Source organism: Pleurodeles waltl, chromosome 6, assembly GCF_031143425.1.
Source record: "Pleurodeles waltl isolate 20211129_DDA chromosome 6, aPleWal1.hap1.20221129, whole genome shotgun sequence".
Classification (NCBI taxonomy): domain Eukaryota; kingdom Metazoa; phylum Chordata; class Amphibia; order Caudata; family Salamandridae; genus Pleurodeles; species Pleurodeles waltl.
In genome coordinates this window covers 346,552,224-346,624,312 of record NC_090445.1, presented here as the reverse complement: position 1 = coordinate 346,624,312, position 72,089 = coordinate 346,552,224, and the positions used below count along the sequence as shown (strand labels likewise).

Below are 72,089 nucleotides of genomic sequence, written 5' to 3'. Positions count from 1 at the left end.
GAGGTTGAGGGTGAGTCTGGCGGCTGCGTTCTGGACGGTCTGGAGGTGGATCATGAGCTCTTTCATGGTTCCGGCGTAGGGTGTGTTGCAGTATTCGAGTCGGCTGGTGATAAGGGCTTGTGTGATTGTTTTTCTGGCTTACAGCAGGACCCAGCAGAAGATCTTTCTGAGCATCCACAGGATGTTTCAGGCTCTGGAGACGGTGTTCATCTGTTGTTTCATGGTAACTTGGGTGTCCAGGATGATTCTGAGGTTTCGTGCGTGGCTAGTGGGGATGGGTGGAGGGCCACCATGTGCGATCCCAGGGGGAGGGTCTGTTCCCAAAGATGGGGACCTCCCCCTTGTCTGAGTTTAGCTTGAGGCAGTTGGTCTTCATCCATGTGGCGATGTCGGTCATGTTGTTTGGGAAATTGGTCTTTGTGGTTGCGCTGTTGTCTCTGAGGAGTAGGACTTACTGGGTGTTGTCGGCATAGGAGATGATGTTGACTCCATGAATGCGGGCAATGTCTGCGAGGGGGTCATGTAGATGCTGAAGAGGGTGGGGCTGAAGAAGGAGCCGTGTGGGATGCAACAGTGTCTATGGGTTCGGAGAAGAAGGGCGATAGGTGGATCCTTTGTGTTTGGCTGGATCGGAAGGAGGCTATCCAGTTGAGCGCATCTAATTTCCTGTGCTTTCATTTTGATCTCCACCTCGACTGTGGAGTTTCTGCCCCCACTGCTGAAGTCGAATGTGAATGTTTTTTACTTCATATTTCTACACTGTTTTGTATCTGTCTCAAGAACTTTTCAAAGACCCTCCGGATATAGCTAATAGCTTTTCTGTAATATACCTTACATTTCATCTGAAGTCGCTGAATTTTGTCCCCTGAATTACGTGTGTCCCTTACTCATTATGTAGTGCAATGTTTAGTTACATTTTGCCACTATCTGCTGTTTCTTACGTGACCTCTATTCATATATATATAGGACAGGTGGAGGATTGAGAAAGCAATTCTTTGAGGTTTTGCATGTTGTACTACTAGCACTAAAAATGTCATCAATATACAGACTAAATTGTGATTTTAAATCTTTCCCAGCAAAGGAAATCTCAACTCACTGAGTGGCCACCCATCGTCAGTGATGGATTTACTATAAAGATGAAGATGGGGTTTTGGTTTTAGTTAATGAATTGTGCACTCAAAGTCCAAACAATCATCAGCTTCTGATTGGAACGAGTTTTACCTCTCCAAATAAATCCGAGGCATGTTTTACAGTAGCAACAGGGATTCCTCCCCTTTCAGCTCACTCATAAACCACCTTGAATTCTTAATTGTCTTCAGCCTTGTTTACGAAAGCACCTTGGACCAAAATAATATTTCTTCAAAGCATTTCCAAGGCAGTCAAAATCAAGATTTACAGGGCCAAATGAGCTAATGCATCCCGTGATGGAAAATCAGTTTCTGGATTTTAAGCCCCTTTATCAATCAAGAGAGGCTCAAGATATATTAAATCGGCAGAACATTTTACGACTAATGAGATCCTTTCCAGAATTTAACGCTGCAACTTCTGCTGATCTTCTGTCGGTGTTCTTCCTTGCAGACAAGAATTCCAACTCAGAACATGCTCGGACAACTTGATCATCAGAGAAGATTCCATTGAAGATCAGGGCCAGGAAAGAAGAGCTGGGAAGTGGGGTAATTCTGTTTCCTAAGTGTACAAGGTAAGAAAACACCCTATGTTTATCTAACCTAAGTCTACTAATAAGTTGTTTTTCACAAGAATATGCCTAACTCAACAACTCCTAACAATAGTTAACAGTCTACTTATCACCATGATTTCTCGCTACGTGAAAAATTCAGAGTACGATTTGATTTCTTTTTTTAATGGTTTACATATGGTTTGTCTGCAGGAATCGTGGGAAAGCAATACTTTCAGCAGGAGGTTTGGCTCCCCGTGTACTGGCCTCTGCTTCATCTGCAATTTGGAAGCAGCAGGAGATCCCTGAATTTCGCCCGGACACCCGCCTTTGACTTAACGGTGGCCATGATTTTTCCACCATGTATCCATTTGCACCCCCCAAAAACAAATTCTGCTCTGTCATCATTCTGATTTTCTAGTCATAATGATGACCCCAAAATGCCGCCAACAACTCTGTCATAGAGGACAAAACATTGACTTGCTTCAGTCTTTCCATATCACCTTGTATAATACAATTGAACTGTTTCATTGCCTTAATCTACACACTCTTGTACCAGTTTTGGCATTGTGCACTGGGTGATCACTTGAGCGCAGAGAACTTGATTTGTACATGTATGTTTTATTTAATTATATATACTTTACAACATTTGCCTAATGAGTCCAGATTTTGTCAGTTTGCAATGAAAAATTCTTGCAAATAAATTATTTTCACATTTATAGAACTGATTACAGGAAATATTGGTTCCTATTGACTGCAAAATTCACTCGGTGATGTCACAGCAATGGAAACCAACTTTGCTACTAACCTACTGCAGAGCACTTCACTTAGTTGAATCTAGAAGCCCAAAAAGGAGAAGGTGTTGCCAGTAAGGAAACAACCACCCCCAAATCTTAAGAACCGCTTCCTCAGATATCAGTTATTGAACGATTTGGCAAAGTTGAGTTTTAGGCATACAACTATCTCAAAAGTAATGGAACACTGTGGAAAGCCAACCAAAAAACATCTGACCATGATGGCTTAATTCAACTGAGTCTAAACATTCTGGAGAAAAGATAGAGGCTACAGTGAGATAGACTGTAGAGTCTACATCAGCCATAGATTTCAGCTTACATTACTGTAGATTTATGACTTCCAGAACAAGTTCTTCCAACCCTAACGTAGAATCTTTCAATGGACAAATGCAACACTTTTACTCGGTCATCATGAGTGAGACTGAAGGTGTTAATATCCCAGTGTACCACAACCTTGAACCTAACAGTGAATTTTGGTTTTCTGTTGTTTTTGATGAAGGTCCTTTATTTTTCTATAACTTTTAATGCCTATATTTGATTTCCTTCCGTTTTGGTTTTAATAGTTTCTCCTTTATTCATTTGATCATTTATGATTTCTTATTTGTTTGATTTATGGGCTTCTTTTAATGCCATCATATCTACATTGATGTCACCTGCATTGCCCTTTATTTAAATTGGCATCTGGCACATTACAACAATGGGTACTCTGAATGTGCGAATGAGGTAAGCCCATCCGCACTATTCTAGGCTTCGGCGAGGTGCAGTGGCACATACCTGCTTGTTAAAATACTGAAAAACTGCATGGACGTCAAGAACATGAAGGCCACTTCCATTAGTGACTACTTAGTAAGTTATTTTATGATTTCATCTTATTCATCTTATTTCTGGGACAATTTCTCCTCCCCGACCGATGTACAGGAACTAAGTACAATGATGAGACAAATTAAGGTGATCATTATGAACATGGTGGTTCGTCCCGCCATGCCAGCAGTGGCAGCTGAAGCCACCAGCTGGCATGGCGGGCCGAACCACCAGATTATGAAATGGATGGCTACCGCCAGCGGCAGCCATCACCCACTGCCATGCTCCCGCCACCAGGCAGCCTGGCGGCGGGATGAAACACCATCCGCCAGGGTAGCTGCACTACCCTGCGGATAATGTTTCAAATGCCGCCAGCCTTTTCGTGGCGGGATATCCTGCCAGGAAAAGGCTGGCGGAGGGGGTGCCCCGGGGCACTCCTGGGGGTCCCTGCACTGCCCATGCACTTTGCATGGGCAGTGCAGGTGCCCCGTGCAGGCCCCCCACCAACATTGGTGGAGGCTCCTCATGGAGCAGCCCTCAATGTTGCGGCCCTATTTCCCGCCAGGCCGGCGGGCGGAGACACTGACTCCGCCGGCCGGCCTAGCGGGTAAAACATTATACGGCTGGCGGGTTTTCCAGGAGGCTGGCAGTCAATGGAAAGACCGCCAGCCTGAACACGGCGGGAAATCCGGCTGTGTTCAAAATGACCGCCTAAGTCTGGTTCTCCTAATGATGCTTGCCCTGCTTCCATCCTCTTGCACTATAATCATTAATTTATGTCTTTCATTTGGAGTGGTCCTCCCTGACTGAAAAGCAGTAGTTACTTTCGTATTAAAAAAGGACAATCTGGATGGTTCGGTAATGGACCATCACAGTACTGCCTGACTTTGGTAGAATGTTTTGCAGCCAAGCAAATGATGAAGTATTCAGAAGAGAGTAACTGCTTGGATCCCTGGTCATGGAACAGGGATTGCTGGTGCTCCTGTGCAGGAAGAATGCAGACCCACTCTACGCCAAGGGGGGTGACTCTGCTGCACTCATTGTACTTGATCTTTCAGTGGCCTTGGATACCAACCATTCCATATTGCTTAATCACCTATCAGAGATTGGTTTTAAGGCTATTTGTTTTAACTCCCTTTATGAAGGGCACCCCCAATCCGTGGCCTTACTCCTTTAGTGCTCTACCATTTAGATAAATAACTATCGGGTCCTCCACGACTATTCACTACTTTCCATATTGGTCAATTTTCAATCTCTTGCTCAGTTAATTAGATCATTTGTTTCTAAAGCTCTTCTTACATAGAGAACATGTAATTGATTATAATAGTAGGCCCCTGTTCCCCTAGCTCTGCAGCCAGGCTAACTAGATGCTTACATGATGTTCAATTTTGGCTAGCATACAATATTTATCAGGCTTAGTGAAAACAAAGCGCAGATTGTACTAGCAGGCAACAGCACTGGGTGTTGGCATAATTCCTCTGGTACTTTACTATGGGTAATGCTCCCCTCTCCTCAAAAAAGGTGAAGTCTTTAGAAAATATACCATCTCATGACATCTCCCTCTCAGTCCAGATTAACTGATTTTCTGCAACAGACTTCTACTAGAGCAGCTGGGAAAATACTCATATGCATGCCCAACCGTCTGCATGCTCAAGTCGTTCCTGTATGCATTTTTGTCAAGCATTTACTATTGTAACATCCTCTGTTTAGCCCTTCCAGAGAACTCCCTACCCACCTCTCAGAGTCTAGCAGTGCAAATGGAATGCGGACTGCCAAATTTGGCCATGCTGCAAAGGTAGAATCAAATTCCACTGGCACTCCACGAAGTAGAGGATTATTCATAAAAACGTCCTGTTTTATGCACCGAGGTTCGTCGTGTTAAACCTCCTCATGTAGGTGGCCGTTCTATCAGACTGCTGGCTCCCCAACTCTGAAAGAGCCTCACTTTACACAACAAAAATATTCAATTGCATCTTTCCAGCAAGAAACCCTTAAAGTCCATTCCTTTCTGCTAGTTCATGTTCTTGGACTTTGTACCTCTATTTTTTGCTTTAAGCATTCCTAAGCGCCACTATACCTATGCTGATGAATGTGCGCTTAACAAAGAAAACAGTCCTCAAAATCACATCCTCTCCACATTTGAGGGTATTATGAATGAGCCATCTTTTACTTTTCCGACGTCTGACCACATAGATGTTGCCTTCATGATTATTATTTTGCTTCAGAACATCTCTCCGATGGAAACCTCTGTTCCACTGACCATCAGAAGCGGTTGTTCCAAAATCATCCTCTAATTTTGATGTCACCTTGATTTCTAACCTGATCACTCTGGGCTCATATTGCTACTCTAATTTGAAGGGTTTCAAAAGATGGATTGCATCACTGTCAGATTATTTTAGCCCGCCACACTCAATTAAGATTAAAAATCGATGTTGCACCACGGCAGCCACTCCCTGCTTCTCGTGGTCTAAAAAGAGCAGTGAGCATCTGACGTTAAAATGTCAACGCCATGGCAAATGCCAAATATTCAGCAAAACTTAAAAGCTACAGAAACAATCACACTTGCAGGTCTAAACTGTTTCTAGAGATGTGTTAACTATTGTCTCTGAACCTGAGTCTCTCAGCTGCAGCACAGGGGCAGTGGATGTCTCAGAAAGTCTGTGACTACAACCCTCACACTTTTCTCAACCCTAAATTATTTATATTGCAGCCTCTCTTCCACCACCAATATACTGAAGTACTTCACATCTAAGTATGCCTATTAACAGTCAACGGTTTATCCATTTACCACTCTGAAGGTTTACTATTTGTTAAATAAACCTAATTCTAATAAAGTGCAAAAACAGTTGATCTGTGGCCAGTGAAAATGGTGTCTCACGTCTTTGCCCTGGCTCTAACAGTCATCTGTACTTCCTCTCTCAATACTCCATTGTTACCATAAACGTGTAATCAAGCTTCTAGATACAGAGGTGTAACCCTTCTTCTGCAACCTACAGTAGATCCTGAGCTGTTGGCAAACTATTGCCTTACAACTGTCTTGCGAGCAGAGGCCATGATTATTGAAGGTGCGGTGATCATGGATTTCCTCACTTTTAGAAATATCATACCACGTATGACACTGCTCAAGATGGTTTCCACCACACTTATCGCATGGATTCAGTACTGGTTTCTTCACCTAGTGGCTCCCACATGATTCCAGACATGGACACCGTGTACTGTCCTATCCGTTTGAAACTATTAAAGTAAAAGACCTCTCCCTAAGTGGGTGGTATCCTTGTTTCGAGACTGCACCCATAACATAGCCATTCTTTATTATAGATTTACCCTCAAAAGTCTGATAGGTGTCCCCCTCCCTCGACCTCACCCAAGAAGCTTAACTTAGTCCCAGCCGTTTTAACATTTATATCACACCTCCTTCTCTTCGCATTGGCTCTTTGGACTTTCAGTTTGTTCCTACACATTGCAGACAGAAAGCCACCCATTTCTGGTGCTCTTCCTGCAATGTTTGAAGAAGGCTGAATGAGTTTGAATTTGCTTAAGCTCAATGCCAGTGTTAGAAATTGGGTCTTTGGTATACAGTCAGGTTACCCCCTGTTCAAGCAAGGACCCTCACTCTAGTTAGGGTAAAAGAGAATCACCCTCAGCTAACCCCTGCCTACCCCCTTGGTAGCTTGACAGAGCAGTAGACTTAACTTCAGAGTGCTAGGTGTAAACTATTTGTACCAGCACACACAGTAACTTAATGAAAACACTACAAAATGACACAACACCAGTTTAGGAAAAGAGGAAATATTTATCTAAATAACAATAAGACCAAAACGACAAAAATCCGAAATACACAAGTCAAGTTATGAATTTTTAAAGATTAAACTCTAAAATAGCGCTTAGAAACACAAAATGCTTCGATGAGGTGTTAACACGGCGTCATGACGGAGTCGTTCCCAACAATCCGACACCAGCGGCGCCGGACATGGAGTCGCGTAGACCACCCAGGTACAGTACCTTTGTTGAAGAGTGAACACAAGCCAATGCAAGAAGTCGGGGATCGTGGCGTCTGTGCAAAACGTTGAATCCGCGCACTTTGAGCGGCGTCCGTCACAACATGGTGTGGCAACTTCCACAGAGTTGCGGACTTCGACGGAGCTGCAGCGATGTCGGGCCTGCGAAGTTCGTCGCGTTCCAGCGAAGATCACGGAGTCGGGTGCAGGCGGGGTCACCAGATTCAGCAGCGGTGTAGGTCCGAAGTCATCCGAAGTCGATTTCCTTGAATTTCCACCAGCTTTCCTTTCAAGGGCCTAGAGACTGGATAGGGAACCACTTGTCAAAGCAGGAGTCTCTCCAGAGACTCCAGGTGCTGGCAGAGAGAAGTCTTTGCTGTCCCTGAGACTTCAAACAACAGGAGGCAAGCTCTAAATCAAGTCCTTGGAAATTTCTTCACAAGATGGAAGGCACACAAAGTCCAGTCTTTGCCCTCTTACTGTGGCAGAATCAGCAACTGCAGGATAGCTCCACAAAGCGCAGTCACAGGCAGGGCAGCTCTTCAGCTCTTCTCCAGGCATAGGTTCCTCTTGTTTCCAGAAGTGTTCTAAAGTCTGCGGTTTTGGGTGCCCTTCTTATACCCAATTTCTCCTTTGAAGTAGGCATACTTCAAACGATAGTCTCTTTTGAATGTAAAATCCTGCCTTGCCCAGGCCAGGCCCCAGGCACGCACCAGGGGGCCGGAGACTGCATTGTGTGAGGACAGGCACAGCCCTTTCAGGTGTAAGTGACCACTCCTCCCCTCCCTCCTAGCACAGATGCCTTATCAGGAAATGCCGGCTACACCCCAGTTCCCTTTGTGTCACTGTCTAGTGAGAGGTGCAAGTGAGAGAGGCAGGATTTCACAATCAAGAGAGACTTTCCTTTGAAGTAAGCCTACTTTAAAGGGCAAAATGGGTATAAGACGGGCACCCAAAACCACAGACTTTAGAACACTTCTGGAAACCAATAGGAACCTTTGCCTGGAGAACAGCTGAAGACTGGACTTTGTGTTGCCTTCTTTTTTGTGAAGAACTCTCAAAGGGCTTGATCTAGAGCTTGCCTCCTGTTGTTTGAAGTCTCAGGGGCAGCAAAGACTTCTCTCTGCCAGCACCTGGAGCCTCTGGAGAGATTCCCACTCTGCCAAGTGGGGCCCATCCAGTTCCTGGGACTCTGAAAGGAGAAGCTGGCAGCCTAAGAGTGAGAAATCCACACACTGACTGCCGTGCGGTGAAAAGTTCGACGTGACTCCGATCTGCGGCTGAAAAAGAGAAACGCTGCCGGCTTCGCAGCTGAAAATCGATGCTCATCTGCAACGTGACCCGAAGATCGATGCCCAGGGCTGGAAAAATGACACACAGCATCGCTGATGGAGGCTGGTGAGATCACAACCCGCGCTGCGTGATTTTTGGATCATCGTGCGGCTGGATTTCCGACGCAATCAGTGCTGGGCGTGTAAAAATGACGCAATGCCTGCCCGGACCCGAGAGCGCTGTCCAGATCGACGCATCGCTCTCCTGCAGAGAGAAGGAACAACGCACGGCGACCCGACAAAAAGAGAAATGACGCAAGGTCTCACTCGTGAGTGACATCAACGCAGCGCAAGCTCTTTTTTGATGCACCCTCGTCCGAGAGGGGTTATTTTTGATGCGCCCAAGGTACATTTTCACACTAACAGCATTAGTGTGAGTTTAAAACTGCATGAAGACTATTTTTGCTTTGTAATTGATAACTTGACTTGTGTATTGTGGGTTTTTGTCGTTTTGGTCTTGTTTTGTTCAGATAAATATTTTCTATTTTACTAAGCCTGTGTTGTGTCATTTTGTAGTGTTTTAATTAAGTTACTGTGTGTGTTGGTACAAATACTTTTCACCTAGCACTCTGAAGTTAAGCCTACTGCTCATCCCAAGCTACCAAGGGGGTAAGCAGGGGTTAGCTGAGGGTGATTCTCTTTTACCCTGACTAGAGTGAGTGTTCTTGATTGGACAGAGGGTAACCTGACTGCCAACTAAAGACCCCATTTCTAACAGTCACCTAAATGTATTTACTAACTGCACTGAGGATTTTCTAAACTGTTGCACACACACCATGTGTATTGCTCTTAGGAGAGCCCTGTTGCCTGATCCAGGTTACCAAGTGAGCCATGGATTCCTCACACTTATTTGTCATATTATTCAGCCCTTTTTGGACTTTAATCACAGCTCACAGAAAGACGGTGGCCTCTTTTTCCCAAATCGTATTGTGTGGCATCAGTTTACCAAGCTGATGTCCTACAGGAGGGAAGATCTGATTGAGCGTTATTCAGTATTATACCTTCAGAGAATGAGTCGACAGTGGTTCCTGGAGACAAATGACGTACTGCAAAATGTAGTTGTTTCTATGCACATAGGCAAATAGATGGGATACATACAACATGGTAACATTAGCAATAAGTCGATTAGCCATTGAACAGGGCAAAGTGAAGGATGATGTGGATTACCCAGATCAATGTTATTTTGCAAATTTCAGGTGAGGTTTTTTCAATGTAGCCCATCGTGGCTTTGTGCAGGGAGAATATTAATGATAGGCCAAGCCAACACGTGCAGCTCACTAATGTTAGGAATGTGCTTTTATTGAATGACACTGTTGGTCCTTCACAGAAGTGTAGAGACAGTGCCCTGATCAAGAGAGATAATGAATAACACCTCCGTTATCAAGTTTAGATGAGCATCAGCAAGCCGTGTAATTCCACTTCAAGCATCTTTACCAAAGATTTGTTTGTGACTTTCTCTATATGAAAGCGCTTCCCATGATTGACTTTTGCAGATCAATTAATTCTTTCCAATGTTTATCAAATCTGCTCTAATCTGCATAAAGGAACCAATGTCAAGTGATATTAACGCCTCTCAATAGGAGGTTATAATTGATGACAAGGCGGAATCCATTATCTCCAAGGTACACACTGTTTAGAGTATTTTGATCTATATTGTTTCACTTGCAAACTGCCACTAAAGAAGCACACCTGGCCCAAGTGACTCTTCTTGTTTCTTTACTACGGTATTACTTCACATTTCACCAGACAGTTCTACCAGGAGTAATTGTGCACTTTCCTCTGTATATTCTTCTTAGCTGACGCAGGGTGGGGGAAGACAGTGGCGGGTATAAGCACCGTGCAAGTGACCTTTTTCATGTCAAAAGGTAAAACTTTGTGAAAGGTATAAGACCAACTTTGATGACTGTTGGACTTTTGCTTATGCAGGGTCATCCCCAGTCTTTTTCGCCTCCTGCCTCCTATGTTTTTCTGACATGTTGCTGTTGGCTTTTCAACTCTGAGCACTTTACCACTGCTAATCAGTGCTAAAGTGCATATGCTCTCCTGTTTAAATTGTATGTAAGTGGTTTATCCATGATTGGCATATTTGATTTACTAGTAAGTCCCTAGTAAGGTGCACTAGAGGTGCCAGGGCCTGTAAATCAAATGCTACTAGTGGGCCTGCAGCACTGGTTGTGCCACCCACATAAGTAGCTCTGTAATCATGTCTCAGACCTGCCACTGCAGTGTCTGTATGTGTATTCTTACACTGTAAATTCGACTTGGCAAGTGTACCCACTTGCCAGGCCTAAACCTTCCCTTTTCTTACATGTAAGGCACCCCTAAGGTAGGCCCTAGGTAGCCCCAAGGGCAGGGTGCAGTGTATGGATAAGGTAGGACATATAGTAATGTGGTTTATATGTCCTGACAGTGAAATACTGCCAATTTCGTTTTCACTGTTGCAAGGTCTGTCTCTCTCTCATAGGATAATATGGGGGCTACCTTTAAATATGATTAAAGTGTAGATTCCCCTAGAGAGTAGATGGACATGTGGAGTTTGGGATCCCTGAACTCACAATTTAAAAATACATCTTTTAGTAAAGTTGATTTTAAGATTGTGCGTTTGGAAATGCCACTTTTAGAAAGTGAGCATTTTCTTGCTTAAACCATTCTGTGACTCTGCCTTGTTTGTGGATTCCCTGTCTGGGTCAGTTTGACAGTTGGGTTGTTTTTCACCTCACACCAGACAGTGACACAAAGGGAGCTGGGGTGTAATCTGCATTTCCTGATTAGCCATCTCTGCTAGGAGGGAGGGGTGGAGTGGTCACTCTCATCTGAAAGGACTGTGCCTGCCTCTGACAATGCTGTCTCCAACCCCCTGGGGTGTGTCTGAGGCCTTGCCTGGGCAAGGCAGGATTTCACAAGAGGGTGTGAGTCCCCTTTGAAGAAAGGTGACTTCAAAGACTAAAATGGGTATAAGAAGGGCACCCAAACTTACAAACTTGAGAAACACTTCTGGAATCAAGAGGAACCTCTGCCTGGAGAAGAGCTGATCGCTGAGGAACAAGTGCTGCCCTGCCTGTGACTGTGCTTTGTGGAGCTTTCCTGCAGTGCTGCTTCTGCCTGAGTAAGAGGGCAAAGACTGGACTTTGTGTGCCTTCCATCTTGAAGAAGAAATCTCCAAGGGCTTGATGTAGAGCTTGCCTCCTGTTGTTGAAGTCTCAGGGATAGCAAAGACTTCTTCCTGCCAGCACCTGGAGTCTCTGGAGAGACCCCTACTCTGCTCTGTGGTGCCCTTCCAGTTCCTGGGACCCTGAAAGGAGAGGCTGGCAGCCTAAGGACAAAAATACACGCACCGAGTGCCGTGCGGAGAAAAGATCGACGCGAATCCGATCGCGGCTGAGAAAACGACGCGACGCCGGCTCCGCAGCTGAGAAACGACGCCGCAGGAAACGCGACCGGAGAATCGACGCCCGGAGCAGGAGAAACGACGCGCAGCATCGCTGACGAAGGCTGAGAGATCGCAACCAGCGCCGCGGGACTTTCGGACCGTCGCGTGGCTGGCTTTTTCGACGCGCCTCGCCGTGCCGAGCTGTTTTCGACGCATATAACCGTGCAGGGTTATTTTCGACGCACACCGCCCGTGCGGGGTTATTTTTGACGCAAACCAGGTACATTTACACGCTAGCAGCGCTAGTGTGTTGTTACAACTACCTAAAGACTCTTTTTATTTTAAACCTTTAAAAAATCATAACTTGACTTGTGTATGTTGGATTTTTGTCGTTTTGGTCTTGTTTTGTCTAGATAAATATTTCCTATTTTTCTAAACTGGTGTTGTGTCATTTTGTAGTGTTTTCATTAAGTTACTGTGTGTGTTGGTACAAATACTTTACGCCCAGCACTCTGAGGTTAAGCCTACTGCTCTGCCAAGCTACCAAGGGGGTAAGCAGGGGTTAGCTGAGGGTGATTCTCTTTTATCCTAACTAGAGTGAGGGTCCTTGCTTGAACAGGGGGTAACCTGACTGTCAACCAAAGACCCCATTTCTAACATTGGTGACCAGCGGTCGGGATTGGACTTGTATTTGTACTTGACATACAGTAATTGAGTGTACACTACTGTTTTGAGTTCAGACCACTACGTGACCACATACTACTTGTCTTGTGATTCTGCTTTTTGTTCTCTGATGTCCTCCTGGAAGTATTGCTAATATTTTTGGACTTTGTTTTTTTGGTTGTGAAGCCTTTGCAGAATGGAAGTCCATTTCTGGCACCTATTTATGTATAAAAAGTGGCAGCTTAAAGCATTCTGCATGGAAAGGGGACTGGCTGTGAACAAGAAATCCAGAAGGGAGGATCTTGAGTCAGCCCTGTTTCAGTATGAATTGAAACGTTGTCAGGCAACACCACCAAATGAGTCTGAGGAGGATAACTACTCTGAGGAGGAGGACTACTCCGAAGAGGAGGGCAGTGGCCCTGAGGAGGGAACAGAAAGAGATGATTGGCTCCTAGCTCGAATCCGGAGTCTGGAAGAGCTAGATGCAGAGCTTGAGAGGGCTGAGGAGAAGAGAGCCTTAGTCCTGGAAAAAGAAAGGATTGCAGCTCAAGAGCTGAGCTGTGAAGAGCTGAAGCTGGAGGCCATGAGGGCTGAGTCCAGTTCAGATGGTGGCAGCAAAAATCTTGTATCCAGTACTGCTGAAGAAGTGCACATGCCCAGGGAGGTGGTGCCCTACTTGAAGGAGGGAGTTAACACACGCCAGGAGGTTCAGGGGTATGAGGTAGCTCCAGTGATGCACAGGGTCTCTGAGGTGGATTGGGGAACTGGCATGGGGAGTCATATTCCTACTGGTGGGAGGGACACTCTACTGACTCTAGGTGAGAGTGACAGGGAGAGAGGTTCCCCCCAGGTAGAAGTCCTGGTTATGGAGTGTGAAAACATCCCAGAAGAGTGTGGGTTGAGTGTCAGGGACAGTCAGGTACTGTCTCACCAGTCTCAGGAGGGTGATGTGGGGTGCTTTTTCAAAGCAAAGTCACTGGATGGTTGGGTGAAGGGTACTTTGGTTAATTCATGTGAGGGGCTGAGTGATGTAATTGCTGGAGAGCATATGTCTAGTCCTTATTTTCCAGAGCTATGCCAACACCAGGTGGAGTGTGAGTTCTCTGACCCCAGGGAGCTTACAATGGAGGCAGACTTCTGGGTGAGTACCAGAGAGTCTGAAGAGGCATTTGGGGGTGCTCCTGAGAGGAGTGGTCTAGGTAGTTCCCAACCAGGTGAGGTAGGGAAGGATTGTAGTGTCCCAGGTAGGTCCCAGTGTAGTGGGATGGGTGAGGGACCCCATGTCCAGTCTCAGAGGAGAGGGAATGGGGATGGGTTGAGGCCCAAGGTGCCCGAGATCCGGTCCCAGGTCCTGGAGGGTTCCCTGCGGGAACACCAGGAGGGGAGCCTAGCCTGTACCATAGGGCCATCTGTTGAGGGAGACCCCACAGTGTCAGGAGAACTTGGGGGGGCCGCTGTAGCCAGCGTCCCACCAGTTCTGGTGTCTGGCAGTACCACTCCTAGTGAGGGGGTGCAGAAGTCCAGACAGAGGGTTGAGAGGGGGTTGCGGACCCCAGTGGAGAACCTGGAGGGTCAGGGGTCAGCTCTGAGAGCAGAGCCCCCCATGAATGACCTTGGTGAGACCATTTCTGGGTTGGGGGGAATCCAGACTCTGTCAGATGGGCAGAGGTCAGGAGACCTGCACCAGCCAGACTCTTGTGTGGCCCTTCGGGACAGTGTGTCCCTTGAGGGGGGTAAGTGTGCCCCCCTGGAAGTCCTGGTGTGCCAGGCAATGGTTCAACCGCAGGGTGGTGACTCTGGGTTGAATGATCAGGTTCAGGGGGTAAACTCTGACCTGATGGGGGGTAAATGTGCTCCCAAGGAAGTCCTGGTGTGCCAGGCAGTGGTTCAACCGCAGGGTGGTGACCCTGGGTTGGATGACCAGGTTCAGAGGGTAAACTCTGACCTGGTAGGGGGTAGGTATGCCCCCCAGGAAGTCCTGGGTTGCCAGGCAGTGATCCAGTCTGTGGGTACAGACCCTGGATTGGGAGGCCAGGTTAAGGGTGTCCCCCCTGACCTGGAGGAAGGGGCTACTGCTAACAGTGCCCCTACCATGTTGTCTTCTGGGGGGGCCGCTCCTAGTTGGGTGGTTCAGGACCCCAGAAGAGAGGGCAGGGGGAGGGAAGCCTCACCCCTGGCCCTGGTCCAACCTGAAGGTACAGACCCCAGGTTGGAGGATCAGTTGCAGGTTAACATCCCTGCACTGATGGAAGAATTGTGCAGGACTGCTTCTACAAGCACCCTGACAGTTTTTGACTCTGGGGGTGCCGCTTCTGCAGGGAGGGTACAGAGCCCCAGAGGGGAGGACCAGGGTCAGGTTGTCATCCCTGACCTGGTGGAAGAGAGAGTGGTCAAAGGGTGCCAGGCACCTGGGGCTACCACCCCCCACTCTCCACGGTCACAGTGGTTAGAGAGGCCTGAGGTCGGGCTCTCATCCCTGACATTTGTCTGGGGCCACTGTGGCTTGCTGTCCTGGTGGACAGAGTTGCCCCTGGGGGGGGGAGGACGAGAGTCACACCCCGGGGGTGGAGTGGGCAACACCACTGTGTTGGCCCTGGTGGTACTATCTGCCCATTGCAATTCATCTGTGAGCAAAGTAAAGTTAGGTGCTGCACAGATGGTGTCTGTAGATGTGGAGGAGGGTTCCCCATGGGTTAGCTTAGTGGGCCCTGAGAGTATGGACAGAGGGATCCAACTGGAGTCAGGAAGGCGTAGAACTGGAACATGCCCCTGCTGTTGTGGGCCTGGGTCCCTGTTCTATCGCCCCAATCAGGGAAGTACATCAAGGTATTGATTGTTCTCCCCTGGCTTTAGGCTGGTAGGGGGTCGTGTTGGACTTTTGCTTATGCAGGGTCATCCCCAGTCTTTTTCGCCTCCTGCCTCCTATGTTTTTCTGACATGTTGCTGTTGGCTTTTCAACTCTGAGCACTTTACCACTGCTAATCAGTGCTAAAGTGCATATGCTCTCCTGTTTAAATTGTATGTAAGTGGTTTATCCATGATTGGCATATTTGATTTACTAGTAAGTCCCTAGTAAGGTGCACTAGAGGTGCCAGGGCCTGTAAATCAAATGCTACTAGTGGGCCTGCAGCACTGGTTGTGCCACCCACATAAGTAGCTCTGTAATCATGTCTCAGACCTGCCACTGCAGTGTCTGTATGTGTATTCTTACACTGTAAATTCGACTTGGCAAGTGTACCCACTTGCCAGGCCTAAACCTTCCCTTTTCTTACATGTAAGGCACCCCTAAGGTAGGCCCTAGGTAGCCCCAAGGGCAGGGTGCAGTGTATGGATAAGGTAGGACATATAGTAATGTGGTTTATATGTCCTGACAGTGAAATACTGCCAATTTCGTTTTCACTGTTGCAAGGTCTGTCTCTCTCTCATAGGATAATATGGGGGCTACCTTTAAATATGATTAAAGTGTAGATTCCCCTAGAGAGTAGATGGACATGTGGAGTTTGGGATCCCTGAACTCACAATTTAAAAATACATCTTTTAGTAAAGTTGATTTTAAGATTGTGCGTTTGGAAATGCCACTTTTAGAAAGTGAGCATTTTCTTGCTTAAACCATTCTGTGACTCTGCCTTGTTTGTGGATTCCCTGTCTGGGTCAGTTTGACAGTTGGGTTGTTTTTCACCTCACACCAGACAGTGACACAAAGGGAGCTGGGGTGTAATCTGCATTTCCTGATTAGCCATCTCTGCTAGGAGGGAGGGGTGGAGTGGTCACTCTCATCTGAAAGGACTGTGCCTGCCTCTGACAATGCTGTCTCCAACCCCCTGGGGTGTGTCTGAGGCCTTGCCTGGGCAAGACAGGATTTCACAAGAGGGTGTGAGTCCCCTTTGAAGAAAGGTGACTTCAAAGACTAAAATGGGTATAAGAAGGGCACCCAAACTTACAAACTTGAGAAACACTTCTGGAATCAAGAGGAACCTCTGCCTGGAGAAGAGCTGATCGCTGAGGAACAAGTGCTGCCCTGCCTGTGACTGTGCTTTGTGGAGCTTTCCTGCAGTGCTGCTTCTGCCTGAGTAAGAGGGCAAAGACTGGACTTTGTGTGCCTTCCATCTTGAAGAAGAAATCTCCAAGGGCTTGATGTAGAGCTTGCCTCCTGTTGTTGAAGTCTCAGGGATAGCAAAGACTTCTTCCTGCCAGCACCTGGAGTCTCTGGAGAGACCCCTACTCTGCTCTGTGGTGCCCTTCCAGTTCCTGGGACCCTGAAAGGAGAGGCTGGCAGCCTAAGGACAAAAATACACGCACCGAGTGCCGTGCGGAGAAAAGATCGACGCAAATCCGATCGCGGCTGAGAAAACGACGCGACGCCGGCTCCGCAGCTGAGAAACGACGCCGCAGGAAACGCGACCGGAGAATCGACGCCCGGAGCAGGAGAAACGACGCGCAGCATCGCTGACGAAGGCTGAGAGATCGCAACCAGCGCCGCGGGACTTTCGGACCGTCGCGTGGCTGGCTTTTTCGACGCGCCTCGCCGTGCCGAGCTGTTTTCAACGCATATAACCGTGCAGGGTTATTTTCGACGCACACCGCCCGTGCGGGGTTATTTTTGACGCAAACCAGGTACATTTACACGCTAGCAGCGCTAGTGTGTTGTTACAACTACCTAAAGACTCTTTTTATTTTAAACCTTTAAAAAATCATAACTTGACTTGTGTATGTTGGATTTTTGTCGTTTTGGTCTTGTTTTGTCTAGATAAATATTTCCTATTTTTCTAAACTGGTGTTGTGTCATTTTGTAGTGTTTTCATTAAGTTACTGTGTGTGTTGGTACAAATACTTTACGCCCAGCACTCTGAGGTTAAGCCTACTGCTCTGCCAAGCTACCAAGGGGGTAAGCAGGGGTTAGCTGAGGGTGATTCTCTTTTATCCTAACTAGAGTGAGGGTCCTTGCTTGAACAGGGGGTAACCTGACTGTCAACCAAAGACCCCATTTCTAACAATGACACTAATACTGAGTCAGATAAATAGCAGATGACAGAACATAATCACATACGCAAAATTTTAATCTCAGAGTATTGGATTTTTAAGTACATAATAAGTGACATTCCAACACAGGTCAAAGTCATTGCCTAGACAAGACTAATTAAGAATGCTATTACACTGTTGCTGATGGCATTATGTTGGTATTGACCTCAAAGATTTAGTTGGCCATGACAATCTCATCAATCCACTTTCTAAAAGTTGATACATTCGAATAGACAGCTGGCGTAGTTGCAGAGCAGGCGTTTTGTGTCCAGGACGCCACACCAATCAGGTACCATTCACCATATCTTTCACAGACCAGAGGGCCACCAATGTCTCCCTGCCAGGAAGAGGACATAAGAAAGGTCAACAAAAAGCTCATAGGAGGATGAAGACAGAACATAACTGATGTTTGTATTTCCTCTCCAAAATACCTTGAGAACGAATTATTTGAAAAGTGTTCAAGGCTAACACTTTAAGATGCTGTTTGATAGCAATGAGTGGAATTTTCAGAGTCTTACACACAATCTAATGAAATTGTGATCCATGGACATAAACCACCATGAGATGGAAGCTAAATCAAAACCCATTCAAACTCCAAGTACCACTTTCAAATGAATCCTGACCCGAAGACATACAGGGGGTCATTCTGACTCCCGCCGGCCGCGGTAACCGCAGGGCCGGCGGGAGCCACCAGAATACTGCTGCGCGGTCAAAAGACCGCCGCAGTTATTCTGGGTTTCCCGCTGGGCTGGCGGGCGACCGCCAGAAGGCTGCCCGCCAGCCCAGCGGGAAACACCCTTCCACGAGGATGCCGGCTCCGAATGGAGCCGGCGGAGTGGAAGGGGTGCGACGGGTGCAGTTGCACCCGTCGCGATTTTCAGTGTCTGCATGGCAGACACTGAAAATCTTTTTGGGGCCCTGTTAGGGGGCCCCTGCAGTGCCCATGCCATTGGCATGGGCACTGCAGGGGCCCCCAGGGGCCCCACGACACCCCATACCGCCATCCTGTTCCTGGCGGCCGAAGCCGCCAGGAACAGGATGGCGGTATGGGGGTCGGAATCCCCATGGCGGCGCAGCAAGCTGCGCCGCCATGGAGGATTCCCCAGGGCAGCGGAAAACCGGCGGTACACCGGCGGTTTTCCGTCACTGACCGCGGCTGTACCGCCGCGGTCAGAATGCCCATGGGAGCACCGCCAGCCTGTTGGCGGTGCTCCCGCGGTCCCCAACCCTGGCGGTCTCGGACCGCCAGGGTTGGAATGACCGCCACAGTGTTTTCCCTTCCAGACTATCTCCTCTCTTCCACCCCACCGTCTATAAAGCTTGAGCTCAGGCACTATTGAGGAGAATATTGGTGATAATTTAGATTGCCTCCAGTTTGAGGTTTTCCTGAGAGTGTGCCTTTTGATAGGAGTCCATGCCAGAAGCACCAGTCAGCCACAACTTTGAATGACTGGAATTATGTATGTTCTTCTGGCCATCTGTACAAGCTGGATAGAATGGATCCTGGGAAGACTGAGATACCCACCATACATGCGGATGCACCGGCACCTCCAGCGCAGACCATGGAGTCAGTGATGCGGCTGCCATGGTGGATTTCACAGTCCAGGTTGGTCAGAAGGGGCACAACAGCCTGCTGCAGTTTAGTGGGTGGGACAAATGCTGTGAACAGAGAAACAGAAACTTGGTAAGAAGTTAAATTCACCTCTGCTGTGGAACCTGTACTCCTGAATTAACACAGAATGACAAAAAGGGCAACAATAATTTTACAAGCATAGATCTTTTGGCTTTTAGTAACTTCAGCAAGTATGACTGTGTGCCATGAAAATAGTGATAGGGCATGTGGGGACACTGCCAGGCAAAGATGCACCAGGAGTGCCCTAAAGCCTGACTTATACTCACTGAATCCATCTCTGAGTTTAAATGATACAGACTACTATAGAGTCAACTAAGAAGAATGCTCTTGCGTTGATGCCAGGCGAGCCAGTGTTGTGTTTTTAACTGACTTTTCACTTCATCCCTTTACAAGAAACTTATGTCATGAAGCAAGTGGTGGTTTTTAGCCCGTAGGTTTGTGGGTACATGATGGATGTGAATATATGTGCACGCAGTGTGTGTGAGAGAGAGAAAGGGGGAAAGGCAGGATGGCCCCTCCATGGGAGTGGAGGAGCATCGTCCCGCTAAAAGAAATGCTCCCAGAACTGAAAAAAAATAAAATGGTAATAAACTTTCTTTACTACCATTTTATTTTTCAGCATCCCGTCCTGCACCGAGTGTCAGGGCGGGTGGGGCAATAGGTGCTCAGTGGTAGCAGAGAACTGTGCACCTGTCTAAAGTACGCATGTCCCTTTGGCCGGCCAGTCTGACACGCACACTTTAAACTTCTCTAACCCAGCTTTCTTACGAAAGTACAGGCCTCCAGCCCTTGTGAGCTCATGTGACTGCTGAGAGAGGCCACTCCCACCAATCCTGCCGCTGTTTTTATGCTGGTTACCAGTATGAACGCAGCACCAGGACTGGCTTGTGCAGTTTCCTGGGTCCTGGCACACGTTGGAGCCAGGAGAGGAGAGACGATGAGAGGACAGGAGGACGTCCCATGGTAAGTGCCATTTAAAAAAAAAGTATTATTATTGTAACTCTCCTCCTGCTACTCCTCCCATTGTAAATACGAGCCAGCCACCACTGGGGAAAGGTAAAAAAGAGAGAGAGAAAGAGAGGGAGAGAGAGAGAGCAAAAGAGCATCACAAAATAACTGCCTTATCACGATAGGTTCTACGTAACTCAGTTAGAGCCATAGCAAGATGAATAAGGTGCAAGAAAACAGTAGCAGTTTGAAGGGAAATTATTTATTTCCAACACTTAAAGAAGCATCCTGGACTTCATAAAGGGCCCCTCACAGTACCTTGCGGGGGGCAGATTTTATAATGCCATTGGGCCCAACATGCACCGTATGTGTGTTGATCATCGGTATGCCATCCAAAATGAGTGCATGATTCTATGCATGGCCATGCCTGTTTCACGCTGAACCTAGTGGCATCCTGCCTGTCACCTACACACCTCCTGCAGGCCTTTGATTCTGACTGCCATGACCACAGGACCATAGAGCCTGAATTGAAAATACCCAGAGTTCAGCATCGCCTTGGCTGCTGTAACATTTCTACTGCCGCTCTTTTTCTTCATGAGGGGAATTTATTGTAACATGTTTTGCACAGTCCTGTGGAGTGGGCTAATCTCCGCCAACCAACCACATATGTATTTTCTCCCCTTGATCAAAGTGGGTAGAATTTCATCATTCCCAATGTGGAAATTATCTTTCTATTTTGAAAGTGGAAGCAATTCAGTGTCCATAAAATAGTGCTTGAGTAAATCGACCTTGCACTGAAGTGGTTACTTGGATGGGAGGCATGTATGGTGCCACGAACAAGGGGAATTTTACTGTAGCTTGGCAAGAAATGCCTTAATGTATATAATAATAGAAAATGAATGACACCCATCAAGGTTCACTGTGTGCAGAAGCAGCCTTGACCTTTGAAAATACAGATTTAATGTGAAGCCAGTAACTGAGCACGAGGCTCACCGTCACAGTGTCATCTTTCAGTAGCAGTTGTTTTAATTATGCCCAGGTATTTCTTAGTATGCATGGCTTAGTGGGCAATAAACGTGCTGAAAATGTTAATAAAGACAGATTTAGACAGTAAAATAGCCTTTTGGATCTGCATATTCCAGATTAAAATACAGACAGTGTGCATTCATCCATTCATCTTTTACGGACTGATACCAGGGCTGCAGTGCAGGGGGTAAGCGTGGCACTCAATATACCAACACATAGAAGCCCCAAAGGAATGTTTACTGTGTAGTTGACTCTAGACCCATGAACCAAGAGGCTGCCCTAAGTTTTCATGCTAAACTGGTGCATAAGTAAAGTAATCAGGCATTTAAAGGCAACCCTGAGAATTTGGATGCACCACTGGGGCCTCAAGACTATACATACACCTAATTCTATAACCTTTCATGTGTGAGCTGTGTTTGGTCAGTTGTGAATGTACCTGCTGAACAAGGGCTGTACTAAATAATTATGGACTGCTAGACCTGACAGCCTTAGGGATGTCACCTTCAACTTTTTGCCTGCCTCCCTCCACTTGTTGACACTGTTTTTGCTGGTTTTAGGACTCCGCACACTTTACTACTGCAACCAGTGCTAAAATCCATATGCTCTCTCCCTTAAAACATGGTGACATTGGCTCATACCCAATTGGCATATTGAATTTACTTTTAAGTGCCTAGTAAAGTGCACTGCATGTGCCAAAGGCCTGTAAATTAAAGGTAAATTAAGTGCTGCTAGTTGACCTGCAGCACTGATTGTGCCACCCACATAAGTAGCCCCTTAACCATGTCTCAGGCCTGCTATTGCAAGGCCTGTGTGTGCAGTTTTACTGCCACTTTGACTTGAAACTATCCTTTTTCTACATACAAGTCACCCCTAAGGTAGGCCCTGGATAATTCCCTGGGCAGGGTGCTATGTGGGTAAAAGGCAGGACATATACCTTTGTGTTTTATATGTCCTGGTAGTAGAAAACCCCTAAATTCATTTTCCACTGCTGGGAGGCCTTCTCCTTTCGTAGGCTAACATTAGGGTTAGCCTCATAGACTGTTTGAGTGGTAAGTTCTGATCAGAACGGGATGGACAGGTCATATTTAGTATGGCCAGAATGGTAATACAAAATCCTACTGACTGGTGAGGTTGGATTTTATATTACTATTATAGAAATGCCACTTTTAGAAAGTGAGCATTTCTCTGCACTTAAAATCCTTCTGTGCCTTACAGCCTGTCTCCAATCCACATCTAGTCTGGGCTCCCTTGTGCATTTTACCCAGACAACCACAAACACAGGTTGATCAGTCACACCTGCACACATCTACATACTGAATGGGTCTTCCTGGGCTGGAAGGGTGGAGGCCTGACACTTACATTTCAAAGGACAGTGGCCTGCCCTCACACAATGGACTGCCGAACCCCCTAATGGGACCCTGGCAGACAGAGTTGTACTGAAAGGGGAACTTGTGCACTTCAAAACCACTCTTTGAAGTCTCCCTCACTTCAAAGGCACTTTTGGGTATATAAACTGGGTCCATGACCCTGCCAAAGTAGACACTTCCTTGGACAGATACTCTAAACCAGACCCTACATCCTGCCAAGAGGAGCTGCCTAGCTGCCCAAAGGACTCACCTGGACTGCTTTGCTGTGAAGGCCTGCTGCCTTGCTGTTGCCCTGCTGCCTTGTTGGCCTCTGGCTCTGCTGAGAAGTGCTTTCCAAGGGCTTGGATTTAGCTTGCCTCCTGTTTCCTGAAGTCTCAGAGCCAAAAAAACTTCATCTATGAAATGGAACTCCTTCTGCAGTGAAAATCACCGCACAGCCTGATGGAGTTGATGCACAGCCTGCCTAGCGGTGAAAGAATCGCTGCATCGCCGAACCGGAATGACGCAGCCTGGCTCCCTGAGTGGTGATTGACGGTGTCAGCATTGCGACTGGAACTTCGTCACACAGCCCACTGGATCGACGCATCGCCAAGTTGGAATGACACAGCCCAACTTCATGCAGGAGGAATCGACACAGCGCCGCGTGGAAACGAATTGACGCATAGTCTGTGTGTGCCCGGAAATCCGACGCACACCCTTCATTTTCCAAGCATCTCTTCCTCTGCGGTCCCCGTGCATGTAATTTTGATGCATACCAGGTACTTTGTTCTTGCAAGAGATCTTTGTTGCTTTTTAAAGACAAGACTCTCCTTATGATTACAAAAGTGATATTCCAATTTGTATTTATCAATTCTTGATCGTTTTGACCTTAATTCATTTGAATAAATATCTTATATTGATTGTGTGGTGTATCTTTGTGGTGTTTTCACTGGATTATTGCATGATTTATTGCACAAATAATTTACACATGGCCTTCTAAGTTAAACCTGACTGCTCAGTGCCAAGCTACCAGATGGGTGGGCACAGGATAATTTGTATTGTCTGTGATTTACCCTGACTAGGATTGTGGTCCCTACTTGGACAAGGGCGTACACCTCTGCCAACTAGAGACCCCATTTCTAAAATGAACTATACTTTAGGCCATGAGGAGCTGTGCATGGAATTTGAGGCAGTTATTGAGCACTGATCATTTAGGGCTGACCCTGGGTTTTTGTGGAGACAATGCCTCCACAATGGAGGGAGTAATTGATATATAATACATGGGATTCCGTAATCCCTATTTAAAAGCCAGTATCTAATTTCTTTATAATCGGCAACTTGTGACGCACCCAGTCACTGATTATAAAGAAAAGATGTCAGAACTCAACTACTATAAGTTATTACATTCCAGTACTGACATCACAATGCCTGCTGCCAGGGCCAGCAGCCAAAGTGAAAGGCAAGTCAGGTCAAGGAGTATAACAGAAACAGCTGTTTGAAGCAAGGAAAAGAACATTGCTTTTCTTTCTGCTGCTCTGCTTGTTTATGTTTATTTTTTGCACTCATTAGATAATTAGAGAAAAGCTAGAATCTTTCGACGTTTCTACACATTCCGAGCAAGTGAAGCTTTTTATTTTAAGAAAAACTGACCTCTATTGAACAGTTTCTAAAATCTATTTGTCAGAAATACCTAACAGGTTTTTGATGTGTTTAATTTTGCACTAGAGATTTTATTGTTATTCTTCATATTTGAAAACATACCCACTGTTTCATATGAAAGAGCTACGCAGCAAGGTTTTAAGTAGTTTGTAAGAATGGTGAAGATGTACTAGATGGAATAAAGTACCCCATGGAATACATGATACGGATATTGCAAGTCACCTCAGAGTTTCATAACCTTTTAAATTAACTTGGCCTTAGGTCTCATTCCTCTGTATTGTTATGGAACTCTTGAGTGACTTGCAATATCCTTATAATGTGTGGCAGGGGGTACTTTACCTCTTATGTCATTTTGTTTGTGAGCATATGATGGCCGTAGCTGGGTGGCATAACTGCCAAGAGGCACCATCCAATCTGGGTCACTTTAATTCAGTGTTGACTTGTATCCACACCACTTTGTCCTCTAGCACTATTAAGCCCGTACTTTGAGTGCTAAAGATGAAGCTACACGTTCCAGAATGCAACAAACGAAAAACAAAGATTGGAAGGTATTACACATGATTTGGTTGCACTTGGCAGCCATATGTTTCGTGACTGGCATGTTCCATGAAACTTCACAGCAGCACCCTAAGTTCTATATCTGTAGAAGCAACAATATATTGATCTATTTTGTATACTTTAATATTTTGCCAACATGCTGCCATTGTCATTTTACTTTTACTTCAGTGATGTCACGCACTGTATCATCATGTTGGAGTGTCAAAGGTCATGAGGTGTCACTTCCTGTGATGTCATCAGAGCCAAAGGTAATGTGATGTCAGTGAATGTGATGTTATTTCTGCTACACCTGGCATTATGGTGAATTGATGTTAATGGATGTCGAGTAATGTTTCTGTCACCTCACAATCACGTTTTGTAATCATAATTCAACATGTCTGTGCAACACTGTTCCATGTGAAGCACATCACGAATGGAATGCTCTTGCAGATGTAATAACGTATAGTTATGGGAATGCTATACCAAATGCATACAGCAATAATAAACTTGCTTTGGCAGCAGGTGTTTAGCCCACCAAGCAACCTTAACGATATTGGAGTCTGTGATCTGCAGGTGAGAACAGAAGCAGTTCGCCACTAGCATCCCCTCCGTGCCCTCTCCAAAAGTGCCTGCACTACTGGCCCCGACTGAGGTCTGACCATGCATGTACCTTATGTGTGCATTTCAAACATCAACAAAAATGCTAATGCCAGTAGGCTGAAACCTCTGTATCCACTACTACGTAGACTTAGAGACAATAGTACCGGATTTGTGGATTAGTGAACATGTGAAGCACGACAGTGTTTTTGCCCAATAAAAAGAAACATCTCACAGTTGCTTCGCCTCAGCCCCCATCCTGTGGTGACGCACAGCTCCTGGCCTGTGTACATCTCGTCTTCAGCTGGCAGGCAGGCTGGTAGAACTGTTTTAGTGAAGCCAACGGGCTTGGCAAGTTTAACAAGAGAAATATCAAACTCTTTGGTTTCTGGATTCCAGTCTGGGTTGTTGAACACCTGAAGAGAAAGCAGAAGGATATCGCTAAAAAATGTGACATTAAGCTGCTTATGTGTCATCTGAAGGAGCTAAAGCAAATATATTCCTCTGCATAATCATAAGGAAGAAAATATTTCTGTGTGGTTGTAGGGCACTTTGAAACTAGTTAATGAATCCTTACAATGAAACCCTGAAGCAAGCAGTGATGGATCAGGTAATTACAAACCCCAATATCGACCCTGTCCAAACCTGAAATAGAAACGTATTTCTAGACTCGCTCTGCAAGTGAAGCTACTTGAAACTGTACATACCGCACAGCTCCAGAGATTTCTGGAAGACAAGGTGCATCCCTCGGATTTCAAATTAGAATTTTGACTCTGTAGAGGAAGGGAAACCTCAGTTTTGGATATTCGCTATCCAAATTATTGAGCTCTGGGAGAAGGGTCGGCCTGCTTTCTGGATCCTATTGGAGCTCTCAGCTGTGTTTGATACCGTTAAACTTGGGCTTCTCCTTTTTCAACTGGAGCAGGAGAAGGGAATACCGGGCAGAGCCTTAGCTTGGATCTGTTCATGTTTGGCTCACCAACAACAACGAATCTAACTGGATCGGTATATTTAAACATCTAAACCATGAATAAGTTCTCTCCCACCTGACACTAGTCTGAATTCTTCCACCTTCTATTATTTTTTATATTTTCACTCTTACCCGAAATATTTCTGTGCATGGTCTGCAGTATCAGACATATTGAAATTGCATATGTATAGTACTTACCACCCCTGACAACGCATTTGTGATACTCGGATCCTATTCAAATTCACAACAGGAATCTAGTGATATTGATTCATTTTTAAAATGTACAATGTCACCAAGCTGTTCAAGTTTAGACACCATATAATTATCAGATAATTATCTATTCCTAAATGCTGGGATCACCAAGATGTTGCTCTTTGATGGCAGTGTGACCAGCCCAATGGGGCTTGAATGGCTCATTGCTTTAGGACCTCAAATGCAATCAGTTAAATTTAGGTTTTAATTTTTACAGTACCCACTCATTTGAGTAACATGTTTTAGCACTGCTAAAAGATTGCGTTCAACTACATCTAAAATTGGATAAGTATTTTCATCTGTGCAATTTGAGCTCTTGATGCAAGCAGTAGTATTTCATGATTTCAGCATCCATCAGCCGTTTAAGTCATTTCACAGGCTACTTAAGTTGCACACAATGAAAAGCAGATTGTTCTACTGACTATTGAGGCTCAGAATATCGAGATACAAGAATACCATGGACAAAATATTGAAGACCAAAATATTTAAATGTATGTGCATGTGGAGGAAGTATAGATTTTGTATTCCTAACTCCATATCTTTGTACCTTGAAGCTATATATCATCAAGGTACATACATGTTGAATAAGGTAGAGAAAATATATACTTACATAACTTTCGATATTTTGGATTTGACATAAGCATCCATTCGTATTATTTGTGGTCTGTGAAACTTTGATCACATTACTGTAATAGATTGAACAAATTGCAGGTGGCATGCCAGAATGAAATGCGAGTCATTTGTTTAACCTGGAAATCAATCGCTGAATGGACTAGGCACCGAACTATTTGAATGACCTGTTGTATGTTAAAATGCCGGTAAGCGTTCTTGGTACCTCATGCACCACAAGCTTAATATTCCTCAGTGGTATTGTGCAAAGCTTGGGAAAGTTTACACGTAGAAGGAACAACTCTGGTATTACTCGTGCTCCATCTATTTGTTTATTTCTTTTTTTAATGCTATCTGACACACTACGGGCTTAAGTTACCGTCCATAAGTGTTAAACTACGGTTTTTAACATATTATTTGCTACTGCACGAATGGTGGGTTTTATGATTTAAGGACTTAATGTTGTTTTTTTAATTAAGGAATTAATGTTGATGTATTTATTTATCGTAATTTTAAATGTTATCTGGCTTTTATTTGCTGATGCTTTGAAGCTCAATTTTATCTGACACTGCTGTGATTTATAACTAGAATATTAATATGAAAACAAAAACACTGATATGACTAGCTGATTACCTTTGGCATGGCCTTAGTTAGTTGCTCATAGTGGAAAGCTTGGAATTGCCAAAGAACAGCAGAACGTGTCAGGTTCTATTACTAATTTTTACTAGAACCCTGATCTCTTTTCACTGTCACTTATCAGAAAAATCAGAGGTTGGAGCATCTAGCTTGGACCCTAATATAGTTCATACTGCAGGAGCAGAGGGGAGGGGTGAGGACTTCCAATGTGTGACATTTTAATTGATGGGCAAAAAGTGGAAGTGATGGCAGACTCTCTGGGTTCGGTTTATGATTTTAGGTCAGAGTTTAGCTCATAAACTATTGAACAAAAACAATTATTGCCCACAGACATACACCCTTGGAGGTATACAGGGTATACAGTAGATATCATAGATTACTTTTGAGGAGACTTGTATTTTGAAGGTTGTAGAACCCATGGGGAGATTTACGTGGTTGACAAGGATGATCCTATCATTGGGTGACGACATCAGGAGGAGATGGGGATTAAACTAGACCAAATGACGAAGTAAAGATCTCCACAGCCTTATAATGTCATTTGGATCTACCAGCACCCCCTTACAAATAGGTATGCAATTATCTCACCCTTGGAAAGAGAAGCTGTGTTTTCAACCTTGGACCTCTCAGCACCTATCACCTACTGGTCTTGGAGGGAGACTCTAGGTACCTTACTGCATTCATCTGGGAAGAAGGCATGTTTTAGTACAAGAGAATGTCTTATAGGCTGGAGAGCTTTCATTTTTCAATAAATTATGAAAGAGACTCTCAAATATTTGGAGGGAACATTCATCTTTCAGGACAATATTCTGTTATTTGGGTGGGATATTGGACAGCATTATTTGAGGCTTGTGGAAGTCCTTCAAACTCTGTCAACAAAGGGCTAATTTTATAACTCTAGAAACGCTGCTTTAGGTGTGACACTGTAGAAAAGCTAGTTCACACTTTCTTTAAGGGAATGGTTCTTAAACTGTGGAGGCCTATTCAGGGGCCCCGCAACTATGTCACCAAACTAAATAAAATTAACATGAAAATACTAAAATTAATAAATGGAAATATTGAATTAAAATTGAAAATGTGAAAACTTTGTCTATATTAAAATGTGAATCAAACGAAATAAATCAATATTTGAGTATGTGTTTGGTGTATACCTCGTTTTCTTTCTTTTTTGTATTGGTTTGAAGTTCAAATTATAGAAATTGGTTAGGCTGGGGGTCCCCAACTTTCAATGATGAATCAGTAGGTGTCTCTGGATTCCAGTTTTTTATTCAAAGGGGGCCCACAGAAGTGAAAAAGGTTAAGAACCGCTGCTTTAAGGACGTAACCTGTCTCAAGAATGCTCATGTGAAAGCAATTTTGGAAGACCTCAGTCCTGAAGTTTAAAGTGCTATAAGCATCCTTCCAAGGTTTCCTTACATTTTAAGCAAAATTTGTAGAACATTATTCCTCCATGTTGGATTCTTTTAAGAATGGTACTCAAAAAATGTTGCATTTGTTTGGGACAGAGCTCAAAAGTTGGCTTCTTATGCTCTTAAGCAGGACCCTGCCCGAGCTCCTACTTTAAAGCCATTTCTATAAGTAAATGTTTTTTTATGGCAATTGACACCAGTGGGTCTGGATTATGGAGCTGTTCTGCAGCAGTCAGATGGACAAAAGAAATGGGTTGTGGCTCACATATCTACATCCTTATGTGAACCAAAAAAAATATTCAGTAATAAAAAAGAAGTTGTTGGCCTGCTCCTGGACAGTCAAAGATTTTCGTAAGTTTCTTTTAGGGACCTGCTTTTAACTAAAAATGGACCACAAATCCGTGGTCAACATATTTGCAGCAGGGGAAAATCTCTAGAATTGCTTCACTGCTCGAGAACTACCAATCTGATACTGAACAGAGAAAATGAATCAAATGCTGACTGAATGTTGCAGTTGCCTTACCTTATTTCAGAGTCTGACATGGATAAAAGTGAGACTGAAGTTGTTTTCAGTGTCACAGATTTGGTCTCTGATGTCTTCAATTCTAAAGGAGTGTATGGAGAGGATGAATGTGGAAGGCTGATGCTGATCCCTGTCTCAGAGTAGCAATGTTAGTAGTGTAATTAGATGAATAAAAGAAAGCTGTAAAGTGAAAATACTCGTTTTTCTAAAGAAGGGGAATTATCACTGGAAAGAGAAATGCCCATGAGAGAGAATATGATAATGCTACCATTTGGTTTGAGGTGAAGGATAATTGAGTAAATCTTTTAGGATCATTTTGTGAAGTCAGCAACTGAGAGAAGGATGAAAGAGTGAGTACCTTTGGTGGCCACGGTTAGATGACATGGTGGACAGTATGGTGAGAAGGAGTGAGCTTTGCAATAGGAGTGATAAATAAGGTTGTTAAACATTTTATGACCAAACCTATGCCAGTCTTGCTCCTCAAGAGACCCTGAATGAAACAGGAAAGAGACATTGTGGGGCCATTTAATGCTCCAGCAATGGGAGGGACATATACTGTAATGCTTATTGATATCATAACACGTGACAACTGATGTGTGATCAATTTTCTGGAGGATAAATTTTGCAGGGAGGGTTTTACATAGTCCATAGTGTCCGATAACTGGCCCCAATTTACAAGGGTCAAGTTTTTGGCCAACCTTAGGAGGTATTGTAATCTTATTAGACAACATAAGATTCACAGTGAAGTTATATTTCACGTATCTCTTCTCCTCACTTTCAGCGTGTGTCTGGATTCTACTCATCCTTACGTGTTGGCAGTGCTTAATTTGTAAATGAACGTGTCCATGCCCAAAGCTTTCCTCAGAAGCCAGCGACAGGTGTAATTGAATGTCAACACAATAAATATTAAAGCTATGAAGTCTTGAATTCACCTCAAGCTTCTTTTATCCAGTAACAGATACTCCCATCCCTTTTGCTCACTCTTGGATGTTTCAACTTTGTCCATATGTGATGGTTTTTCTGTCGCTCTCTTCCTCTGTCTTTTAATTTTGTTTGTTTTCTCCTTTCTTGCAAACAGTAAATGTCTGTCAAGGAAAAAATAGTGCTGGTCCCTAAAAATAAGTAGTGGTGACCCCCACCAGCAACCATCAGCTCAAATTAAGCACTGGGTGTTGGGACGTACTGAAGAGGAAGTCACAAAATCCCTAAATATTAGGCGCCAAGGTTGTTCTTTTTATAACCGAAGATCTTGTATGAAACTTTTAGGGGGCTGGTTGACTTGGATTCTGGGCAAAGACTTATTAACCTACTGACCCTTGCATCATTATATATTTTGGTATAAAACTGTAAGGTATAAAACAGTGTAAACCGCAACAAAGTGGATCCAGTGCAGTATATGTTGCTAAATTGCAGTGATGAACACAATAAATAAGATGCATTCATGCATCAATAAATATACCTGCAGGGCGGATAGAATAAATGTTACTTTATTATGTAACTATGTAGTAAGTATAACTATATAATAAGTATAAATACCTACATTTAAATGTGTTCAGTAAAATTATTGTGCTTCTGCACAGCTCAATGGTGATGTATATATGTTTACATAACTGAAGAACCGTTGTCAGACAAAACCAACAAAAAATAACAGTAAGTAACAATTCATTAAACGGAAAATGAAGGTGAAACCTGAATCAGCAAATCACCACAAACACCTAAATGGCTTTATGTCAAGGACAGACGCTAGTGACCGGGACACCGACAGTCCATTTAAATAATTATACACGTGTGGTGAATGGACAGTTTTGTCGTAGTATTACATTTAATCATCAGTGTATTTCTTACCTGAGCGATAGCTAGAGTTTTAGTGACTTCTGCGTTACTTTCCAGGTCATGTTCTCCAAGAACCACTTGATGGGCTGTTCTGATAGACGAAAAAATTTTTTTTTTGAGACTTTAGAACACTTAGGTCGTGATATTTAACTGGTTTCTGAAGTGAGTGAGACCTTGTCACACAATAATGTAGTCATACCTGTCACATTATGAAGTTACTATTATTTAACTTACAGAGAGCTAAACACCTTAAAACATTTATAAAGCATTGAATATAAAAAGCATAAAATTTAACTTAACTCTTAAATGAAGAATAGATTGACTTTTGCAGATGTTCCTCCTGGGACAAGGTTTGGCACTTATCAGGAAAGCTGGTGAGTAGCAAGATTCTCGCTGTGGTGACTGACACAATGATGGGTAGATGATCCATGGAAGCGATAGCAGTAAGTGATTCCTGCCAAGTATCTAAAGGATTGTCCGATGTTGGACGTATGTGGGTGAGTGTACCTTACCTAGGGGCTAGGAAGTTCTTGAGGCAAGAGGATGGGAAAGGCAACTGGCAGGGCCCGTGCAGTAAGGGATATGGCACAACCCTAGCAATAACAAATATATAACAAAACCTATGAAGCAATGTGTAAACCCTGGTATCCATACAATATAAAGGCACACTTTCCACTACCTGAAAAAGTAAAGGGATGTTTCGGCGAGGATAAAAGCATGAATTATAGGCAATGGCACACCAGAAGTGCACTCCAAGCAGAATCTCAAGGTTGTTGTATGCATGATGGAATCATTTGTGCTTCTTCGCATTTGAATAACTGTGGCCTTGAAATCACAAGAGGTTCTAAAAAGCATATTTTGCTCTTTTCTCCTACATTTTTTAACCCCGATGACGTGTTTTAATGCCCATTGTTTTTTAAGAACATGATTTGAACAATTGATGCTGCACTTATTTTTTTCACTAGTATGCAATGCCATTCCAATCGTAGTTCACCGAGTGCTTTTCCTCCTGCTCTCTAGAGAAGAGCTCAAGACCATGCTTTTCAAGGTACACCTGATCATTATTAAACTTCCCAGTAACAGGACAATTCTGAATAGTGCTCCACCTCACCCCTACGTCTGTCACTCTGCCCAGTTCTTACCAACCATCCTGCAGCCACCACATCACCTGTCCTACCTCCAGTTACACACACTCAGCTCCCCTATACATTGCTGCTGACGCTTTTGCTCTCCTGAGCCTAATGTCCATTGGTGACCTCCATCTCCTGTCTTATGCAATACTTCTTACACCGCATTTCTTTGCCACCATCCAGGCCCATCTACTGCTTGACTCCCCCACCTTTGCTTTTACCGCTACATCTAACTCGTTTTGGGACTGGGTGATCCTGTGTTTAATAATGCAGTGTTTCATTATTCTTAGTAAATATAACTATTCTGCTGTTTGTGGGCCTTGAGATCACTCCCCTCCTTTGGGTCCTCCCTCGTGTGGACGAAATCAGAAGTGTTTCAGAATCACTGAATGACATGCATCAGAATGCAGAGCAGGTTTGTAATGCAGCATGAGTTAGCAAACTTTGCAGCTTCCCAGCTGAATACCGTGCAGCATCAGTGATGCCACAACATATTAATTCCTGTAGATGGCGTAGGGGGCTGCAAAGGAGCAGAGTAACAACAGGTTCTCCTCTGGGTTAATCCCTTAAAGTGTCCCCCACTCCCCAGGGTTATATACGCCTTCAATTCTCGATAGTAACTAGCGATCGGGGTGGCCAGCACCATGGAAAATGGGTTGCTGGAGCTAATGTTTAATGCATTATTTCATAGGGAGCCCTATCCCCCAGGATGGAGAGTTCTGGAGCTTTCTGTTGATATTAGCCAACAGCCAGACGTTAAGAATAAATCATATATAAATGCCCAGTCCCATTTCCTTATACAATGTGTTTTTTTTTTTTATTTGTGACCCAATCCGTATCTGGTTGCAGCTTTGTCATTACATCTGCTCTCAAAGGTTAAGAAATTAGGAGTGTTGTCACACTGTTTGTTGGCATGCTGCTCTGCCTAAGGATCAACAAGCCAATGAAGGGGAGGTAAACATTGCCTCTATGAAGTAGACAAGCTAGTCAAAAGACTCTTTTAGAAAAAGAGATAATGTGATGCTTGAGGGGTTCCATTTTTTCCAGAGTGCAAGCAAAAATGAAACTCTGGATCAATGTAGTGAAGTATTAAGAATGTCGATTGATAACTGTTAATTTACAGGAAAATTTGAGCTGTTCCTCAGAGACCAGCTAACATTAAAATGTGGAAATTGAAAATTCGGGAGAGTTTAAAGTTTGCTAGATATTCCAAATTGAAGGAATCCATAACCTTTGCCCAAGATATTGAAGTGGGAACAAAGCATGTGAAGATGATGAATGAGAAGAGAATTGTGGAGATCTAAATGAAGTGGGGAACAGGGTCAAGAGTGATTTGCATATGGCTGGCTCCTAACTGGGGTGGCATAGTGAGCAAAAGAACAATGGATTTAACCCAGATCTGTGACTGGGGGTGAGTGTTTGAAAGGTTTTAGCACTCTGTCCATCTTCTTGTGTTGCGATGAAAATTAAGTGAATGTAGGCATTTGAAAAGTTGAAATCAAGGAAGAGGAAGATGATGAGAACAAGGGGAATCGGGAAATAAATAGTAGAAGCACCAGAGTATTAACAGTTAGTCAAGATTTAATGTGTTGAGTGGTCATTTTGGTTACATGGACTGCGATAAGGATTTCCCAGATTGAAAATGGGAATGTAAATATTATGGATGAAAGAGGCATTTTGCCAAAATGTTTTGTAGTGTGAGTTATGTGAATAAGGAAGTTGACAAGGAGGAGTGTGGGGAGTAATTGTGAAGAAAGTTTAGTGAGAATGAAAGATAGTACACTTTTGGAGTGAGGCATCAAGCAGCGTTATAAATAAATCTAGCTTTGGGAATCCTGTAGCCTGTAATGTCAAATAAAGAGGGTCTTATTGTCATACGGCCAATGTGGAAAACCAATTGCACAAAAGTGTTAGCAGTCTTCTGCCAGACCTCAACCAATTAGTATTCTGAAAGGCATGGCAAGTTGGCTTTTTTGCCCACAATCTTATCTTCCATCATGGAATTGGTGAGATATCAGGAAAATGATTCCGTTGGATTGAAGAGTGTTGGAAATTGATATCTAATCTATTGACTTGAAGTTCTATTTTGGTAACAAAACAGAGACATCCGCTCTTCTGCAGCCATAACAAAATGGCAGTAGTAGTTTCAGGGTTACACCAAGCTCAAACGAACCCTAATCTAGTTTCTTGAAGTATTGAAATGACTTGTCAGCTCTGTCCCATAGACATGGTTAAGAATAAAAGACAGCATAATACAAGTACAGTGCCCTCAGTTTGACTTTTCTTGCTTGGAGCTTCCCCAATGTTTTGAGTTATGTTTTTGTCACACAGTGGGTGACATTGTATCATGTTTTGCAAGTTCTAAGGGGAACTGCACACTCCGCAAATATGTGTTTTATCACGACAAGTGATTACAGTAAAAATAAGTCCCAGTGATTGTCTACCCTGAGACCAAATATGGGCATCATTCTTAAACACATTTCGCTAAACTTTGAAGACCATTTGAGATTGACACCCGTACACAGCCCACGGAGATAATATGAGGAAAACATGCATAGCATCAAAAACATGTCTGTGATGGTTTTGGATGTTAGGTGTTGAAATGTTGGCTACTTACGTCACTGAACAGGTGATAGAAGTGATTACCCACTTTGCACTGATGAGAGTCCCACCACAGATATGCCATCCATCCATCTCCTGCAAGAACAGACATCATGAAGGGAGAGTATCCAGACATATGAAGTGCACTCTAGACTCTTAGACAGATATATTTGCATGCTCCTTGCAGTGGAATACTACAATTAAGGGATTCTTGATATGGTGCTGGGCCTGCTACATAAATGAGGCTCTTCCGCACAGTATCTGGGACCTGTCCACTCAGGTCCTAATTTAGAGATCAGCAGGGGAAGGAGAGATCATGATCCTACTAAACTTCTACCTCTGGCCCTTAGGTAGTTGATTTAGAGGTGGAATCTTAGTGGGGACCACCATGCTAAATCACAGCGTGCCTGCTTTCAAGCATAGTGAGGAGGGTATTTGGAGGCAGAGATGTGGTGGGTGTACTCATATGTCTCTTTCCAGGGCTGAACAGTTCTCAGGAGTTCACCTCATGGCCTCCTGAAGTGTGAATGTGACAATAACAATCTGCTCCCTATCCTGTAAATCCTGGGGAGGAGGAAATGATGCCCAGCACCCATTCGGCCTGTTCTAATCCTCTGCCTTAACTGCTTCATGATTGATGTCTGTCCTGCGGTTCTTGAGGGTTCCACAAGCACTATCCAACGAAGTAAGGCAACATATTGGGAAATCCTAAAGATTACCCGGGACCAGAGGTGGGTCGACAGAAACAGGGCTACCATGGGCAGCTCAGTGGCCACAAGCTGCCACCCTAACTGCACAAGCTGCCACCCAACTGCATTAAAATGATTGGATTTGGCATCCGGAGGCTCTCATCCATCAATATGGTTGTCAAACACGGAAATTCATTACAAATGTCATTACTTTGACACCTACTGTCACATAAATGAGGAAATAAATCTTTGTTTTAATGGAAGTGCTAAACATGAACAGTGCCTTTAAGAATAATTGTTCTTTGTTGGATTTTTTGTTAAATAGCCCCTAGTCTACTATTATACAGATAGTGCATGTGTACAATCATGTATTGATGGAATTATTATCTAAAAACTAGAATGTACACAGGGCAAGCGATGAGGGATGTCCTTGGTGGAGATATCTCCCGAGCCATGGAACCTCGAGCAGTTTATAACTAACATTTCAAGAAAAAAACAACACCCACACAATATTCTACAACAGGGAGATTCTCTTAGCAAACGATGAGCCATCTCATGTATCCTAAAATGTTCTCTCAGCATCATAATTGTCCTCACTGCCTTGTACCCGTGTTTTTCCATCTAGTCTATCCATACAGGCCCTGGGACACCAGCACATGAAGAATGTAGTGAATGAACAAGACAGTCTTTCTCCATCCGGTGTACAGTCAATACATATTCGTAACCAGAGGGCACAGTATTTGTTAAAAAAGGGATTTATTGCGTTGGCACTTGCACACTGGAGCCAAGACAGCCGGATGACCCATTCACACTAGCAGTAAATTGATCAACGTAGAGTTAGGGTATGGGCAAAAGTGGACGCAAAGGCACAATGGCTCTAGCTCCTTCAGTCCCCAGTGATGAGTGTTATGAGTTGCAGAGAGGTTGACGATCATCAGAGAGCATTTACCCATTGTGCATTTTGGAATAATAGTGACTACCACGTGAAATTCTAATCTGACCCTAAATCTTTATTGAGCTAAAGAATAAAATTGTGAGTATGTATGTATTTAAATGGTATTTCTAAAGGGCAAACCTAGCCAGAAGGCAGCAGAGTGCTATATATGGTCAAAGACAAGCATAAATGAGTAACAGGAAAACAAAGCTGGGTTGTGGACAGAATGCATTGTGATGTAACTTTCTTCAACTGTTTCCTAAATTGGAGCAGCGGTTTAGGCGGTCCTGAGTGTTAGGGGTCTTTATTCCCTATTCTACATGCACAGATGAAAAGGGTATTCAGTCTTGTTTTGTTTTTTCTTTTTTTTACACTTCAGTCTCTTGTTGTCCTATAGCCTGAAGGTGTCCGGGCTGCAAGTGTCCTGAAAAGGCCCCTGAGACAAGATTTTACTTGAAAACACACTGCTTTTATAATCATTTTGGCAAGAAAAAGAACGGTTGAAGGATGGATGTCAGTACATTGAGTTGTACAGAGTGTATGGCTCAGAATTCTAATCACATAGTCATTCACAATAGATTCAAGGCAGGGAGGTGCTCTTCTGTCATTGTCACAGATATATTAATGGCCCCCTTCTTAAAATTTTCGAGGGGACCACTTTGCCAAACCAGCTGTTCTGGGATAGCTTATGTGCACACTCGTATGATCTTCTAAAGGCTTCTGATAGGAATAGTGCATGAATATCTTCAGTCATTGGTCATATACGAAGCTGTCATTTTCTGATATTTAGCTGATACGTTGCACCAATGGGCATGAACACTTGTTAGTGAGTGACAAAATGTTACCTGTATGGAGACCTGCCACGGCCATGATCCGGGGACAGCTTCTTCACCATTTGCAACCCTGGCGAAGCCACTCAAGACGGGGTAAATGTCTGGTTCACCGCAGCCTAGAATGCAATAAAGAAGTCTGTTACTCCAGGGACATGCAAACAGTAACAAGTGTAAAATGCCATCGAAGTTATTGGGCAGCATCCCAAGTAAATTACTATTCATGTGTGGTGGACTAATGGAGACAAGAAAAAAGAGGGGAACCTTTGGAGTAAGGGGGGAATTATCCTATCTTCAATCAGTGACAGAGAGGAAAACCAGCTGACCAGGAAGAGAGGTGGTGAGATGGATTGATTTAGGGACTGTCTTACTGCTAGCCTGGAGTATGGTACCTACGTCAGGTCCCAGGCCCAGCTCTCCCTGTGCTGCTGCATTGCTCTCGCTCTAGTCTTCTCCTTGCTTTTTTCAACAATTTGCATGCCTTCTCCTTGCTTTCCCCTTTGATGAGGAAAGCAGTCTCATGTGATATGGACCCAACTGAATGCCTCTTTCACATCCCTTGGCGAGAAACAGTAACTATTGAAACTGTCATGTGGGATTGTGCGCTTTGGGGCCAGAAGTCACAACATAATGCTAAGCCCCTTCCCTCACGCTCCCCCACCCCCCACATCCCGGAATTTCACAAGGTAGAAGCTCTGCCTCTGATGACCCCGCTCAATGGCTATAACATCTAACGACAATTTCAGGGCAGCTCTCGGCCCAACCTGTTCTGCTGAATACCAGCATTCTAATTTGGCCCATGTTCGGATATGATGATAGCATCTGCTGAGATATGAAACTGAGCAAGGAGGGCGTTTATAATTTCATGTATTTTCGAAATCCACTACGTAAATCTGTTAGTGCTGACATTATTTTGTTTATTTGAACATTTGTGTTTAAGCAAGCGTCATTAGGAAACCACTCCATTTGATTTTTCAACTTTTCACTGGTAGTTAAATGTTTGTCCTCACGCTATGCCCCAAAATAACAGTAACTAAAACATAGAAATGCACCCCACTTTGTAAGAACAGCTGGAGGCTGTTCTTCCTTCGCTTACAGAAATGAATCAAATTGTCTTATGCCTTGATGATGCTCCGATCAGCTTAGAAATGCTGCTGCACTGTAGAAGTCGATAAGGTGGCCATCTTCTGAACTGTCCTATTGATCTGCCCAGTGTCAACCTTAATGTATGGGTTGGATATAAGAGTAGCATATTCCTCAACTGCAGACAGCAATGGAGGTTTCAGAGACTGAAACTAAGTAGTGATGAGTTAGATCAGCAATGTGTTGTTGCTGAGTCATGGTTAAGAAGCCAAACTTAATAAGGCCATGTGGTTTCTCAAATTCCACTTACTTACAAAATATGGGAGTGAACCAGGAACCCCTACACACGTACAGTTTGTCAGATAGATTAGTAGAATTCTGATGGTAAAATAATATAAGTTGTTAAAAAAATCATCACCCGAAAGGGACTGATAATATCAGTCTGCAATCTCAAACAGCGAGTGATGCGAATGGTCCGATAGACAACAGGTGTTACTCTTGAGACGTTTTTCCAAAGTCTTTGGTTTTCATTAATACGCTCAGGATCTATAGGCTTCTCGTGCTACAAGCAGCAACGTGCCCGTACAGCGCTTTTGCCATTCTAAGCAGGCCTCTCAACGCTTCCAGGTGCTAGTCATGAGAGAGCTGCAGATATGACACTCGAGGGCAAGACATCCTGTAGTTGGATTTGTGCTAGTCACGCGTCTATTCATGTCTAATCACTTTCAAATGATTTTTTTCTACCCTTCAGCCATTATGAGCAAAATCGGAAACATTTAGAAAATCACCTTTGAATGCAGTTTGTCGGAACTGGAAAACAGCTATCTTGAAAATGATCCACTGCTCGGTTGATCTAAACATGCCTCCCTTTTACAAAAAGTTATTGGTAGGATTTCCCCCAAAAGTGCTATCATTTTTTCGATTAGGCTTTAAAACCGCGACCCTGATATCCAGCAAGGCGTACAATGCCTCCCCCCTATCTCCCCATATCTGACCCCAGTCAGCATTCAGAGTGCGTGAGCCTCCTCCTAGCAGTCAGCAATGTTGACATCTTACTGTTGTCACTTACCGAGGGCGGTGCTGACCAGGGCCAGGGAGCACAGCAGAGCCAGGAGAGTCATGGTGCAGTGTGAGCTTCACTCAGGAATGTGAGGACACTCCTGGGAGGCCTGCCTCTATATAAGGGCGGTGAGCTCCACGGATGCCTTGGTATTATTGATTTGTTATCCGCTTGACCTCAGATTATACCCAAATTCTCCCCTTCTGTGGAAAGTCAAACAATGTGAGAGGTACTGTGATGGGAGAAGGGATCTGTGGGAACAGCAGGTGGGATTGGGAAAAGCTGTGGCTAACAAAGTTTCGCATGAGTGTTAGTTTAGCATTGGCAGCGCATCAGCCTTTTATATTCCTTAGACAGCTGAAAGGGTACCAAAGGAGTAGTATAGGACCTATTATATTCACAAGTAATCACACACAGTCTGGTCAGTTTAGATGCATTTGAGCGCCCAGCTTGGTACTGCATAGAAGGACTTTCTCGAGGCTTGGAGCAGAGGGCCAACTACTTGTGGGTTTATAACCCAACCACACAGTGTCCTGGCTTCTTTCAGTTGGAGCAGAAGTCAAATCTCTGTAGAATGAGGAACCTATGTAGTCAAGCATGGTGTCTTCCAGTCACTGAAGGATTCCCTTGTACCATGTAGTATTTTCTTTTCTATCATCAGTATTCACCCTTTTCCGCAACACATACATGTTCTGCCTCAAGGGGAAAACCGGTGTAGCATCCTTGTAGTATTATGTAACCTTAACTATTTGTTTACCTCAGACTTTCTTTTGGTATTTTTTTAGATGTTTCCCTTCATGTCTCAGATGTATGATACAATCAAGCATGCCTAAACCATGTATGCCTCAACAACGCTGTCTGAACCACGACCGCTTCATTACCATGCATGCCTTTACCACACAGCCTTACAACGAATTTCATTGTAAAAGCATGTTTTCTTAAGGAATATTGTTAGAAATGTGGTCTTTGGTTGGCAGTTAGGTTACCCCCTTTCCAAGCAAGGACCCTCACTCTAGTCAGGGTAAAAAAGAATCACCCTCAGCTAACCCCTGCTTACCCCATTGGTAGCTTGGCACGAGCAGTAGGTTTAACTTCAGAGTGCTAGGTGTAAAGTATTTGTACCAACACACAGTGTAACTTAATGAAAACACTACAAAATGACACAACACTGGCTTAGAAAAACAGAAACTATTTATCTGAACAAAACAAGACTAAAATGAAAAAAATCCAAAATACACAAGTTGCGATCTCACCAGCCTCCGTCAGCGATGCTGCGCATCGTAACTCCAGCCGCGGGTGTTGACCTTCCGGTCGCGTTGCAGGCTAGCATCGATTTTCAGCTCCAAAGCCGGTGGCACGTCGATTCTTCAGCCACAGATCGGAGTCGCGTCGATCTTTTTCCCGCACGTCGGTCAGTGCGTGGATTTCTTCCTCTCAGGTTGCCAGCTTCTCCTTTCAGGGTCCCAGGAACTGGATGGGCACCACTTGGCAGAGTAGGAGTCTCTCCAGAGACTCCAGGTGCTGGCAAAGAGAAGTCTTTGCTGTCCCTGAGACTTCAAACAACAGGAGGCAAGCTCTAAATCAAGCCCTTGGAGATGGAAGGCACACAAAGTCCAGTCTTTGTCCTCTTACTCTGGCAAAAGCAGCAACTGCAGGATAGCTCCACAAAGCACAGTCATAGGCAGGGCAGCTCTTCTTCCTCAGTTCTTCAGCTCTTCTCCAGGCAGAGGTTCCTCTTGGTTTCCAGAAGTGTTCTAAGGTCTGTGGTTTTGGGTGCCCTTCTTATACCCATTTTGCCCTTTGAAGTAGGCCTACCTCAAAGCAAAGTCTCTCTTGATTGTGAAATCCTGCCTTGCCCAGGCCAGGCCCCAGACACAAGCCAGGGGGTTGGAGACTGCATTGTGTGAGGGCAGGCACAGTCCTTTCAGGTGTGAGTGACCACCCACCCACTCCCTCCTTGCACAGATGGCTCATCAGCAAATGCAGACTACACCCCAGCCCCCTTTGTGTCACTGTCTAGAGAGAGGTGCAAACAGCCCAACTGTCAAACTGACCCAGACAGGGAATCCACAAACAGGCAGAGTCACAGGAAGGCTTTAAGCAAGAAAATGCTCACTTTCTAAAAGTGGCATTTTCAAACACACAATCTTAAAATCAACTTTACTAAAAGATGTATTTTTAAATTGGGAGCTCAGAGACCCCCAAACTCGATATATCTATCAGCTCCCAAAGGGAATCTACACGTTAATCATATTTAAAGGTAGTCCCCATGTTAACCTAAGAGAGGGCCAGGCCTTGCATTAGTGAAAAACAAATTTAGCAGTATTTCACTGTCAGGACATATAAAACACATTACTATATGTTCTACCTTAACCATACACTGCACCCTGCCCTTGGGGCTACCTAGGGCCTACCTTAGGGGTGCCTTACATGTAAGAAAAGGGAAGGTTTGGACCTGGTAAGTGGGTACACTTGCCAAGTCAAATTTACAGTTTAAAACTGCAGACACTGCAGTGGCAGGTTTGAGCCATGTTTACAGAGCTACTAATGTGGGTGGCACAACCAGTGCTCCAGGCCCACTAGTAGCATTTGATTTGAGGGCCCTGGGCACCTCTAGTGCACTGTACTAGGGACTTACTGGTAAATCAATATGCCAATCAGGGATGAACCAAATACTTACACATTTTGTATAGGAGCACTTGCACTTTAGCACTAGTTAGCAGCGGTAAAGTGCCCAGAGTAACAAAACCAGCAAAAACAGAATCCAGCACACATCAACAACCTGGGAAACAGAGTCAAAAAGTTAAGGGAGGCCACGCCAAGGATGAAAAGTCTAACAAATATGCATGGTAAATTAGATAACCCAGCCCCTTCGCCCTGTGCCCTAACACCTGATACCCCAGCCCTGCAAATCACCCAACCCCCGCCCTTAAAACTACCCCTTCCCTCCTGCTCTGAGGCCTATAACCCTGCTCCCTGCTAATAAGTCACCTAACCCCAGCACTCCCGCCCTGAGTCCTAAAACTGACCCCATCCCTGAAAACTGCCCCTTCCCCCACCTTGAGCCCTTTGATCTCACCCTGAAAACTCCCCCTCCCCCTGCTCTGAGCCCTAAAACTGACCCCCTGCCAAAAAACAACCCACCCCTTCACCCAGAGCCCTAAAACCTCCCCCAAAAACTGCCCATACCCCATGCCCTGAGCCCTCCAACCCCAATCTGCACTGAAAACTACCCCTCCCGCCCCCCCTAAAACTGACCCCCTGCCAAAAAACAACCCTAATCCCTCAACCCTGAGCCCTGAAACCACCCCTGAAAACTGCGCCTTCCTCCCCACATGAGCCCTCTGACCTCAACCTGCACTGAAAACTAGCCCCCCTCCCCATCCTGAGCCCTAAAAGTAACCCCCTCCCAAAAAACAACCCTGTCCCCCCACCCTGAGCCCTAAAACCGCCTCCAAAACGGCCCCTTCCCACCTTAAAACTACCCCGCTCTCTTCCTGCCCTAAGCCCTAAAACAGAACCCCCGTCAAAAAACAACCCCAACCTCCCATGCTGAGTCCTAAAACCGCCACCAAAACTGCCCATTCTCCCCCACCCTGAGCCCTCCAACCCCACCTGGCCCTTAAAAGTACTCCAATCTCTCCCCAAACCCGGCCCCAGCCCCACTTACCCGGCCACGTCCAGAGCTTCTTTCCTGTTGCTATACCCGCTGTTCCTCCCAACCACGCATGTGCCTCAACCACGCATTTGCGTGGTTAAGGCACATGTGTGGTTCAGGCAAGCATTGTTGTGCTTATGTAGTAACAGCACGGGTGGCTCTGCCTGCGTTGAAAAGGTTGTTTCCCTCTTGTCTCTAGTATAGTTATTGACCAAAACAGCACATAAACATTTCTTGAGAGTGAAAATAAAAGGTTGCTGCTTTGATTTTTGAAATCTTGTCCCTTTTCTTACTGCCTACCCTCTCTTCTATTTCTCCTAGTCTTTATGTCACAAGAAAGTGAATCATTGCCTATGTAAAGTGTAAAAATGGAGGGACAGAAATTGGTGGAAAATTAATACAGAGAAGATAGAAGTTCTAATGGTTGGTGTTGGTGGTTGTTAGACCTGTAAGGCTTAGGCTGGTCTTCCCCCAAAGTTTTTGCCTTACCCCTTTTTGATTATTTTGTTTTTGCTGGCCTTAGGACAATGTGCTCTAACCACTGCTAAACATTGATAAAGTACATGTACCTACCCCTTACAACATGGCAACATTGGCTCATCCTCAAATTACATTTTTAATTTACTTAAAAGCCCCTGGTAAAAATGGCATTATGAGTACCCAGGGCCTGTAACTTAAATAGTACTATGGGGCCTGTAGCATTGATTGCACCATCCACTTAAATAGCACTTTCAAACATGTCCCAGGCCTGTCATTGCAGCCTGTGTATGTAGTTTTAAACTGCCCTTTTGACCTAGACAAAGCCTCTTTCCAGGCTCAAACCTGTATTTTAAATACATAGAAGTCACCCATGAAGTAGACCCTAAACAGCCCACCAGTCAGGGTGCAATGTATTTAAAAAGTAGTGAAAAACATTCTAGTCTTGGTGGACCAAACTACCCCCTACACTGAGGCCACCCTTCTGAGGTCAGTATCAGCACTTGCAGTGACCAGGGCCCTGATGGGGATTTTCACTCCTGTGGGGTTCCACCAAGAGGTAGTGGATGACCGAGGCACTGACTGCATGTCAGCATACAGTCCATGAGACTTACAAATTCTCTACACCCTCTCACCCAAAAAAACAGGCTTGTGGTGAGATTCAACAAGACCCTTAAAGGCATGATAATGAGCCTACCTGAGCCAATGAACCATAAGTGGGATGTCCTCCTGCCATGCCTTCTTTTTGCCTACCGGGAGGTGTCACAGAAGGGGTTGGGTTTAGCCCATTTGAGCTCCTCTATGGTCATCCTGTTAGAGGACCTTTCAGCCTTGAATGAGAGGGGTGGGAACAAAGTTCCAGGAAACCCACTCAGGAAGTGGTCTGCTACATGATGGATCTCCGCAACCAGATGCGTTGCTTCTGACAAAAGATAAAAAACGAACTTGAGGCCCGTTGAGAAGTCATGAAACTCTGATATGACCAGAAGGCCACCCTGGTAGAGCTTAAACATGTCCAGAAGGTGTTGGTTATGAAGTCTTAGGAATCTAGGTCCAGATGTAAGTAGAGTCTGAATTGCGACTCGCAAATTGCAATTCAAAATGTAGGATGGTGTCCCTGACACCATCAGCGACTCTCAAGGGGGTCGCAAAGGCCCAACTTATTAATATTAATGAGGTGGGTCGTAATTTGAGACTTGCGGCACTCACAGGGATGGTGGCCTGTGACTGCTTTTAAATAAAGCAGTTTTTTTTTGTAATGCAGCCCGTTTTCCTTAAAGGAAAACGAGATGCATTACAAAACTAAAAAATGAAACGTGTTTGTTTCATTTTTTTAGAGCAGGAAGTGGTTCATAGGACCACTGCCTGCTCTGAAAAAATGTTTTCAATGCATTCACAAAGGGGAAGGGGTCCCATAAGGACCCCTTCCCTTTTGCGAATGGCTAGCACCCATTTGAAATGGGTGCTAACTGCGATTGTTTTGCGACCGCATTCGCGGTCACAAAACAATACAAAAAGCGCTGCGACTCCAGGTTACCGACTCGCAAAACGGGGATTGGGCATCGCAATGTGATTTTTGCACGTCACAAACAGCAAAATTCGCTGTTTGCGACGTGCAAAAAGTTTTGTACATCTGGCCCCTAGAGCTCTCCAGAGCAACTGGACAGGCCCATGCAAGGTGATGGAGTGGAAAGGGGAGTCCATCTACCTGGTCTGAAGACCCCTAAAAACACCTCCAACCCCACTTTTAGAGGGCTGAAGTCAATGTGTTCCTAGTGGCAGATGGAGGGGAGGAAGAGGAGAGCAAACCACTCCCTGACCCCCTGTCTGCCCAGGGGTACAATGGGCCAGTAGAAGGTGTTTACCTCTCCCCTACTCTGACCCCAGAGCAGCAAAGTGACTGTCACTAGTTGTTAGGGCAGTTTTCCTCTCTGTTCTCCCTCACCCCTGGGCTTACACATTTGTGTATCTATGACATAGACACTGCAGACAGTCCCCCTGTTAAAAATACAATTTACAGGCTGTCAAAGAATGTGAGGGCCAGTATCAAGGAGGACATCTCTAATATACTGGTGATAAGGGTGACTAAGCCCTCTCAACAGTCCCTTAGTCTAGCCCTGTGATGCTGGTACCTAAGGCTACCCCACAGGGCACCTCTCAGAACTCAGGTTCTGTGTGAACAACTGAGGGCTTCATTCCGTTACTCAGATTGATGCACATCACATCCTGTGAGCTGATAAGATCATAGACAAGCTGGACATTGCCAAGTTTCGTAGTACTTTTGACCTTACATCAGGGTACTGCTAAATGCTCTGGCTGAAGGGGCAAAAGAGAGGTTAGCATTCTTTACCCCAGAGGGACACTTTCATTTTAGGGCAATGCTATTCAGCTGAAGGAATGCCCGCAACCTATTAGAGTATCAAAGGTTAGTCAACAGGGCCCAAAAACCCAAGAACACCTGCCCAACCTCCAGGAGGTGCTTCAGTCCCTGCAGCAGGTGGGCCTGACAGTCAAGGCTAGTAAGTGTCAGATCAGGCAGAGTTCTGTGGTTTATCTAGGCCACATGGTGAGTAGGGCAAGGTGTGGATCATCCAGGCCAAGACTGACACTACCCTGGCCTGGCAACCCCCTAAAATACAGACTGAAGTGAGGGCCTTCCTGGGCCTCACATGATGCTGTAGGAGTTTTATCTGTTAAGGCATATGGCACCATTGCTCTCCTCTTAATGCAGCTGTAATACTTCTAGGAAGCAGCCGGGAAAGGTGACCTGGACAGAGGCCTGCCTGAAAGCCCTTGACACCATGTGTGCAGCACCTAAGATCAGGCTTCTGAGTTCTCTCAGGAGATTTTTATGCAGATGTTGGGTCTTAGCTTAGATCAGAGTTTGTGGAATGCCAACAAACTCTGAGCGTGCATAGAATTGGAATGTGGGTGAGTGGTAGGGAGTGGATGGGAGAGAGACCGGAAAGAGAGATGAGCGGGGAGAAGCGGAAAGAGGCCAGGTGGAAGGGGGCACAACTGTACTCTGGATCGTCCTGTTTATTACCAATAAAAGTACTTTTTAACCACCAAAGACTTTGTATTGGCGACAACGTGCTGTGGACTGGCAGGATGATCCCTCATGGTGCAGTCGATTCCCGGATTTGAGCTGTGTTACTGGCGCTGTGAGTTTTTCCGACCATCAAGTCCGTCAAATCTTTGCGAACGTCAAGTCTGTTCTCAGGAACCTCGTCCCTGGCATGTCGCTTTGGTTCCCCAAGGATCATCTCTAAAAACTCAGGTTTGGGGGTGCGCTTGGGGGACCTGACACGTGCAGCAGGAACCGTCATTTTAGTAGGCGCACACTTGAAGCCAATCTCCTCTGCAAGACTCATGATGATGTTCATTGCGTCCCTGTATCGATGGCAACGTAAACCATCAATCTTGTAGGCGTGCGCCTGAGCTGATCTGTGCCGTATAACGCATGACGTTGAACATTGCATCCTCATATCCAAGCAATGGTTGGCAATGTGAGTTTGCCCTCAGGCACGGAGCTGAGCTCTGTTAATTCTGTCAATCTTGAGCACATGTCTATATTACCATCCAGGCAAGGCTACAATCTTTGGACTTGGTTTTAGTTTTCATCACTAACTCAGTGGTACGCTGTTAGAAATGGGGTCTTTGGTTGGCAGTCAGGTTACCCCCTGGTCAAGCAAGGACCCTCACTCTAATCAGGATAAGTCACACACAATCCAAATTATCCTGTGCCCACCCTCTGGTAGCTTGGCCCTGAGCAGTCAGGCTCAATTTTGAAGGCAATGTGTAAAGTATTTGTGCAATAAATCATGCAATTACACAGAATAGCACCACAAAAATACACCACATAGTGTTTAGAAAAATATATATTTATCTGAAAAGATGCAGGTCAAAACGATTAAGATGCAATAAGTATATGTTGAAATATCACTGTAAAAATTATATAAAGTGTCTTTTAAAAGCAACAAATGTCTCTTGCAAGCACAAAGTACCTGGTTTGCGTTCAAATTCTCCACAAGGGACCGCAGAGGAGATGTGTGGAAAATGGGTAGGTGTGCGTCAATTTTTCTGATGCACACATGCAATGTGTCATTGAGTTTTCACACAGGACAGGCCTTGCGTCGATTTCCGGCACGTAGACTGGGATTCTCTTCGGGTTGCGGGGTTTTCGGAAGCCCCGGGGACGATGCGTTGAAATCCGGTGCTTGCAGGACGAAGTCACAGGGGCTGCGTTGATCCGGTGGGCGCTGCGTGGAAATATCTACCGTATGGCAGGCTGTGTGTTGATTCCTCTCAGAAAGTCGGGCTGCGTCGTTCCGGCTCGGCTTTGCATCGATCCAGTGGGCCATGTATCGAATTCCCAGTAGCTACGCTGGTGCTGCGTCGATCTTCTCATTGCGAAGTCAGGCTGTGTTGTTCTGGTTTGGCATGCAGTGATTTTCTCACCACGATGGAGGCTGGGCGTCGTTTCTTGCAGGCTGTGCATCGATTTTTCCGCACAGGGAGTTCTCTTGCAGGAATGAAGTCTTTTTGGTCCTGAGACTTTAGAGAACATGAGGTAAGCTCTATCCAAGCCCTTGGAGAGCACTTCTCAGCACAGCCAGAGACCAGCAAGGCAGCAGGGCAACAGCAAGGCAGCAGTCCTTTTCAGCAAAGCAGTCAGGTGAGTCCTTTGGGCAGCCAGACAGTTCTTCTTGGCAGGTTGTAGGTTCTGGTTCAGGGTTTCTTCTCCATTGGTATCTTGTTCAGAAGTGTCCGAGTTGGTATGGTCAGAAGCCCTGCTTAACTACCCAAATGTGCCTTTGAAGTGGGGGAGAGTTCAAAGAGTGGCTTAGAAGTGCACAAGATGCCCTTTCAGTTCTATCCTGTCTGCCAGGGTCCCAGTAGGGGGTGTGGCAGTCCTTTGTGTGAGGGCAGGCTACTGTCCTTTGACATGTGAGTGTCAGGCCCTCCACCCTCCCAGCCCAGGAAGACCCATTCAGTATGCAGATGTATGCAAGGGTGGCTGAGAATCCTGTGTTGGGTTTCTCTGAGTGAATGCACAAGGGAGCTGTCAAGTGAACCTAGCCAGACGAGCATTGTAAGGCACAGAAGGATTTAAGTGCAGAGAAATGCTCACTTTCTAAAAGTGGCATTTCTAAAATAGTAATATTAAATCCAACTTCACCAGTCAGTATTATTTTGTATTGCCATTCTGGCCATACTAAATATGACCTTGTTACTCCTTTCAGATCAGGAGCTACCATTCAAACAGCATATGAGGGTAGCCCTAATGTTAGCCTATGGAAGGAGCAGGCCTCACAGCAGTGTAAAACAAATTTAGGAGTTTTACACTACCAGGACATGTAAACTACATAGGTACATGTCCTGCCTTTTGTCTACACAGCACCCTGCCCTATGGGTTACGTAGTGCCTACCTTAGGGTGGGTGCTCCGCCACCTATGGATGTCCAGGGTCCACACTTGCTTGGCGATGGCTCTCCATAACCCCTTTTTCTGATGGGCGCTGACCTGCATGGAAGACACAGACAAAAGGAGAAATTCATGTAGAGTTGTAGTACACCTACACCATGCACAGCACATGCTCATACAGAATCCACAATATGCCATTTATCATTCATAAATCACAACCCCAGCAGTCAATCATGCCATGTCTATATTCACGCCCTTTCGCCGTCAAACAACACCGTAGCTGAAAGGTATACCACATTGTACTGACCTGTTTATCTGGAGCCCATTACAACTGTCCATACAGGGGTAGGACCCCTTTCACCAGTTTCTCCAGTTCTTCCAGGGTGAAGGCTGAGGCTCTATCTCCTGCAAGACGTGGCATTGTGGCTTCCAGATACACAGCAGCTCACGCAGTGGTGGTCTTGCTTGCTTGAGTGTCAGGAGTCAAGTGATCTGGGCTATAGAAAATGGCGGTCATGGCCGTCGCAGTCATGACCGTCACTGCTTGTGGTGATCATCATTGGCCCCAGTTTCCCATAGAGATCAGTGTTAACCAATGAGGAGTTGCACGGAGGTTCTGACCGCCTACCGCCATGACAAATACAGCCGGCGGAATGAAGTCACTTCCATCTGTCCTCTGCATGCCGGACAGGTGGCTAGTAAAGTGAGTGTCACCTGCCAATATGTCTGATATATAAGCTTTTCAATCTGTGGACATTTGATAAGTGTAGGGATGAGTTTACTATGTCTGACATTCATCTCTGTACAGACCCCCTGTGACAAGTATAACACTGGAATTCACACCCAGGATGTCACAGTTGTGTAGTTGGTGAATCACTTTTTCCCTGTGTCAGATTTCAAATACCTTACAAGACTTGTCCTGTTTACCATGTCTATGGTGTACTTTAGTAATAACAGTGTAACAGATGTCCTGAAATAAGTTCTGTCCAATGCCTAGATACCATCCGATAGGGAGATTGAGAAATGCACCGGTCTATCGGCCCCTAATGGACCTTGCTACCATGGTAAAAAGACACATAATACAGACTTCTCATTCGAACCGTCATACCATAAGGGAACTGTATACCCCATTGGAGCAGGATCTCCTGCCAGCCATACTTAATCCACATGCCATCCCATCAACAGTAGAGGTGTTATCTGTCCTGCATTGCCTCGTCTCAGGATCTTTTCAGGTGACACAGGGACTGGCTGCAGGAATGTCACAGACAATGTTCAGTTTTGTGTTACAGGATGTACTGGATGCATTACTCAAGCACTTGAACAGCTACGTCAGGTTCCCTAAATGTGCTGATCTGTACACTTTGAAGTCAGCCTTTCACGACATTGTACACATTCCACATGTCATAGGTCCCATTGATAGCACCTACATCGCTTTAGTTCCCCCCAGTGCCAATGAGCAAGTCTACAGGAAGAGAAAGAATCACTATTCGATCAATATGCAGGTGGTGTGTCTTGCCGACCAATACATATCCCATGTGACAGCAATGTTTCCAGGATCTGTACATGATGCTTACATCTTGAGGAACAGCAGTGTCCCACAAATGATGTTGCGAATACAGAGAGAGAGGGCCTAGCTCATTGGTAACTGTACCACTGTCTATGTATAACGTCCATGCTACTTCACTTCACAGTCAGCTCTATGCCTCTCATAGTTCCCTAATGATTTGTGCCTTTGTGCACAAGGGTGACTCTGGCTACTCCAACCTGCGCTGGCTCCTGACACCAGAGAGGTAGCCTACAACAGATGGGGAGGACAGTTACAATGAGGCTCACGGCCCAACAAGGCATTTAATCGAGAAGACATTTGAGCTACTGAAAGCAAGATTCAGATGCCTACATGTCTCCGGTGGTGCCCTACAGAACAGACCACAGAAGGTTTGCCAAATCATTGTAGCATGTTGTATGCTACACAATCTTGCCCTGTGAAGACACATTCCACTGTTGGATGAGGAGGAGGTGGCACCTGTACCAGTGGCTGAGGCTGATGACTCTGGAACTGACGAAGAGGCAGATTAGGAGGATGCAGCTGACTCTAGAACTGAGTTGATTTGGCAGTTCTTCCACTGAATGCCAGGTATGTGTGGTCTAAAGTTAATGGGACCTCTAACCCTGTCTGCTTAGTGACATTGTCCCTCCTTGTGTTTAGCATTAGGGGATATGAGTGCACTACATTCATCCGTCTGTGTTAAGCATTTTGCTGGGAAGCTGACTTACCATCAGGGGAAGTGTAACTGCTATACTTCCAGAGCCATGTGGTACTGCTGTTGGCATGGCATGATTTCAGTAAAGGATTTCCCATGTAGCATGGTTTTAAGACTGAAGTTTGGATGTGTATGGTCTGGCCTAATCCTATCACATGAGAGTCCAGCTACCCATTTACACTGTTCCCAAAGCTGATGCCTGGTATCTACCTGTTTTAGACACTGCAAGATAGGTTTTCTGTTCGTGATGTTAGCTATGAGGAATGGTACTTTTACTTTGCATGTGTGTGGCCTACAGACCTACCCTGTAGATATGTGGTGACCTCCTCACTGTAACATGATACCTGTGGATTGCATTATGTTCTGTATGTGTATTGAATGGGCAACATAGGAGAAATCATTGAAGCTTTACCCTATCTTGTTCTATCTTCAGGTCAGATGTGTGGTTACACTCGACTTTCTGACACGACTGTTGGCACACTTGGCATAAGATTACAGTACAGGATGTCATGACCAACCTGCTGGACATTCCTGCCACATCCGCCCATCTATCAGACTTATTGACACCTATATGTGCATTTCAGTTTACGTCTTTCACATTAAATGTTACTGGTGACAATGATGACACTTAAGCAATGGCTGTGTTGAAATGTGTTTATTGTGATTCAAAGTGCATTTGCTGAGGAGTGGGGTCATGGGGTTTGAAAGCATCAGAGTAGGCGGTCCAGCTGTTGGTTTTACAGGTCCATTCTGCAAGGGCCCAGGGGAAATGGAGTTCTATTGTGTCAGTTGGATTACACAGTTACTAATGAGGTGTGTGTACATTAGATAAGATCATAGTCCTGGCTATTACTTCCACAGTAATATGTTGGTGCTATACCTCCTTGTCCAGTTATGTTTAGACACACTCCTATGTTGAGTGATTTCCAAACCTTATTTCCCTATCCCTGAGTCTGCTTTAGATGTCATCTAGTTATGGTTGATATTCAGTAATAAGTCCTGTGAGAAGGGAACTTCTACTGTGAAATCATTGCATTCTCAATGGACTTATGTACATCATGAGTCCTTTATCAAACTGTCCAATATTTTGTGTGCAATGTACCTATCCAGGACATTTGAAAAACAATGTGTCAAAAGTGTCAGATTGGTAATTATATGGGGGTAGTTGGTAGTTTTTACCATTGTAGAATGACTGATGACAGACTGCAGAATATCCAAACTATTCATTTTGTTGGAATTAGGAGGTAACAGCTTGAAAATTGGGTTAGGTCTTTATGACCAATGTTTGAGGTCAATGTTCCATAGCCATTCCTTGGCACGCCAGAGGAGGAATAGATTACTTGTTGGTATGTGTACTAGATGGGTAGGTATTGACCCTTTCCTACCTTTCTTTCTCTCCCACCCTTTCTCCCTGTTCTCTTCTATCCTTGTGTGCATCAGCATCACCAGGTGAAGGAGTAGGGGCACCGGCGAGTGGGAAAGCTGCAGCCCACTGGACCCATGAGGCAGAGTCTGCGGACGCCGAAGGGACCAGTGGATCGGGGGGTGAGGGGAGCACCACGGGGGAGACCGGTACAATAACATCATCTTCAGATTCCTCCTCCGATGGAAGCTCCTTGTCGGTGGCAGACCAATCTGAGTCCATCCCAGCACCATCCTTGTCTGCCACCCCTTATCAGCACTGCCCTCCCTGTAGCTCCCCACCTAGTTGCCCCTGCCCGCTCACCCAGGAGGGTTGGCGTCTCCTTTGCCGCAGGCACCTCTGCCCCTGTCAGCCCTGCTGCCTTCAATGAGGAGGCTATTGACTTCATGAGATCCACCTCTGTGGGGCAGTCAACCATCGTGAAAGCCATCCAGGGACTGGCATCCCAGATGCAACAAAGTAATGCCTACCTGGAGGGCATTCACTCTGCCTTGGCTGGCCTGCAGAGATAGTTTCAGGCTCTGGCTACCTCTTTGACTGCAGCCAGTGTCCCTTCATCTTCCGTCCCCCCTCCAGCTACCTGTGTCCAATCCAACACCCCTCTCCCTTCACCCATCTAGAACACACATACAGACCAATATTCACAACAGATAAGGTGCGCAAAGACAAACATAGGCACCACAGGACACACCACAAGCATGCACATAGTCGACACACACCTGCAGACACAACAACAGCCATTCCCTACACTACCACCTCCATCACAGTCACATCACCACTCACACCTGCTATCACCACACCAACACTCCCTGATCCTGCCACCAGTTCTTTCATGGCCAGAGGCACGACAAGAGCAGACCTTCAGACATCCACCCACACACCACATCTGCACTTACCACGACAACCAACACGACCACATGCAGCACATCCACCTTACTTGCCGCCTCCACCCCAACATACACTTACACATCTTGCATAACATCTCCCTGCATCTCTCCCTCCCAAAAAACATAAACACCCTCACTCACCCACTCAAAATACACCCACCACACATGCACACATTGCACACACCTGCATCCACGTCAACACACCAATACCTCCTACAACTACTCGCTCTACCTTCACTACTAAACCTTTTACCCCTGACCGTCCCCATGTACCTAAAAAGGTTTTCCTTGCCAGTCATAAACCTGTTCCCTGCTCCTGTCCTACCCTGTGTTGCCCTAAGCACCATGTCTTCCTGCCTCAATCCAGACCTACCACCTCCCCAGTCCTCCCATGCCCCTCTCCCTGCAAAGAAACCAACCCCTCCATAGCCTAAGGTCCTTACACCTACCCCAAAATCAAAAACCCCTCCCCCACAATCAAAATCGAAGCCTACCCCCCCTCCCAAATCTAAACCCAAGGACTCCCCCATCCAAGCCCAAGCCCCCACAACCCCCCCACCCCTTCACCCCTGAGGTACCTGCCTGCCCCATTGATGCCCCTGCCATGTGGACGCCAATTTGTAGTCAGGAATCAAGTTGGGGAATGTGACTGTGTCCAATGTGCCTAGGGCACATCAGACATTTGGACTGGCCAATAGGCCTCACCTGTGTATAGATTTAATTATTTATTTGGATTTTAAATACATCTGCCCATTTAGCTGTGGATGTCAAGTTTGAGAAATTGTCCTGTATTTCCTTCAACATGGATTGGCAAATACTTTTAAATTTAGCAACACAAAAGGATGATGGACGTAGTGCTGAACAATGCAAACACTCACCCCCAGTCACAGATCTGGGTTTAATCCATCGTTCTTTTGCTCACCATGCCACCCCATTTTGGACCCAGCCATATGCAAATCAGTCTTGACCCTGTTCTTCATGGGAACATACCAGCCCGAACTGCCAAGCCAGGTCCTCCCTTGACCGGAAACAAGCATCCTGGGACCAGTTTCAGGGTATCACCCTTCATCAGCCAGGCTAGCTTGAATCCAGCGGCACAGTGAGCAAGGGACCCACGTCTGGGCATACCCTTCCCACTTAGGGCAACTTTAGCAACACAAAAGGGTGATGGCTGGAGTGCTGAACAATGCAAACACTCACCCCCAGTCACAGATCTGGGTTTAATCCATTGTTCTTTTGCTCACTATGCCAACCCAGTCTGGACCTTGCACTCACAGGCCTTGCAATGGCAGGCCTGAGACATGGTTAAGGGGCTACTTAAGAGTGTGGCACAATCAGTGCTGCAGGACCACTAGTAGTATTTAATCTACAGGCCCTGAGCACATTTAGTGCACTTTACTAGGGACTTATAAGTAAATTAGATAAGCCAATTGGGTATGATCCAAAGTCATCATGTTCTAAGGGAGAGAGCATATGCACTTTAGCACTGGTTAGCAGTAGTGAAGTGTGCATAGTCCTAAAACCAGCAAAAACAGTGTCCAGAAAGTGGAGGGAGGCAGGGAAAAAGTTAGGGGTAACCACCCTAAAGCTGTCATGTCTAACATGTGTCCCCCCGAGCTGAAAGTCGGGAAAGCTACCCAACCTCCTTGGAGCTCTCATCAGTAAGGCGGAAGTATCTGAAATGACCATCAGCGTGGTCAATCCCCGGGCGATGCTCCACCGTAAAGTCCATCCCCTGCAGGGAAATGGCCATCTCAAGAGTTTACGATTCTCGCCCCTCATCTACATGAGCCATCTGAGAGGCCTATGGTCTGTACGAACCCGGAAGGGAGTCCCAAACAGGTATGGTCTCAGCTTCTTCAGTGCCCAGACCACAGCAAATGCACCTCTCTCAATAGCACTCCACCTCTGTTCCTGTGGTGATAGTCTTCTGCTAATAAAGACTACAAGTTGGTCTAGGCCCTCCTCATTTAGCTGTGCCAGAACAGCCCGTATGCCATGCTCTGAAGTGTCTGTCTGCACAATAAATTCCTGGGAGTAGTCAGGGGCCTTGAGCACGGGGCCGTGCACGTGGCTTCCTTCAGGGAGTCAAAGGCTTTCTGACAAGCCTCTGTCCAATTCACCAACCTAGGTTGCTTTTTGGAAATAAGCTCTGTCAAGGGTGACACAATGGATCCATAGCCCTTGACAAATCTACTGTAATATCCTGTGAGGCCTAAGAAGGCTCTCACCTCTGTTTGTGTTCTCGGTGGTTGCCAGGCCTTGATAGATTCAATCTTTGCCTGGAGGGGCTGCACCTTGCCACCACCTACTAGGTGTCCCAAGTACACCACAGAACGCTGCCCAATCTGGCACTTACTGGCCTTGATAGTCAGGCCTGCCTGTTGCAGGGCCTGAAGCACCTCCTTCAGGTGGAGCAGGTGTTCCTTCCAGCTGGACCTATAGACGGCTATGTCGTCTAGGTAGGCTGCGCAGAAAGCATCGTTGACAGCTAGGACCCCGTACCCCAACCGTTGGAAGGTAGCGGGGGCATTTTTCAATCCAAAGGGCATTAATTTGAACTGGTAATGTCCCTCTGGAGTGGAGAAAATGGATCTCTGTTGAGCCCCTTTAGTCAAGGTGATCGTGAGGTCAAAGGAACTAAGGAACTTGGCAGCGCTGAGCCTGTCTACGAGCTCATAAGCTCTGGGGATGGGGTGAGCATCTGTCTTCGCGACAGAGTTGAGACCCCGGTAGTCCACGCAGAACCTAAGTCCAGGCTTGGCACTGGGAGCAGCAGCCTTGGAAACCAACACCACTGGGCTGGACCAGGGACTGCTGGACCTCTCTATCATCCCAAGAGCCAGCATCTTGGAAACCTCATCCTTGATACTGGACCTCACTTTGTCTGACACCCTGTAAATTGTATTCTTCACAGGTGGACCGTCTCCTGTGTCAATGTCATGGACACACAGGTGTGTGAGTCCAGGAGTGAGGGAGAACAGGGAAGAGAAATGCTCCAACAGCTCGTACCAGTCTCCTCTCTGATCTAGAGTTAGAGGAGTCAGAGAAATTGACACCCTCCGCCGACCCATCACCTTCTTTGGCAGAGAGGAGGTCAGGGAGAGGCTCACTCTCCTCTTCCATGCCCTCATTTGTCACAAGGAGCATACTGACCTCAGACCTCTCAAAATTAGGTTTTAGTCGATTGTGGTGGAGAACCCTTATCTGTTCTCTAAACAGTTGTGGCTCCACTCTGACTCTACCATGACCCTCAACTACTCGTCTGTGAATCGTGGGTGTTTCTGTTGTGAAATGGTGGATGTGTTGTGGGTGGTGGGGCGTGTAATGTGCAGGGGTGCGGGGTGTGGTGTTTGGTGACGTGGGGTTGTGTGGTTTGGTGTGCTTGTGCTATGTGGTGGTTGTGTGCAGTGGCGACGTGTTTGTTGTTTGCTGGGGTACAGTTGTGTAGTGAGTGCTGCGTGTTGGTTGTGGTGGTGCCTATGGTATCCAGGTGAAAACAGATTCAGTCTGAACACACTGTTGAGTACTGCAGCCTTTCTGTATGGTACCAGAGTGTGTTATTTTAAAAACACTCTACCATGGATGCACTGTACCCTTCTGCATTGTGTTTCTTGTAAGCACACAAACACAACAAGTTTCCATCACACACCTCCTTCCACATGTACATATCTACCTGGTGTAGGCCTGGGGTGAGTTAAGCACACAGCAGAGAAACCTTTAATAATGTGAGTGAACCTGTAGGCCTGACTCCAGTGAAACAGGGTAAAAGAGACCTGTTCACTACTACTGATCACTACATGGTATGCTGCCACCACTGCACTTGGCTGCTTAACTCTTGGAGAAAGTGGTAGCCTCTGCCACTAAGAGGGCAGTACTTTGGGTGCCCTTCCCAGTCCAACAAGACCACAATCCGTGATTCAGGCCTATGTCATGATGCACATGCATGATCTGTGTTATCCTTTGACAACAAAATCAGCATTAGGGCTCCAGACAACAGGACAGTTGGGCACTCAGGACATGGGTACATGTCTCTTACCATCCAGAGGACATTTCCATCCCAACAGAAATTCCTTTCTACCGAAATACAACCTGAAGGACATGGTGGTGAGAAAAGTTATATGAATGGGTTGTGCTCGTTCAAGCTTGAATTCTAGAATCAACATACATATGACAAACTGTATATTGCAAAGATAGGTCTGCCTCTTTTAGAATGGTGTGATCGAAGAAAAGTACACATCATTCTAGACCCGAGCAGTAAAGAGCAAGTACATGAGGTAGATGAAGATGTAAAAGTGGGTGAAAAGATGTTGAAGAAACTTCCTATTGTTTTTAATAAAAGTGTTGGTAATTTATTGCATTTGAAAAAATTAAACTCAAAACCTTTGCTGCGCCCAGAATACACAACATCAGGAATGTTCTTACTGTGTTAAGAGATGAGGTGGCAAGGGAATTGGAAAGGTTGTTTCCAGCTGACATAATTGAGCATATTGAAGTTTTGGCATGGATTTCACGTTTGGTGGTGGCACACCATAGTAATAGCAAATTGAGTTTATGTGTTAATCTGAATAGCAATATTATTGTAAAACAATTTTAATTACCTATGATGAATGAAATATTGTCTTTGTTAAAAGATGCCAAGTGACGCTCCACTATCGATCTATCAGTGGGGTATCACCAAATTTCATTGTCTGAGGATAGTAAATAATTTACAGTATTTAGCACACCACAGGGATGCTACCAGTTTAAAAGCATGCCATTTGGGTCATATAGGGCATATATTCCATTGCGATAGAATTAGACCCACACTGTCTTTGGTGGATGCTATACAGAGTACGCCAGTTTCTAGTAGTAAGGAAGAAGTGCTATCATTTATAGGGCTGGCAGGATTCTGTTTGAAATGCAATACAACTTTTGCAGCAAAAACATGTAACATTAGGCAATTGCTGAATAATAAGTCCAAACTTGAATGGACTGGAGTGTCATTTGGATTTTAGCAATGTGAAGGAGTGTATTGTGAATGTGGCATCTCTTAAAGGTTTTGATCCTAATGTGCATTGTGTGAGTGATCACAACTGTTGCCAGTAGCAAAGAATTGGGTGCAGTTTGAACTCAAGTGAAAACAGATGGAAGTGATTGCGTATGCTTCTAGGTCTTTGTCAACCTAAGGGAAAAAGATATTCTGTTATGGAAAAAGAAACTCTTGCTTGTGAGTGGGTGGTTTAACATTTTAGAGCATTTGTATAGGAGTAATGTTTTACATTTAGTTGTGTTCACAAACCTCTGGTGAAAAGTCTCACTACAGAAAGAACTATTAATGCCTCAGCAAGAATTGCCAGGTTATCGGTCAGATTGCAGGATTATAATTATAAGATCGTGAATGTACCAGGTAAGGGAAATGTGGTTGCTGACTTTCTTTCAAGAATGCCTAAGCAGATGGAAGAGTGTGAGGATGGGTTTTGGAACAATACCCAGGTTGCAAATATGCAGGATAGAGCTAGTTCTTGTACTAAGAAGGACATAGGGATATTGAATATAAAAAAGACAATGGCCCTTATTTTGACCCTGGTGGTACGATGGGCCAGCAGTGAAGATCGCCACATTATGAGTGTGGCGGGTTGGCCTCTGTCAAGCCACCACATCCCTGCTTGTACCGCCAGCGCAGTTGGACAGCAGGGCCGAAGATTAGTTTCTCCGACCTGGTGGTCCACTGAAGACCGCCGGCAGTACAACGAATCGGCTTTCTGTCAGGGTTTCCGCAGCAGTAGCACTGCCATGAAAATCCTGGCGGAAATGCTACTGGTGACAGTAAATGTATGTTCTGTCACTGGCAGATGACTACCCCAACCCCCTGCAAACCCAATACCCCCCCTTCATACCAGCACCTCCCTCCCCACCCCCATTCCAGAACAGCACCCCCACATACACGCACACACACAACCACAAGCACCCCGCATACACTCATTCACCTACACCTACATACACGCAGTCACTCAAACGCATCCATACACGCATTCACTCACACGCATCCATACTCGCATTCACTCACAGGCATCCATACTCGCATTCACCCAAACATTCCAAAACGGATTCACTTCAGCAATCATACACGCATTCAAAAACAATACACACACCCATTGAAACACGCATTCAAACACCCATACACAAATGTATGTCGGAACAACGCATGCTGGAATCATGCATGCCTGAACAACACGGTCGGAACAACAACTGCATTGTTACCACTAATGCCTTTACCACAAATGCCTTAACAACGATTTTTCACTGTAAAGCATTCCTGGTAAAGGCATACGTGGAACGGCATGCATGGTTCCAGCATGCAACCCCCCTGACCCTCCCACACCGCCCCTAAAATTACTGTGACCTCTCACCCCTAAAACCTAAAACTACCCCTAACCCCCACTCTGCCTCTAAAACCTAAAACTACCCCGACCCCCCACCCCGCCCCTAAAATTACCGCAATCCCCCACCCCACCCCTAAACCTAAAACTGCCCCAAACCCCCACCACCGCCCCTAAAACTAAAGCCCCCACCCCTAAAACCTAAAACCACTCCAACCCCCACCCGCCCCTAAAATTACCACGACCCACCACCCCTTCCCTAAAACCACGCCAACTCCCACCCCTAAAATTACAGCGACCCCGCCCCTAAAACCACCCCAACCCCACCCCTAAAATTACCGCGACACCCACCCCTAAAACCTAAAACCACCCCAGCCCCTGATCCCACCCCTAAAATTACCACAACCCACCACCCCACCCCTAAAACTTAAACCCACCCCAACCCCGCCCCTAAACTTACTGCGACCCCCTCCCCTAAAGCCACCCCATCCCCCAACTCCTGCCCCTAAAACCACCCCAACCTCTAAATCCCGCCCCTAAAACTACTGCAACCCCCCACCCCGCCTCTAAAACCTAAAAGTACACCGACCCCCCCACCCTCGGCTGCAAAACCATACCAACCCCCACCCTTACAACCTAAACTACCCCCACCCTTACCCTACAACTACCGCGACTCACCCCCCCCCAAAACCAGGGTCCTTGTTTGGGAAAGCATTGTTCCACTTTTGTGGATAACGATCCTCGTTGTTCCGGCGTTGTTCTTCAGGCTGCTTCCCCCATACACACACCCATACACACATGCATTCAAACACCCATACACACACCCATAAACACAAGTATTCAAACGTGCATTCAAATACCCAAACACACACACGAACACACTTACATTCATGCATGCAGACAACACCCACTCACACACACACACACACAACACCCCAACCCTCCTACCCCCTCCCCTGTCGGATGATCGGCTTACCTTGTCCGGCGAGGAGGTCGTCCGGCAAGGAACGGGAACAGACACTTCTACCTCTGGCAGTGCCCCGCCATTAGGATACTGCCAGGCCATATTACAGGTTGTAATACGGCGGGTGGGGTTCTTTTGGTGGGCAGGGGCCGGTGGTGGAACCGCCCCTGTGCCTCTGACCGCCAGCATGACTACTGGAGGATCTCATCCCATTGTGGCGGAAATCCTTTAGTACTCGTATTATGGTAGTCGGAAGACCGCCAGCACTAGCGATCTTCTGGCACCCGTGGCTTCTGCGGTCTTCTAAAAAGACCGCCAAAGTCATAATGAGGGCCAGTGTATTTTTACAGGTTGTAAAATATCTTCTGAAGGGGTAACTGAGCAAAGTTGCACTGAATGCACATTTAAAACTTTTTGGGAGGTGAGATCAGAACTCTGTGTAAAAGGAAGAATGTACGGAGAGGGGAAAGGGCCATTTCTCCAGAGTTTGTGTAAATTAATTGTTGAATTATGCCAAAAGGAATATTTTGTAATACTGAGAACTACAAAAACTCTGAAAACATTGTTTTGGCGGCCAGGTACGGATATGAAAAATGAAATACATGTGCTTGATTGTTATGTTTGTAAAACTGGGGACATATCTTTAATCATCTTGAAACCTTCTTTGGGTGTATTCCTGACACTGAAATCACTGTGGATATCTCTTGCTATTGACATAATAGGTCAGGTGGGAGAGTTACGCAAGTTTGTTTCATGCTCATTGATATGTTTTCAAGGTGGTATTTTATAAAGGTGGATAGGGATGTTGTTTTGCAGTTTTTGGAGCAGATATTTTTGATAAAGGGTGTTCCAACTAATTTGTTAGGTGATATTGGGGTGCAATTTACATCTCACAAGACAAAGGAGTACTTTAACAGATTTGGTATAAAAGACAGAACTACATCTTTATATAATCTCAATAGTACTGGAATGGTTGAGCGCTTCAATAGAGTGATCAAGAACACTATTCAATTGACCATAAAGTGCTGTGGTGACTAGGAGGAACAATTAGAAAAAAATGTTTGAGCATATATACAGTGCCCATTTGTGAGGCCACATTCTATTCCCCATTTGTCTTGATGGGTAGTAGGAATACAAGGATTAAGTATACCCCCATTGTTTTTGCAGTATGTTGGATGATGGTGTGATTAAGGATAACAATTAATGTAAAATTGTGGCCTCAGGGATTAATGAATTGCCAGGAGGCTCAAATGTTGACAATGGTGCAAATGATGTTTTGACTATGTCTATAACAAGTGGAGCAGATACTAATATAGTGCCTATTTTACAAGAAGAAAGGCCTTCTAATGATTGTGTAGCATTACCTTAGGAATCAAAAAGGGACAGGATCATATTTCTGAAGGTTTTCCTTTAACATTTCTAATCTAAATGCATTTTGTTTCATTTTTTGGTATTAGTTGATAAGGGGGGAGGTATTTATGTTGTTATTTGCATAGATTGTTTTTGTATGTTATATTTGTTGGGAAAAATAAGAGCAAGACAATGAGCTCGAATGAAAATGGTTATTTTCTCTGTTTACTGAGGTGGAATGCAAGCCACGTGAAGAGCAGGTTATTTTCCCAAAATCTGGAAAGACACAACTGGCTCCATGAATCATATTTTTAGCCTTACAATGATAGGTTTTTGCAAGTAGGTGAAGAGTGAACAAAGATCAGAGTGGGAGAAAAAGCAGTTAAGAGAATTTGAGTATGCAGTGGAATAATCAATTGTGTTAGAACACTCAGCCTTATGGTGGTCTTCCTCCAAACTTTTTGCCTTACTCTGCAATTTTTACTGACCTTTTATTTGTTGCCATTGGCCTCTGTGCACATTACAACTGCTAGCCAGTGCCAAAGTGCTTGTGCTCTGTCCTCTAAGCATTGTAACATTGGTTTATACCCAGTTGGCCTATTAAATTCACTTTTACGTCCCTAGTTAAGTGGTACTGCATGTACTCAGGGTGTGTAAATTAAATGCTGCTAGTGGACCTGCAGCATTGATTGTGCCACCCACTTAAATAGCCCTTTAAATGTGTCTCAGACCTGCCATTGCAGCCTGATCATGCCATTTCAACCTGACAAGGTAAACATTTTGTCAGGCCCAAACCTTTCTTTTAAATACATATAAGGTACCTAGTGTGGTCACTGGACAGCCTGAGGGCAGGGTGCAATTATTTACAAAGTAGAACATGTACTTTTAAGTTTTACATGTCCTAGTAGTAAAAAGTCCTTAGATTCATGTTTCACTAGTACAAGACAGATCTCTCCCTTAGGATAAAATTGGAGTTGCCTCATTACATTTTAATAAGTGCTATTTTCAAATGGAAGAAAGCACCAATTCATGTTTGGTGTCTCTGGAATCACAATTTACAATTCTAACTTATGGTATAGTTGGATTTTAAATTACAGTACTGAAAGTGGCACTTTTAGAAAGTTGGCATTGTGCTGCCTTAGCCCTTTAGTGGCTAAAGTATGTTTCTGGTCATATGACTAGTTGTAGCTGACAGTTGGGAATTGGATATCCATCCTACACAGCCACACACAATAGGGAGCTTAGGTGTGCTTGGATGTGCCATCACTGGCATGGTGGAAGGGAGGAGCTGGGCACATCTTCACTAACACCCAAATATACTGTGTCCTGTCTCAGCACAAAGGACTGCATATCCCTTTAATTAGTCTAGAACCAGGACCAGGAAGGCAGAATGCCTGGGGACGGCAAAGGGAAACCTCTAGAAACTTTCCCCCACTTCAAAGGCACAACTGGGAATAAATATTGGATCTCAGACCCCACAATTTTAGTACACTTCTGGACCTGTGAATATTCTGCCAGGAAAAAAACTGCTGTGCTGCTACAAGGACTGCCACTCTGCTGGACTGCTGCACTGAAGGAACTGCTGCCCTGCTGTGCTGACCTGCTGCCTGATACCCTCTTACCTGGGTGAGAAGGACTAGACCTGCATCCCTTGAACCTAGAACCCAGAGTGACTCCGAGGGCTAATTTGCTGGCCTCCTGATCTGAAACCTTGGGCCATAACAGCCTTCCAACACCCTTGTATCTGCACCTGGACTCTGCCATCTGTGAGTCTACACTGCTAAGTGGTGCCACCCCAGTCCTGGACCCGTGGAAGTGGCCTTAAAGTGCTCTGCCAGCCTCTGCAGATCTAAAAAACAAACGCACCTCCTCTGCTGTGCCACCCAAGCTTGAGCAGAACTGATGTACCGCCACTGTTGCATGGTATGGACCCGACACAAAGACCCACATTGCAGCTCTTCAGAACCGCCACATTGCCCCGACTGTACAACGCATGCTCGTGCCCGTCCTCGCATTCCGTGATGAGGATGCCAGACTCCACATTGCAGCCTTGCAGCTCTTTGGAACAGATGCATTGCCTCAACTGTGCGACACATTCCTCGACACCGGGCTTGCATCACAGGAACCTTCAATGGGACACTTGACGATGACGCAGGCCCTTGAATTGCAGCCTCACAATGCTCCACAAACCAGGATTTAAAGTACTTAATTCAGCTAGATTAATTGGGTCATTGTGGCCATCCCAAGTTTCATGAAATTCAGCCTGAACTTGTGACTTTGTCCCTGTCTGACGTGACTAGATGTCCAAAGTAGGCACTTTCTTCTTTTTGGCCCTATTTTTGCTTAAATATAAAAAATGTGAATATCTTCTGTTCTATTGATTGGATATTTTTGTTTTGGTCTTATTATATTTATTATAGAATGTTCTATTTTTCTAATTTTGTGTGGTACACTTTTTGGGCGGTGTTTTAACTGTTCTACTCTTTGAAGTTAAGCCTCACTGTTCTGTGCTAGGCTATCAGGGGGATGAGGTGCAGGTTGGTTTGGGCTTGGCTTGTACTTCACCCAGAGAAGAACTGTGGTGACAGCTTGATGCTGGAAATTGTATTTATTGAAGGAAACGAAAAAGAAAATAACACATCTAGTACAAAAGGGGCACAGAATACAACTGTAATGGAACACACCAACATCACACATTCTAATGATGCCACTGTGTTCCATGCTCCTCTAGTGACATGACCACACTTCTACCCCGCTTTAAACAAAAGGTCAATTAAAATCTTAAAAGATACAAGATTAAAAGATATAAGTATTCAAGATACAGAATACTAACTGTCACCTTGCTCCTCCCTGTTCACAAAATTGGGAAAAAACAACAAAAGGAACAAAATATATAATAAAAAAAAAACTAAATACATACTGATATACATCAACAAAATATATATATATACATATATATATATTTACTTCCATGAAATAATGTAAACCCTGCAACGTTTTGGGCTTTGAGTGAACACGTGTACTTTTCCTGTCTGCCATCACTTGTTGATGCTATGCTCACAAATATGTTCCTTAGAATTCTTAATGGGGTCAATTCTAGTGAAGTCTTTAGATTTTAGATTTTGTACTGGGGTCAAAGGCTATAAGGGAAGTACTCCACCAACACCCATCTGTCAACTTTACAACATTCCTGCGTAACTCACATATTTGTTGAGGTTCCTTAAATATTGGTAATTCCTTCCTCATCATAATTGGATTTTTCACCTGTACCCAATCACCTACTTGCACACTTCATTAGTGGATTATTTATTGACTTTTATCATATTTATCACATTGTAAATGTGTTCAGCTGTTTCCCACACATCCTTCATATTACACACTTCATGAAACAATTTTACAATCCAAAATGGACATAACTCCAATGAGGTGTTCCTTCCTCTCATAAGTTCAAAAAGACTCTTGTGGGTAGCTACATGTGGCATAATGTGGTTAAACCACACTGAATCTTTAACTGCTTGACCCACTGTGTGCCACTTGGATACACTCCACTAACACCTTATCAAAACACTCAACCGTACAATTACTTTGTGGGTGATACAAAGGGGTCCTGATGTGCTTAATCCTGCACTTATTCAAAAACTGATGCATTTCTGTTGAAAGAAATTGCACTCTATTATCAATCAAAATTTCTCCAAGAACACCTTCTCGGATACATTTATTTTTAAATAATCAATTACACTTTTGGTAATTAGAAAACTAATTGCTTCAACGTCAACCTACATAGATAAATGGTCAATTATAACAATGAAATACTTCATGTTATGTAACAAAATATGAAATGGTCATAGAAAATTAAGCCCTAGTTTCTGCTATGCTCTGGTCAGCGAAGAAAAAAAATCAACACCTTGTCACTCCTAGTGCACCTCACACACATCTTGAAAATTAGTCAATTTCTTCATCAATTCTAGGACACCAGAAATCATTGCATATTTTTCTTTTGGCAATGGTTGACCCCAAATTACCCATATGTTCTATTGAAATTATCCTCACCTAAAACATTCAGGTGGTACCAATTTGTCCCACCACACTAGTTTATCCCCCTCTATGGACAACTTGTACGATACTTTCCAGAACGTTTGCAAATCAGATGACAGTTTTTTTTTCTGAAGGCTATCTCATTTTAATGAAAGATATCACTTCACTCAAAATCTTATCTTACTACATCTACCTATTCCTTCTCTTCCAAACACATATTAATATTGTTGACACAAGCCACAAACACTCCTCAATTTCTGTTTCCCAATCTTGTTCTTCATCATATTCAATAGGGGGTCTAGACAAACAGTCTGTCCTACAGTTCTTCCCACCCGGAATGTACTCAATGGTAAATGTAAGCTTCAAAAGTTTGGCAGAAAGTCTTGCAATATGGGCCGTTGAACGTTTTACTTTCTTGCCAAACAAAATGTCCACCAAAGGACGATGATCAGTTTTCCAAACAAATGGCCTGCCCTACAAGTACTGCTTAACTTTTTCCACATTCCACACACCGCTAGAAGTTTTTCCAATTACCGAATATTGCTCCATTTGGCTTAGTCTTCTTGAGGCAAGCCATATTATGCTTCCATGTGTAAAGCCACACTCACATGCATCCACTGTCTCAAAAACGTTCATCCCTTTCATGAATGTTTGCAATGCTCATGCTCTGAAAAATATTTTTTTTATCTTTTGAAACATGCCCTCACATTCATAAGACCACATGAATGTGGCTCCCTTTTTTAATAGTGATCTGAAACATTCAGTGTTCTTAGCAAAATCTTTCAAAAATTCACACATACCTAAGAAGGAAAACAATTGTTCTTTGTTCCCGGGACCAGGGGCTTCCACAATGCTTTCAACCAGACTTGGGGCCTCATTATGAGTGTGGCAATCCTCAGAAATATAAAAGGGGAGATGCCACTGACATGGAAGTTGTGTCCTCCCCTTAGCATTGGAGGTCCTGTGGTAGGACCACCCATGTTGTAATCAGTCCCTTCGTTTATGTTTGAAATCAACACACATCCTTAAACCTCCAGTTTGTTTCCTTGACAAAACTATGTGGGATAGCCAAAGAGTTGCCTCAACCTTTTCAATGATGCCATGTTCATATAAATCGTTCAAAAGCTTTGATAATTCCTTCCTGGCACTCAGGTGTATTTTACACAATTTATGCTTTAGCGGCACACGAGGCCCTAGATTGGGCATTAGGACTTGGCGAGTTCAGGGCGCGTCGTGAGCACCCTCTACACCCCTTCACATACCTGGTGATACCTGTTCTTTTTCCCTTTGGTTTGTTTTCCTCTGGGACTCCTTCTGGAGGGCACGGACTGCCTTTTGACGTCCCATTGTCAGCAGCACGGTGGCTACCAGAATGGGCCGCCCTTACCGTGGTCAAGGCAGAACTTACAAGGATCGAGCCCACTCTGCAGTTCCAGCTGGCCTGGGTCGTAAGTGATGAGTAATCCATGACAGATTGCAGCACCAAGAGAACCAGTTTTCATCAAGCAGTATGGAGAATACCTTGACGGCTGCTGCAGAAACCAACCAGTCACTACTCATAACCATCCAACAACAAGCCCAGGAACTGCAACAATTACAAAATAAAAATGCGGCTTTACGACAAGCTTTGGTTTCCCGAATAACAGGTGTTCCCACTGTCTCAGCTAATATGCCACGTTTTTCAGGAAATCCCAACAAGTTGACTGAATTCCTCAATGCTCTGACAGTCTATTTTGATTCCGACCATCCCAACTTGCGCAAGATAAAACTAAAGTGGGTTATTTAATTAGTGCCCTGTCTGGTTCTGCTTTGGCCTGGGCAACTCCTTTAGTAGCTTCCAATGATCCTGTGCTGTCTGACTATTCAGCTTTTGTCACTGCCTTTAAACAACTGTTTGAGCGCCCGGGTTTGGAGTCGTCTGCTGAGGAAGCTTTATGTGATATCCAACAAGGAACCCAGGATGTTCTACAATATGTAACGTATTTTAGACAACTGGCAGCAGAGACTACTTGGGTAGAATGTACTCTTGTAACCCTTTTTCGTAGAGGTCTTCAAGAAGAGACAAAAGACGAACTGGTGCATTCAGCTAGAGTGGAAGATTTCCGAATGTTTAATGGATTTAGCGCTCTCCATAGTGTATTGTCTACAGGAACGCAGACTGGAAAAGAGAAAGAATCATAGACCATCTCATGCAGGGAGCACACGTACCATCATTCATCGTTCCGAAGAGTCTCGACCTGAATAGAGAGAAGCTGCGGAAGAATGACCGATGCAAATAGACACCGCTCGTGGCCCTCTAACTGCTAGTGAATACGAAAATTGACGAAGAAAATAATTATGTCTTTATTGTGGAGCTTCTGGCCATTTGCTCTGTACCTACCCAATCCGTCCTGTGAAGTGTTCAGGAAACACCAATTCCCCTCCTCTATGAGAAGGGAGTGGACGGGATTCTCTGAGATACCTTCTATTTGTTCTTCCAAAGAAGATGCAACTGCCCTGTTTCTTTTACCTATTACACTGCAGTTACCGGATGGTCGGGAAGAAAGGGCATTGGCATTATTGGACTGTGGAGCCAGTGGAATCTATCTGGATGAGACATGGGCCATGGAACAAAAAATTCCACGAATATCCAAGGACATTCCAGAACAGGTTCATACAGTTGATGGATCTCTGTTAGCTTCCGGTGCTGTCATCAGCACTACTCCTACCCTATGTCTACGCTTTGGAAAACATCAGGAACATGTCTGTTTTGATCTGATCTCCTCTCCTAATCATACAATAATCATAGGAATACCCTGGATTACACAGCATAATCCTTATATCAATTGGGAAACCAGAACTATTTCTCTTTCCTTCCAATTCTGTCAAGACCATTGTTATGCCTCAGAAACATATTGGTCACCAAAGAAAATGTTAACAACAGTACCAGAAGTAGTGTGTTCCATAACCTCTATTCAAGGGGTACCTAGTCACTATCTGGATTATATAGACGTGTTCCAAAAACCCACTAAACCAGTACTACCTCCACATAGAGAATACGATTGTACCATTTCCCTGGAACCTGCTGCTGTTGTACCCTTTGGTTGAATGTACTCTCTTACTGAACCTGAAAAGAAAATACTCAAGAAATACCTGCAAGAAAATTTACAGAGTGGTCTGATTGCGCCATCTTCTTCTCCCGCTGGGGCTCCCCTCCTCTTCATGCCTAAAGAGACGATGGATCTATGTCCCTGTATAGACTTTCGTGGATTGAATGAAATTACTATAAAAAACGATATCCACTACCTCTCATAAAATATATTTTGGACGTAGTCAGAGGGCGCATATATTTTCAAACTTAGACCTTAGGGGAGCTTATCATCTTTTAAGAATAAAGGAAGGTGATGAATGGAAGACCGCTGTTCATACACCCTTTGGTCATTACGAATATCGGGTAATGCCCTTTCGGTTGACCAATGCCCCCTCTATTTTTCAGAAATTCATGGATTCGGTATTTTCTGCCCTTTTAAATCACACCATAGTAATCTACCTAGATGATATCCTAATATATTCCAGACATCCTGAACATCACACCAGAAATGTAAGGCAAGTGCTAGACAGACGTAGGCAACATCAACTCTTCTGTAAACCCGAGAAATGTGAATTTGACAAGTCAGAGTTTAAATATTTAGGATGTCATATTAGTCAAGTTGGTGTTTCCATGCATCCAGAGAAAATTCAGGCCATCCAAGACTGGCCATCCCCTCTTGTATCACAGAAACCCAGTGTTTTTTAGGACTGGCCAACTTTTATCACCAATTTATTTTGGATTTTGTTCAACAAACCAGCCAAATCACACAAACTCTTAAAGAAAGAAAGTTTACAAAATGGTTTCATTTGGACAGATGTGGCTGAAAGCGCATTTCAAAACCTAAAACGTGCTTTCACCCAAGCTCCTATACTACGGCATCTGGACACCAGCAAACAATTGATCATAGTCAAAGATGCTTCAGAAAGAGCTATAGGGGCTGCATTATTACAAAGACAGGACGACGATGGATTAGAACACCCAACTGTTTACCTGTCCTTTGTGCTATCTGATTCTGAGCTCAATTATTCTGTTTTGGAACGAGAACTTCTAACTCTAAAAACAGCATGTCAGGAGTGGAGATAATTCCTTATGGGTTCTAGGGAACCATTTGAAGTGAAAACAGACCATCGAAATTTACAGTCTCTACGAAACTATCAATGTCGGAACAGTCGCCAAGCCCTAGGGCTTTCCTTTTTAGCCAATTTGATTTTTATATCACCTATATTCCGGGTTCTCAAAATATCCTGGCAGACACCCTGTCACGACGCTACCCTGAAGGTATCAATTCCCCTTCACAACACCTCATTGAACCAGACAGAATTACTGGACTAGTACAGTCTTTCCTTGATAAAGTACGGTCTGAGTACTCAACTCTCTCAGAACTGGAAATTAAAGATCTACGTCCAAACTTACGCAAGGTTAAAGGGTATTACTACCATAAAGATGCGTTGTTCCTACCTTCTAAGATAGTGCAAAGGAAAGCACTAAAAATGTGTCATGACTCCCCTGTGGCCGGCCATCGTGGTATCAAAGCCACACAGGAATTACTCCTTTGTTCCTTCTGGTGGCCTCCTCTTAAGCAAGATACTGAGAGTTATTTGGTGTCGTGTCCCACCTTTGCTCAAGCAAAAATACCCCATACCAAGCCGGCAGGACTGCTTCAATCTTTACCTGTTCCACCAGCCGCTCGGCATACCATATCAACTGATTTCATGTGTTCATTACCTCCCTCAGCAGGAAATCGGGTTATAATGGTGACTGTGGATTCATTTATTAAGATGGTTCATTTTACTGCATTAAAGAAACTACCCGCATCCAAAGAAGTAAGTCAAATCTTTAAACAAGAAGTTTTTTGTCTCCATGGTCTCCCTTAAGTTATTGTTTCAGATCGTGGCCCTCAATACTTATCACATTTTTAGAAGCATTTCTGTGAAACCCTAAATGTAGAGGTGGCATTATATTCTGGATATCATCCTCAGACTAATGGGCAAATGGAACACCTGAATCAAGGACTCGAACAATATCTACGCTGTTTTTGCAATACCGCTCAAAGTAACTGGTCAACGTATTTACCCATGGCTGCGTTTTCATATAACAATACAGTACATAGTGCCTCAAAAGTCACTCCTGTTTTTCTGCTCATATGGTTTTCACCCCAGGTCTTTTCCTGCTATTCTAAAAGTATCTTCTACACTTCCTGCAATCACCTCCTTTTCTGGTAAA

General features: G+C 44.8%; 1 protein-coding gene across 1 annotated transcript; it reads right to left on the bottom strand.

The window, feature by feature from the left end:
- Positions 1 to 17,671: 17,671 nt before the first annotated feature.
- Positions 17,672 to 40,029, bottom strand: LOC138301929 (chymotrypsinogen B-like). The gene is made up of 7 exons (XM_069242386.1): positions 39,963 to 40,029; positions 37,826 to 37,929; positions 35,374 to 35,453; positions 31,639 to 31,717; positions 25,633 to 25,813; positions 19,177 to 19,310; positions 17,672 to 17,988 (listed from the first exon to the last, which is right to left on the bottom strand). Exons 1-7 carry the CDS (start codon positions 40,012 to 40,014, stop codon positions 17,827 to 17,829), a joined length of 792 nt encoding a protein of 263 aa, XP_069098487.1. The 5' UTR covers positions 40,015 to 40,029; the 3' UTR covers positions 17,672 to 17,826.
- Between the last annotated feature and the right edge of the window lie 32,060 nt (positions 40,030 to 72,089).

Coding starts and splice junctions, on each gene's coding strand:
- LOC138301929 (XM_069242386.1), bottom strand. CDS start 40,014: ATGACTCTCCTGGCTCTGCTGTGCTCCCTGGCCCTGGTCAGCACCGCC. Junction 31,718..35,373: donor TCTATCACCTGTTCAGTGAC/GTAAGTAGCCAA, acceptor TTCGTCTATCAG/AACAGCCCATCAAGTGGTTC. Junction 25,814..31,638: donor AAACTCTAGCTATCGCTCAG/GTAAGAAATACA, acceptor CTTTCTCTTCAG/GTGTTCAACAACCCAGACTG.